General features: G+C 38.5%; 5 protein-coding genes across 6 annotated transcripts; 3 read left to right on the top strand and 2 right to left on the bottom strand.

The window, feature by feature from the left end:
• Positions 1–27,234: 27,234 nt before the first annotated feature.
• LOC104112683 (uncharacterized protein At1g08160-like) lies at positions 27,235–28,699 on the top strand. Its single transcript, XM_009622678.4, has one exon. The coding sequence runs from the start codon at positions 27,429–27,431 to the stop codon at positions 28,233–28,235; it is 807 nt and encodes a 268-aa protein (XP_009620973.1). The 5' UTR covers positions 27,235–27,428; the 3' UTR covers positions 28,236–28,699.
• Positions 28,700–30,580: 1,881 nt separating this feature from the next.
• LOC138895613 (uncharacterized) lies at positions 30,581–31,200 on the top strand. The gene is made up of 3 exons (XM_070180321.1): positions 30,581–30,766; positions 30,814–30,984; positions 31,066–31,200. The coding sequence occupies exons 1-3, from the start codon at positions 30,581–30,583 to the stop codon at positions 31,198–31,200; spliced, it is 492 nt and encodes a 163-aa protein (XP_070036422.1).
• Positions 31,201–45,536: 14,336 nt separating this feature from the next.
• On the top strand, positions 45,537–45,896 carry LOC117280652 (secreted RxLR effector protein 161-like). Its single transcript, XM_033660395.1, has one exon. The coding sequence runs from the start codon at positions 45,537–45,539 to the stop codon at positions 45,894–45,896; it is 360 nt and encodes a 119-aa protein (XP_033516286.1).
• A 4,776-nt stretch (positions 45,897–50,672) lies between these two features.
• On the bottom strand, positions 50,673–53,588 carry LOC104112681 (fructose-bisphosphate aldolase, cytoplasmic isozyme 1). The gene is made up of 4 exons (XM_009622674.4): positions 53,436–53,588; positions 52,262–52,642; positions 51,782–52,083; positions 50,673–51,205 (listed from the first exon to the last, which is right to left on the bottom strand). Exons 1-4 carry the CDS (start codon positions 53,461–53,463, stop codon positions 50,843–50,845), a joined length of 1,074 nt encoding a protein of 357 aa, XP_009620969.1. The 5' UTR covers positions 53,464–53,588; the 3' UTR covers positions 50,673–50,842.
• Positions 53,589–54,399: 811 nt separating this feature from the next.
• LOC104112682 (uridine kinase-like protein 3) lies at positions 54,400–63,906 on the bottom strand. 2 transcript variants are annotated; one of them, XM_009622677.4, is made up of 15 exons: positions 63,794–63,906; positions 61,513–61,676; positions 60,461–60,552; positions 59,867–59,936; positions 59,315–59,433; positions 58,870–58,966; positions 58,144–58,223; positions 57,524–57,718; positions 57,303–57,386; positions 57,126–57,186; positions 56,173–56,233; positions 55,309–55,402; positions 55,136–55,208; positions 54,909–54,991; positions 54,400–54,762 (listed from the first exon to the last, which is right to left on the bottom strand). In XM_009622677.4, exons 2-15 carry the CDS (start codon positions 61,658–61,660, stop codon positions 54,613–54,615), a joined length of 1,407 nt encoding a protein of 468 aa, XP_009620972.1. In that variant the 5' UTR covers positions 61,661–61,676; positions 63,794–63,906; the 3' UTR covers positions 54,400–54,612. The 2 variants fall into 2 exon arrangements, with proteins under 2 accessions (XP_009620972.1, XP_009620970.1); XM_009622675.4 differs by having other exon boundaries at positions 63,718–63,856.
• Positions 63,907–71,728: the final 7,822 nt, after the last annotated feature.

Below are 71,728 nucleotides of genomic sequence, written 5' to 3'. Positions count from 1 at the left end.
TTGTCCCATTTTCATCAGACGCTATTATTACGGGGGGAAATCGTTTACATAGGTGATAATTGTTCTATTTGAACTTTTAAAATATAAATTAAATTAGCTTATAAGTATTTTAATCATAATATGGGCATAGATTCTGGAAAATCGTCACTCAAACTTTGGAAAAGAAAATCTCATATCCCACAAATTTTGAAATCTTTTAAGACCATTACTCTCATTTTTTTAACATCTAAATTAAGATTATTATCTAAATTAAAAGAGAAACATTTTCATTAAAATAATTGTAGATTTAGATAAAACCAAACATATGAATTTACTTGATTATGAAAATTATTTATACCCCCAACTTTGCTTTAAAAATCAAACTCGCACTCATACATTCTCCTCCCATATGTATATTGACGGTTTAAAATGCCTATTTTATCCGTATATTATCAACCTTTGCCTTTTCTTTTTTACTTCTTTAAATCATTTCTTTTTTTAATCTAGAAATAACTTACCTATAGAAAAAGAAATATTATAAAGTGAGAAATAGTAATTAAGAATATAAGTTAAGGACGTTCTATAACGAAATAAATGAACAGAATAAAATATTAATTTTATTAATGTGAGAGAATAAAAATTCTAATATATATCTATTTACACAAGTGAAAATAAAAAAGGGTAACAACCTTATAAATATATCTCATCCCAGTTAATACAAAAATAATTAATAAAAATAGAGGTAGATTTCATAACAAATTTCTTAAAGTTTATCTATTTATATTGTAAATAATATTTAAGTTAAAAGTTAGAAAATATTCCATTAATGATGATCAAAACTCGTTTATCTATATAGACAATAGAGAATAGGATAGAAATGATATGCACACAGCACATACATATATACATGCTTAAAGCACATAATATTAAAATAACAATCTAAGTAATACTTGTTCTATTTGAACATTTAAAATTTAAAATAAATTAAGGTATAAGTATCTTAACCATATTATGGGATAACATCTCTCTGATTTTGGTTAAAAAAATCGTATCACACAAATATGGGAGTGGTCTTTCGGTTCCGAAGAACATGGATTTGGCATTCTGATTTTCACACTGATCTCAATCATGCTTGAAAAATCCTTTTCAAGTCTTCTCCGGTAACGATCCGACCGACTGATTGTTTTGAGCTCTAGTGCGTCGTTCAACTGTTTGAGGCCATGAGCAGCTTCACTTCAGGTATTATGACTTGTACGTGTGGTCAGAATTGAGTTTCGGGAAAGTCCGGAGTTGATTTAGAAAGAAAATTCTCATTTCAGAAGCTATAAGTTGGAAGAATTTACTAAGGTGTGATTTTGAGTAAACGACCTCGGAATCGGGATCTGAAGGTTCCAACAGGTTCGTATGATGATTTTGGACTTGGGTATATGTCCGGATCGGGTTTTGATGATTCGGGAGTGTTTCGGCGCCTATTGTGGAAAGTTGGCATTTTGGAAGAATTTCACAAATTTGGATTGAAGTGCATTTCAATGTTATCGATGTCCGTTTGAAATTCCAAGCTTGGAATAACTCCGTATGGTGATTCTGGTATTGGGAGCGTGTCCGGATATGGATTTGGAGGCCCGTAGGCCATTTTGAGGTCATTTGGCGAAAGTTGAAATTTGAAGGTTTTTGAGAAGTTTGACCGGGAGTGAACTTTTTGGTATCGGGGCCGGATTCCGATTTCGAAAGTTGGAGTAGGTCTGTAATGTCAAATGTGACTTGTGTGCAAAATTTGAGGTCAATTAAATATGATTTGATAGGTTTCGGCATCAAAGATATAAGTTTGAAGTTTTATAGTTCATTAAGCTTGAATTGGGGTGCGATTCATGGTTTTAGAGTTGTTTGATGTGATCTGAAGGCCGATTAAGTTCGTAATGTGTTTTGGGACGTGTTGATATATTTGGTTGTGGTCCTGATGGTCTCAGGTGGATTCCGGATGGTTAACGGATCGAGTATGGACTTGGAAGAAATGCTGAGGCAGCTGATATCTGGGGCAATCGCACTTGCGTGAAAAGGGCCGTAAGTGCGAGCCCGTATGTGCGGCGATGTGGTCGCAGAAGCGACATTTGGATGGAGATGGGATGGCCGCATATGCGAGGATGTTTCCGCATCTGCGAGCCCGCAGATGCGAGGAAAGCTCCGCAGGAGCGGAATGCGAGCTGGCATCTCGAGTCGCAGAAGCGGAAAGTCTCTGCATGTGCGAGACAGCAGGTGCGGAGCTGTGTTGGGCAGAGGTTATGCGCATGTGCGAGGTTTTGGCCGCATCTGCGAGGCCGCAGATGCGGCTGATGTACCGCATGTGAGGAAGGTCGGCTGGGCAGATTGATTTAAGAACGAGACTTGGCTCATTTTTCCCCCATTTTTCACTTGGTTAGGGCGATTTTGGAGAGCTTCAAGGAGGGATTTTCATCATCTATTTTAAGGTAAGTGATTCCCACCTATTGCAAGTTAAATACTTGGTTTATATATGGATTTAAACATGAAAATTTGTAGAAATTTGGAATTTTGTAGAAAAACCTAGAAATTTGATATTTTTGGATTTTGACCACGAGATTGGACATGAAATTGGGAATAAATTATATATTTGAGTTCGTAGTGCTATGGGCCCGAGGGTGATTTTTATCGACTTTTCGAGCGGAGTTGGAAATTAATGTAAATTGATTTATAATGAGTATTAGATTATATATTTATGGATTTGCACATTTATTGACTAGTTTTGGAGCGATGGGCATCGGTTTGAGTTGTTAGAAGGGCTTGGGAGCCGGTTATGGAATTTCAGAGCGAGGTAAGTCTCCTTTCTAACCTTGTAAGAGGGAATTAACCCCATAGGTAAAATAATTCAATATGTGCTTCTATTTGTGGGGGCTACGTACGCACGAGAGGACGAGAGTCAGTGCGTAGCTACTAATATGCTTATGTCCGGGTAGTCTAGAACCCAGATCATGTTATAATTGTGATGCTTGCATCCTACTTGTTAATTTAAATTGCTTAAATCATATCGAAACTTGGTAAAGGAACTTTAAAAGGTTAAACTCAATTCTTCTTGACCGTAAATGAGAATTTGTATTTTTTGAATAGTTGCCTTAATAAATCTTGAATTTGGTTGTTTTAAATTGTATTTTTTCTTTTGTGGAGGGGGTCGAACGCCTCGACAGGTTAAATAGATGCATCTATGATTTGTGTCGTTCGACCCTCGGTATTGCACAGTTTAAATATTTATGTTGGATCGGGTCGTACGACCTCGACATGATTTGCGCATGATATATATATGGAATTGATAATAATTGATATTGCTTTCATTGGCCCGAGATACAAAATGTTAAATGACGAAAATAAATTTAGAAATTTCTTATTAATAAAAGAATTGTTCACTTATTTCATGAATATTGAGCTTATAGACGTTCTATATAATTCATGCTTAATTATATCATTGATATTTTATTTATAGCCCATAGTAAGTATCGAAGTCGACCCCTCATCACTACTTCTTCGAGGTTAGGCGGGATACTTACTAGATACGCGTTGATTTACGTACTCATACTACACTTGCTGTACATTTTTGTGCATGTGCATATATGTCTAGTGGCCTTGTGGGTACAGAGGCGCGGTTATTGCGGCGATTTAGGTGAGCTGTATTCCACGTTACGAGTCCGCAGCCAGCAGAGTCTCCTTCAGAATATTTATATTTCTCCTGTCTGAATTTGTATTCCAAACAGATGTTGTATTTTGTTTTGCATTCCTAGTTGAGGCTCATCCACTTGTGACACCGACTTAGGCTCATGTATTGCCCTGTATTGAAAATTATTAAAAATATTATTATTTACTCTGTAAATTTTATCTTTTACTATTTAATTAAAGAAAATATGATTTCAAAAATATTAAAATGAAAACCAAGTTAAGTATTTATTTTTTTTTGGCTTGCCTGACAGCGGTGTCCGACACCATCACGACATTTGATGGATTTTGGATCGTGACATCTCCAGGAAGATTGACTCGACAAATAAAGCACTGAATTGGTGAACTATTTCAGAATATTATAGTGTACTATTTGAGTTAGTTCACTCTGATGTACGGGGGCCTGCCCCTACTCTTTCTTTAACGGGTTATAATAATTTTGTGACTTTTTTGGATTCTTTCTCTCGTCTTACTACTGTTTATCAACAAATATCTAAGGATGAGGTTGAGTCTATTAAATATGGGTGAAAATCATTTACATCCCCCAAGTTTGTCTTAAAAATCAAACTTATCCTCCAACTTTTAACAAATATCATCCTGCTCCTCATATCAAAGGTGACTTCTTAAAATATCTATTTTACCATCTACAATTTTAATCTCCTATTTTTATTCTATATTTTAATTTTAATTTATGTTATCGACTTACCTATAGACATTTTATAAAAGCTTTTTCGATCAAATTAACTTGTCAGCCATTGTTTTGATATTTTTGTTTGACCAAAAAGGTAATTTTCGACTAAACTATTAAATTTATGTAATAATAAGTTAAAACTAGTTAAAGATAATAACTCTAGATGAGAATCTTAAAAATGTGCATCAGATGGGACATATCCAGTGAAATGTTGACAATGATAGGCACAAAACGTTCATAAAGAATGAGAAATAATGGAGGCGTAACTAGCAATAAATAACAATAAATGACATTTAAGTAAATAAGAGGAATGATTTACCAAATAAAGGATGAATTATACAAATGTTCCTCCTGACAATTATGAATGACAGATAAATCCAAGGATTGTTCGAACTATCCTCGGATCTGGTTGAAAAGTGACGAATAATATGGGCAAGAATCTTGATAAAAAGGTAATCTTTGTATCTTTACAAGAGAGAGAGAGAATCTTCTCCTGAAAAGTGTTCTTATTAAGTGAATATTACATGCCCCCTCTTTCTCTCTCTTTTCTTATTTATTTAAGACATATATCTAACAAACCCTAATGGTACAAGTGCAGAGAATATTCACTCTTTACATAGAATATTTTAATATCCTATTTCAAAAATTAACTGTTACTGCTCTGTCAGCGGTGCTCGATCTCGGTCATTATTGACATCTCGACCACGAATCATGCTGCTCCTTGGCCGACCTCGGCTGACTCTTCCCTTAATGCTATATTACCCTAAATATTCTAGGATAGATTTTGTCCCATATAGTTAGTCCCTCCGCTTATTGAGGTCGGCCTCAGGCGGGCTCAATGAGCGGATATTGTATAGTGTGATTGAAGCATTTGGACGACCTGAACAGACCGTGATGATTGCGGCGAGTTGGTAACGTGTCCTTTTGTGAGCTGTAATTTCTGGGGTTGTTAGTCCCACGAATCAGGGTGACGTCATGGCGACTGACGTTATTATGATGTGAGTTTCCGAGACGTTGCTTCGTTTCACGTGCGTCTCCTGATTGAGTTTGCCGCTTCGGTTACAGTGCCAGGTAATGATAATTAATTCCTTAGTTTCGATGCTTGATCTTTTATAAATATGGGTGTGTGGGTAATGTTCCAATTTTTATGAAACCCTTGCATCAAAGAGCTCTATCTTCTTCTTCTTCTTCTTCCTCCATTGTCGTGTATTTTCTTACCGGTTTTAGCAATTCTCGCTGCTTTTAACACTTTGTTTCTTGAATACCCTCCCATAACAACATGGTTAATGTACTCTCTATTTTCGGTATGGCAACTGACCCTGTTCCGTTGGCGGTGCTTATACCTCCTCATGTTGATAGGGTCTTTGTCGCTACTCAAAAAGATAATTTTACTACGGTAGAAGAAATAACACCTCGCAGTAAGAAAGTTAGGTCCGAGTTTTTGAAGGCATCTGAACGTGATCCTGAAGTCTCGGAATCAGTGATGGAAGAGGCCGATCTGGCCGAGCTTAGGGAAAAATTCAACATTCCTGCCCATATCGACCTGATCCCAGCAAGACGCGATGTGGTGCAAATCCACCTCCCTGGATATTGCGTGTTCTATGCGTATCCTTTTTAGGTCGGCTATACTCTTCCCCTTCTCCCATTGGTGGAGGAATCTTGTCGCTATTACGGTGTCTTCTCGACCCAACTTTCTCTGTACATCTACAAGCTTATTAGGATGCTCTCAAAATTCGCCGAGTTGGTCGGGGTCGAGGTCACGCTCCGCCATCTAATGCATCTCTTCGCCCCTAACTTTTATAGGGGGACGATGTTGCATCTCCGCCACCGAGGAAGCAAATGCATGGTGGTGAAGATGGACGATAAAGCAAACCATCAGTTTTGGCTCACCTACTTCTTTGTTAGAACAGAAGACGTGGTGGCCAACACATACGGCTTTCCTGAGACTTGGAATCGTGCTCGTAAGTATCCGTTTTTTGTGAAAGGAATTTTGATTTGTCTGTTTCTAGTCGTAGGCTCTAACACTTTTTCTTATTCGTACAACCAAGGTTGCGCCTCCTCCTTTGATCGGGAATATTTTTGACTGGGTTGGCCGGATTTTGCCTCACACTGTGGGGATTCGTGAATGGTCGGGCTTTCTGAAGAAATTCGAGCCTGCCTCTTCATTGGCCGGTGAGTCCAACAATATTGTTTTTGTTGTTTTTACTGCTTTGACCTCATGGTTGCATGCTCGCTATGGTTTACCGTTGGTAGTGACAGCCTTCGATCGTTCCTTTTCAGTTCGAGGGTCTTCGAGGAGGCCGAAGGCTCCTCCTCCTACGTTTCGTAAGAGGAAGGCTACTTCTTCTTCGGAGTCCGTCCCTGTTGTGGCTGCGGCTAGACCTGCTCAGTCGTCTGCTTCTGTTCGTTCTTCCACTGTGACCATGTCTACTCGTTCGCCGGCCATACTAACTGTTGCTTCCGTACTGACTTCTTCTGCGCCTGTGGGTACATCGTCAATGGAGATTCTGGCTTCTCCTTTGCTTCATCTAGTGGATGAGGAAGAGGAATCATCGCCGAGTGATGGGAATTTGGTTCCCCGCAATAGGAGATCGGTGGATGTCGGTGACGGGACTGCTCGGGCGGTGGATTCAGTGATGGGCGATTTTGTCATCCGAGAAACGACGACCATAGATCTTGAAGATGACGCCGAGGTATCGCCCATGGTTCTATCATTGAGTGAAGCCGCAGAGGGTATATCTCTTCCTGGAACAATGGTGGAAGCTAAAGATCCATCGGCGAGAGTTTCTGATAACTTGCGACGGGATGAGTCATCGACATCACGACCGGCCGAGGGTCCTTCTTTGATGGCCGAGATAAAAGGAAAGTGCGTAGCCGAGGATGGTTACGTGATGGGCTCTGATGTGGATACCTACGAGGTGAGGATGATGGGAAGGGGTTTACCCGACTTGAAATAAGGTTGGAAGGGTCCACGCGGACTATTGTGATCCCCATGGATCGAGATTCTTTGGTCAACACGGAGGACGTGGTCCCTTCCCTTGGTCCTATCTGTTATGATGTGGAGGGTAAAACTCTCGAAAAGCTGAAAGATGCTACGTTGTCTAAGAGCATAGTCTGCCTCGCTCTTAGGGTAAGTTTTTCGATCTCTCTCATTTTTGTTTGTCAAGTTCAAAGTTTGTTTTGTTCTTACTCTTCGTTTTTCTTTTTCTCTTTCTTTCAGACAGTGATTTTTGAAATTGAAAGCGCCCGAAGAGAGGAGAGGTGTAAGGCTACTTTTTTGAAGATGGAGAGAAAATACCGCGAATACCGCAGTAAGTATCACGAGATTTGCAGGCGGTTTGGCGAAGGCGGAAATTTTCGAGCTCTCCGAGACGAGCTGAAAGAAATGGATGACGAGCTGGTGAAGGTCATCGAAAAATGTAGCATTCTTGAGGGGGCACTAAAGGAGAAGGAGGAGGAGTTGGAGGTTAGTATAGGGGTTGAAGCCCAGTGCGGAGATCTCCAAGCCCAGGTGGTCTCGCTGCGCACCGAGCTCGAGGAGTGTGAATTCAAAGAGGAAGCTTTAAGTGGTGAGGTCGTCGAGAAGGCTGCGGGTTTCGTGAAGGCGGAGTCAGCTTGGTCGAGGGCTACGAGGAAGGCGGAGGCCTTGGAGATTATCATTCGTGTTCTTCATTCCGAGCGAGAGAATGCCTTAGAGACGGCCAGACTCAAATAAGAGCGGCTTGATGAACGGATTGGAGAACTAGAGAAACAGGCTTCTGGACTTTGTAATCGAGTCGCCGCTCTGGAGGCCGAGACGGCAAATTATTGGCTTGACCATCCTCTTCCCATGTTTCTGATTTCCCTGATGTTCCTCGAGACTTATACGAGTAGTGGATTCACGCCGAGGCTCAGCTGGATATATTCAGAGATCTGATGAGGGAGGAAACCGTTTCAGAGGCCGCCTTCGAGGATGCTCGTGTTAAGATGTGTAGGGCTCGGTTCACTTGCGACTATGATCCTGCTACACCGGAGGCTGGTGATGACGAGGAGGATGTAGGCATGGATCGGATCGAAGTGGACGCCTGGTATGAAGACGAGTATCCTGATGGCGATAGTAATGGTGAAGGGGAAGTTGAGGATGGCCCAAGCGATCAGGCCAGTTAGTAGCTTTTCTTTTCTTCATTTTGTTTTGTTGCATACTTTTGCGTGTTTTTTTTGTTTTTTTTTGTGGGCATCTTTCCGAGCCATTGTAAGGAAAATATTCTAAGTATGAAATAATAGTTTGGTTATTTGTACCTGATTCGTTTTTCTTCTATTCGAGTTGGTATGCTTTTTGATTTTGTTGCCTTGGTTTCCTTAGTCATAGTAATTTAGCTCGAGTAGGGTCGAACGAGGTCTAAGTAAAACCTAAGTTTGATCATGGACGAGGACCAGTAAATGTTAATTCTAGCGAGATCAAACATATCGTGTCTATTAATGGCCAGAGGCTGATTAGATGTTGATTTGAACGAGGTCGAGTATAACCTATGTCTGATTATGGCCAAGGGCCGATTAGGTGTTGATTCAAACGAGGTTGAGTATCACCTATGCTTGATTATGACCGAGGTCCGATTAGGTATTGATTCGAACGAGGTCGAATATCACCTATGCTTAATTATGGCTGAGGGCCGATTAGGTGTTGATTAACGAGGTCGAATATCACCTATGCTTAATTATGGCCGAGGGCCGATTACGTATGGATTCGAACGAGGTCAAATATCACCTATGCTTAATTATGGCCGAGGGCCGATTAGGTGTTGATTCGAATGAGGTCGAATATCACCTATGCTTAATTATGGCCAAGGGCCGATTAGGTGTTACACTTGTCGGCGGTATGATTTTAAGGCGACGTTGCTTTGGTTGTACACTTAGAGGAAATATAAATAAACTTCATGCATTTGTGCTTTGTTCATACACTTGGAGAAATTTACATATTTTCCTGGTGTTGACTAGCATTTCAGTCCCAGTCCTAGTCTATCTAGTCCCTTTATTGGTCGAGCTGGAGAAGTATTGAGAGGTCGAGTAATGAACTAGCCGTCCTGCGCGCCCTTCAATCCTGAAGTGTTCCCTTCGTCGCCTCGTTAAAAACCTCCTCGAGAAAGCCCAATTGGGACAAAACTCAAGTGAGGAAAAAAAGAGTACGACTTTGGTGGCGCTTCATCTTTTAGAAGTTGAAGTACTTGAGGTGTGTAATATTTCAGTTGTTTTGTAGTTGCTTTCCTTTCATCGTTTCTAGTTGGAATGACCCTTTGTTTGCTGTTGCCGTGATTTTGTACTAGTCGTCCCAATTTGTTTCTAGTTTGCCTTCCCATTAGTCTTTGCTCACTTGTGTTTTAGCTTTAAGCACATAGTCCCCGACATTGAGTGGCCTGACCTTTGCCTTTTTGTTATAATAACGTTCTGCTTGTTGCTTTTGGAAAACCATTCTTACGTAGGCCATATCTCTTCGTTCCTCGACTTCGTCGAGCTCCTGTCTTCTGATGTCGTCGTTCCGGGGTTCGCTTTTGTGGGAGTATCTTAGGCTGGGCTCCTCGACCTTGATTGGTATTACTGCATCAGTCCCATAGACTAATGAGTATGGTGTCTTTCTTGTGCTCGTCTTTGGCATTATTCGGTAGGCCCAAAGTACTTCTGGTAATATTTATTGCCACAATCCTTTGGCGTCTTCGAGTTTCTTCTTCATGATGTTCAGTATCGACTTATTGGAGGATTCCGCTTGCCAGTTGCCTATGGGGTGGTATGGCATTGAGAGTATTCTTTTGATATGCCATTTTGCAAAACACTCAGTGAGTTTGTTTCCCGCAAACTGGGGTCCGTTGTCGCAACTGATCTCTTTGGGGAGACCAAAATAGCATATGATGTTTTTCCATATGAAGGTGATCACTTCCTATTCGCGTATTTGGGCGAATTCTCCTGCTTCTATCCATTTAGAGAAATAGTCAGTTAAAACTAAAAGAAATCGTACGTTACCTCGTCCTACTGGGAGGGGGCCAACAATGTCCATTCCTTATTTGATGAACGGCCAAGGGAAGTTACTGAGTGTAGGTGTTCACCTGCTTGGTGGATCATTGGGGCATACTTCTGGCATTGCTCACATTTTTACACGAAATCTGAGGCCTCCTTTTTAATGGTGGGCTAGTAATACCCTGCTCGTATGAGGCATCTGACAAAAGCTCGATTGCGGAGTGAGCTCCATAGTGCCCTTCGTTTATTTCTTCGAGGACACACAACGTCTAATTTGGGCCTAAGCATTTCGCTAGAGAGCTGCCATATGTCCTCTTGTACAGGTCGTTGTGAATGATGATGTATCTGGCTGCTTGCATTCCTAGTTTCTTGGCTTCTTTTTATCGTTGGGGAGTACACCATCCTGCAGATATGTAACAATACGGTTACACCAGTCCCAAGTCAGATTTATAGTTCTTACCTCGATTTGATCTATCGATGAGTTGAGGAGGTGGACAACATTTCTTTTTCCGATTGTAATGTTTTTGGGGTTGCGGCTAATTTGGCGAGGCCGTCCGCCTCAGTGTTCTGTGCTCAGGGGATCTGGTCGAGTTGACATTCGTCGAACTCGGGTAGCAACTTGCAGATTTCGGTCTAGTACTTTTTTAACCTTTGCTCCTTGATATGGAAAGTCCCTATGACTTGGTTGACCATGAGTTGAGAATTGCAGTGCAGGTTTAGACGCTTCACTCCGTATTTGAGTGCTAGTCTTAGTCTTGCAATTACAGCCTCATACTCGGCCTCGTTGTTAGTCATGTCCGAGCATCTTATGGACTGGCGAATCACTTTGCATGTTGGGACTTTGAGTACGAGTCCCAGCCCATATCCTGACGCGTTAGACGTGCCATCAGTGTACAGGACCTAGAGGTCTTGTGTTTGGGGAGAAGCGTGGATGGCTTCCTTTTCGACTTCGGGCATTATATTTGCACTGAAGTCGGCGATGAAGTCTGCGAGCACCTGTGACTTTATCGCTGTTCGCGGTCGATATGTAATATTGTGCTCGCTCAGTTCGATGGCCCATTTGGCCAACCTGCCCGATAGCTCGGTTTATGCAAAATGCTTCTTAATGGGAAAGTCGTGACGAGCGAGATGGGGTGGCATTGGAAATATGGTCTAAGCTTCCGTGAGGCTACGACTAAGGCTAGAGCCAGCTTTTCGAGATGTGGGTATCTTGTCTCGGCGTCGACTAGTGTTTTGCTAATGTAATAGATGGGTGATTGCATACCTTTGTTTTCTCGGACCAGGAAAGCGCTTACGGCTACTTCGGACACGGCGAGATAGATGAGGAGGGGTTGTCCCGGCTCTAGTTTTGAAAGCAATGGTGGCGATGACAAGTACACCTTTAACTCATTCAAGTCTTGGACGCATTCAGGGGGTCCATTGGAGGCCGTTATCCTTTTTTGGTACACCAAAGAACTTATGGCACCTATCGGAGGATCATGAAATAAACATCGAAAAGGCGGCGATACGACCAGTCAACCTCTGGACCTGTTTCTTGGTGTTCAAGTGCTCTGTATCCCTCTGATAGCCTTGATTTGATCGGGATTGACCTCGATATTTTGCTGCGACACTAGGAAACCCAAGAATTTTCCTGAGGCCATGCCGAATGTGCATTTTTGGGGTTCAGTTTCATGTTGTATTTCCTGAGTATACCGAAGGCTTCTCTCAAGTGGTCGATGTGATCTTCTTTCTTTTTGGATTTGACCAGCATGTCGTCTATGTAGACTTCCATCATTTTTCCGAGTTGGTCTTTAAACATCTTCATCACCAACCTTTGATAAGTTGCCCCCGTATTTTTCAGTCCGAAGGGCATGACCCTGTAGTAGTATGTCCCCTGGTGGGTGATGAAGGTGGTTTTTCCTGGTCTTCTTCCTCCATGAGGATCTGATTATAGCCCGAGTAGGCATTCAAGAAGCTTAGTAGCTTGTGTCCGGCTGTTGCATCGATGTGTTAGTCGATATAGGGTAATGGAAATAAATCCTTGGGGCAAGCTTTAGTCAGGTCGGTGAAATCTACACACAACTTCCATTTTCCATTCTTCTTTTTTACCATGACTACGTTGGCGACCCATTGGGGATACTTCGACTCCTTCACGGAGCCATTTTCTAATAATTTTTCCACTTTTTTGCGTACTGCGCCATTAATTACGGAGTTGAACTTATGCCTAACCTGCCTTACTGGGGGTAGAGTGGATCAACGTTCAATTTTTGTGTGGCAAACTCCTTTGGGATACCTGGCATATCTGTATAGCTAAAAGCAAACAAGTCCACGTTAGCAGTTAAAAATTCACGAAACTTACTCGGTTCCTGAATTTTGCAGCCGATGTAAGCTTTCTTGTTGTGTTCGTTGCTATCTAACTGAATGGGGTCGAGGTCCTTTATGGTCGAACATGCGGCCTTGACCGTATCAGGGTCTCTGATGACATCCTCTCGGTCACCGCTTGCCGACCTCGACCCTGTTGATTACTATGCCTCTTTTTCTTTATCCCTTGTTTGTTCGGTAGCCGTACAGTCTAAGGCGATGCGGTAGCATTCCTGGGACGTGCATTGCTCCCCTCGTATATTGAATATCCCCCATGGAGTTGGGAATTTGATGACTTGGTACAGGATGGAGGGGACGACTCTCATGGTGTGTATCTATGATTGCCCTATTATTGGTTGTATACTATTCGGGTCTGACCTCATCTTTTGTGGCCATTTCACCTTTGATGAAAGCTTCTCCAAGGCATAGACTATCTCTGTAGGTGACACATAAAAATTGTGAGCGGATAGTAAAGAGGAATACCTCTCTCGCTCCGGTGAGTCCCTGTTCTTGATCGAGGCGGGCCTTCTTCATGGCGGGAAGAGGATGCAGCGGTGGTTCTGACATATAGGAGATGTTGTTCCCGGTTTGGTCGTGAGGCCACGAGATCTCCTCTGACATCATTTCTTCGATCTTTTTTGGATTCTGCTTGCACCGAGGTCAGTCGATGGGTCGGCCCATTGAGGTCGTCCTCGTCTTCTCGGAATTCGGCACAATATGCGTTATGTATTTCGTCCCAAGTCGTTGGGGGATACTTCATAAGCCGACTTAATAACTTTCTTATCGCCCTTGAACCATTTCTGCTCGGCCCGTTATGAAAAGCTGCTACCGCCATTCCTTTCGATACATTTGGCAAGGTCATTCTTACTCGGTTAAAACGGGCGAGGAAGTCCCTTAGCCCTTCTCCCAGAGACTGTTTAATAGCAAAGATGTCGTTTACTCTTGTCTCGGCTGTTTTGGCCCTGGTATGGGCCGTTACGAACTTATCGCCCATTTCCTCGAAGGTTTCAATGGAACGTGTGGGCAGTTGTGAATACCAAATCAACGCGCCTCTCTTTAGCTAGGTTATTGCCTTTCACGACGGTGACGTAGTGAGTCACATGATCTTCGGGGTCAGTTATACCATCGTATATTTTCAGATAGGGCAGCATTTTAAAGGTCTTTGGTATAGCATGTGGGGCAGCACTGTCACTGTGTTACTGCTCGACGAACCGACCGGCATCCCTTTTCGGCAAGAACTTAGGAGCGCCCCGTATTTTATCGACCCTTTCTTGGTGTTCTCTCATTTGGTCCCAAGTACCTTGTTTTCATTTTTCATTTCCTTCATCCTTTTCAGAATGGTTGTGAGGGCGTCGTCACCTGCATTGCTAACAACATTGTGAGTAATACCTGTCATTGGGCAGGAGGAGGTTGATCATGTTTCTCGTCCACTGGTGGTATAACGCAAGTTCTTGCATTTTCTGTGGCCGTATCCCTAAGGCTTATGGAGGACGTTAGTCAGCGTATCAGTTAGCCAGGCCTCAATGAGCTTCTTTATTGCTGGTGGTGCCTCCTATACCGCAGATGTGGAGGCTGTATTACCAAGAGATTTTGTGATGCTGCAGTGGGGAGGGGGTGACCCACCTCGCCTGGGGAAGGTATTGGGTGTTGTGTCCTCGTCCACTGCTTCAGAGCTCTCATAGATGATGTTCATGAGGTTGGTTGGGAGGTCACTCATTATTCTCGTTCTTTCTTCTCTTTTACCTGCCATGTTAGATCTATGTATGCAGAAGGAAAAGAGTTCTTGTTCTTGTTTTTTTAATGTTAGTGACCAGTGTCAGTTGTAGATCTAGAAGAAACTAAAAGAGTTAATAATGTAATAATGGGTTAAACCTAGTTAAAGATAATACTCTAGATGCGAATCTTAAAAACGTGCGTCAGATGGGACAGATCCAATGAAATGTTGACAATGATAGGCACAAAACGTTCATAAAGAATGAGCAATAATGGAGGTGTAACTAGCAATAAATAACATTAAATGACATTTAAGTAAATAAGAGAAATGATTCACCAAATAAAGGATGGATTGGACGAATGTTCCTCCTGAGAATGATGAATGACAGATAAATCCAAGGTTTGTTCGAACTATCCTCGGATCTGGTGGAAAAGTGTCGAATAATATGGACAAAAATCTTGATAAAAGGGTAATCTTTGTATCTTTACAAGAGAGAGAATCTTCTCCTAAAAAGTGTTCTTATCAAGTGAATATTACATGCTCCTTCTTACTCTCTCTTTTCTTCTTTATTTAAGACATATCTCTAACAAACCCTAATGGCACAAGTGCAGAGAATATTCACTAGAATATGCTCTTTAATATCCTATTTTAAAAATTAACCGTTACTGTTGTGTCAGCGGTGCTCGACCTCGATCATTATTGATATTTCGACCACGAATCTTGCTGCTCCTTGGCCGACCTCGGCTGACTCTTTCCTTAATGCTATATTACCCTAAATATTCTAGGGTAGATTTTGTCTCATACAATTTTTTATCTTTATTATTGTAAAAAAATGGAGTAGTATATAATTCAAATCAATATATCAAATTTCGTTTTATGTCAAACACTATCACATCTTGTGGGGCGGAGGGAATTGATGTTTTGGGCGTTAGTAAGTTGGCCCTACGGTGTGAAGTGGGATTTGGACATTTGGTTGCTACTTTAACTATTAACTTTACACTGAAATAAAATAGGAGTAATTGATTTAGGCAGAGATTTGCGGGATTCTTGAAGAAACCAGCATATTGAAAAATGATAGATTATCGGAACCAATAAAAAGGTGCTGAACAAATGAAAGGAAAACGGCAACAATCTTTAAGTATCAAATACTACAACAAAGTTTGAATCATGGCAAGTGACCGTGTAAAGAGATTAGAAGGTCCAAATGCACGAATCATTCTGCAAGTAATATTTTATAAGGTAAATCAAACAAATGGTAAAAGGACTTGTCGAATACGTTGCTTAATCCCTTAATTTTAAGGGAATGGAAGAAGTGACTGACGTAAATTAAATCCAGGTATATTGGAAATGAAGCAGGATATATAAAAGGTATTTTAGCAGAGTAAAAGAGAAATAGCAATTGTATGAAAAAGAATGTCTCTTTTCCCACACTTGATGACTTGAAAATCAGTGGAGGGCGGCCAACACTTAGAGATTTACGGCGCAGAGTCTGAGTCTTTGGGGATTGCCGGCGATAAAAGCTTATTCGCATTTGAGGTTTATACTAAATTAATTTCAAAATATTGTACGTCTTTTAAACACATGCTTATCACTTATTAATAATCGTTAATTTATTTGTATTCTTACATTAGTTTCAAGCTGTTAAATAAACCTACTGCGGCATGACTACTGCTAGGTGCTAGCCATTGGTTACCGTAGAAAATTATCTTAGATTCAGATAAAGGAGAAGTGTTGTACTTGTAGTGCTAGTAAGTTTACCATTATTAGAAACGTAGTAAAATAATGTACTCTTAATTATCCTCTAAAACATTGAGTTCATCAAATCAGAAATGGAACAAAATGGATATAGTTATAGGGGCATGAAATTAACTCACTTTTATCACTATTTGTATTCATTGAGAAAATAATAAATAGTTAGTATTTGATCGCCCCACAATTTCACTGGTCACTATTTAATTTCCAATGAGATTTTATAGTTTTCCTCTTTTTCCCAGTTAATCTTAATTTTAATGAACTTTAAGTAGCTTTCGTGTTCAAGGAGTTTGCTTATTCTCAACCACCTTTCCTTTATGGTTTGAGACCAGACGCATTTTGGAGAAAGCTCTAGTCTATTTTAGACTGCTCGTCTTTGTAATTTTCTTCAATTTTCGTATGATGTGGGTGGAACATTTCAGGGTTTTAAAGTAGACATACTAACAAGAAAGTTGTATTGTCTAAACAACTTGTTACATCTAAGTTTTAAGTTTTAATGATAACAATTGTGCAAATCTAATCTATCCTACATAATTGCAGAAAATCAGAATGACAATGCTATCAAAAGAAAAAAAGATCAAGTGAAATCAGGATGACAATGCTATCAAAAGGAAATAAGATCAAGTGCAGCCGATATGGGGAAACCAGTTCGTAAATTAAGGAGAGTTATGGAAAAAGGAATCAGAAGATTCTGGTGATTGATCAATCAAGTCAAGTCGCAAATCACTCACTTAATCAGGAACGCGAAAAGGAAAGAAGATCATTGAATCCAGCCCGCCTTGTAAGTGGGATTCAGAGACAACCCTTAGGTCAAATCTCTTAGAACATTTTTGCCTCAATCAATGGTCAATCTGCAACGGCTAGTTCAAAAAGAAGATTACAAGATCTCAAGACTCTCATATAAGAAGGCTGGAAGACTAAAGAAAAAGTTATGCAACTTAATATAAGTTTCTATATCTTTCTAGTTCTTAGTACACATATTATATTCTTGAGTTTACAAGTGTCACAAAAGATAGGAAGAGTTAGAAAACAAAATAAGAGTTGTGTCAAGTTTAGACAAACATTGTTGCTGAATATCGTTAGTGGTGAACGAACTAAAACCACAACTGTTGTAACGACTCAATATTGAAGATCTAAGAGAACTCTTGTGACCCAAAGGAACTGGATGTAAATACCACACTGATACTGAACCAGTATAAAACTTCTATATCTTTAGTGCTTTTACTTTTGCACAATTTAATTCTGCTGCGATTGAACCTGCTGGAAAAGTTTAGTTGACTAATTCCCTTTCTAGTCAACTATGTTTTTAAATCGGTTACAATTCACCATCCCCTCTCTAGTACTTTCAATTGGTATCAGAGCAAGGACTCACAAGTATTGCCTAACAGCAAGTGGAGAAAAGATCATGACGTCAAACACAGTCGTTTGAGCACCATTCCAAGAAGGAACCTCTCAGGTAAGACCACCATACTTCAACGACCAACACTTCTCACACTGGAAAGTGCATATGGAAACCTACACAATGTCATATGACATTAAAGTATGGCGTGTGATCAAAAAGGAAAATCTTCCAATTCCACCAAGGAAGGATAAAGACGGTGAGATCATAATATCATCTGACCCTCTTGACTTAGATGATTACACTGAAGAACAAGCAGCCGTTATTCAAGTGAATGCTAAGGCTGAGAATCTCATGTATAATGCCATAAGAGGAGAAGAGTATGAAAAGATATCAAGTTGTGACACTGTAAAAGAAATGTGAGAGAAGTTAGAAGTCACATATGAAGGAATAAACAAACTGAAAGAAACAAGGATAAATCTCCTAGTTCGTGACTATGAATTATTTTAAATGAAAGATGGAGAATCAGTGAAAAATATTCTCTCGATTCAGCAAAATTCTTGGAGATTTGAAATCTTTTGGTAGACTAATTAGAAATGGAGAACAAGTCAGGAAAATACTAAAAAACCTACCCACTATTTGGCAACCCAAAGTCATTGCACTAGAATGTCAGGATCTTGACAAGATGTCATGTGATGAACTCAGAGGTGATCTAATTGTCTTTGAAAAAACTCATTTAGACAGGCAAGTACAACAAGAAAAAAAAGAAGACATTTATGTTTAAAGCAACCATGGCTGAATCAGAAAACGAAGGAGAAGAAAAGGAAGAGGAGAACAAGATGAAAATATAGCTATGCTCTCTAAATTTATAACAAGCATGATGAGGAAAAACATAAACAACAGAAGAGGTAAACCAAATTCAGAAAGGGAAAGATGGGAAATGAGAATGACAAAATGATGGAAGATATTATGAATGTGAAAAACACGGACACATTCAAGTAGAATGCCCTGAACTGAAAAAGAAACTCGGCAGAAACTTCCAAAAGAAGAATTCACTCGGAGCATGGAGTGATGAAGAAGAATCAGATCATGAGAAAATTGCCAACATGTGTTTTATGGCCATCAAAGAAGACAATGATGAAGATTCAGGTGAGCTTGGCCTCATGGCAGACGAAGGAACAAGTGAGGTACGTTTACCTATGTGTTCTAAATGTAATGAACTTCAAGAATTTATTGATATTGCTCTTGCAGATATTGAGAAAGTTCAACATGTACTTCGAAAGATTCAAAAAGAAAAGAAAGAGTGGGCACTGAAAGAAAAGAAAGAGCGGGCACTGAAACTAGAAGTATATGAAATTGAAAGAGACATGCTTCAAGAAGAAATTCATGAACTTCAACTTCAACTGAATGGATTGCGAAAATCTACCAGTCACAGTTCTATCAAATCAAACTAGTCAACCTCTCGTAATAATTTATCTAGGACAAGAAATCACTTTGCATGCATTCATTATGGAAAAGATGGTCACAACTCTAACTATTGTAGTTTTAGAAGTGGCAGAGAAAAAGCCTCTGAAAGTTTTAATAATCCATCTTGCTTTTATTGTGGAAACCCTAGCCATACTTCTAACCATTGCAGGTTTAAGAACAACAGAAGGTGGGTTTCGCGACCCAAGGCCTCAAATCAGGCTAACAATCAGAATATTAACCATCAAGGACCCAAGTAGGCTTGGGTACCTAAAAATAAGTAATTTGTTTTTGCAGGAATACCGCAAGAAGAATCGAAAAGGAAAATGGTATCTTGATAGCGTGTGTTCTAAACATATGACATGTGACAAACAATTATTCGAAATTGTCACTAAGATAGATGGTGGATCAGTCACTTTTGGAGACAAATCAAAAGAAAAAGTAATTGAATTTGAAAGAGTCCCTCTCAGCTCATCATGCGATGTAGACAAAGTCATCCTGGTAGATGAACTTGGCTACAACCTACTCAACATCAGTCAACTATGTGACAATGCCTATGAGGTTCATTTTTAAAAAGCATGGTTAGTTTATTAAAGACGAATCAGGTAAAATCATTCTATATGGGAGTAGAGATAGGAATGTCTATACTCTCAGTAATATAGATAGTCTTGGAAATCAAATTTGTCTAGCTTCTATGATTGATGATCCCTGGGTATGGCATAAAAAACTTGGTCATGCTAGTATGCATACAATTCAAAAACTTTCCAAACGTGATCTTGTCATTGTCTTCCAATCAAAAGATTAAATTTGTGATGCATGTTAGTTAGGAAAACAAACTCGGTCTTCTTTTAAAGTCAAAAACATAGTCTCTACTTCAAAACAGCTTCAGCTTTTGCATATGAACCTTTTTGGCCCAACCAGAACTGCTAGCATTGGTGGTAGAAAATATTCCTTTGTGATTTTTTTCGATTTACCTGGGTTATTTTTCTGAGTCATAAATGTGAAGCTTTAAAGAATTTTGATGTCTTTTGCAAGAAGGTACAACGGAAAAAAGGATATTACATATCTGCTATAAGGAGTGATCATGGAGGAGAATTTGAAAGCAGAGCATTTAAAAATGTCTGCAATCAAGGAATTTCTCACAAGTTCTCTTCGCCAAGATCACCTCAATAAAATGGAGTGGTAAAACGCAAAATAAAACCTTGCAAGATATGGCAAAAACTATGATTGTGGAAAACTCTCTTCCATACCAATTCTGGGCAGAAACCGTAAGTATTGCATATCACATTATTAATGGATGTCTGATTCGACCTATTCTCAAAAGACTCCATATGATCTATGGAATCGTAAAAGACCCAACATCAGTTACTTTCATCCATTTGCCTGCAAATGCTTTATCCATAATAATGAAAAAGGCAGCCTTGATAAGTTTGATGCAAAAGGCAACAAAAGTATTTTTTTTGGATACTCTCCCTCAAGTAGAGCATATAGAGTTTTTAATAAAAGAACCTTATCTATTGAGGAATCCAGTCATGTTATTTTGTGGATACTAACCCTCACTCAAGGAATGAAAAACTCCCTGAAGAAGAGGAAATTTCCATAGTTCCAAAATATGTTCTTATAGGTAAGGATATTCACAATGAGGTGACTAATCAGTAGCATCAGTCGACTGACGGCCACATGGAAAACTAGGAATCACCTATAACTGAACAATCAACTCCCATTGAAAAGGAGTCAGCCTCAGCTGTGCCCAAATGAATGGAAAAGTGAACCTGGATATCCCCATAAGTTCATTATAGGAAATCCACAAGAAGGCATTACCACTAGAAGATCTCAGAAGCTCAACTCTCACATGACTTTAATTTCTCAACTTGAGCCAAAAAAGGTTGATTATGCTCTCAAAGATGACAACGGGGTCAAATCCATGAAAGAAGAACTTGAAGAATTTAAAAGAAATGAAGTATGGAACTTAGTTCCAAAACCTTCTGATACATTAATTGTAGGAACAAAATGAGTTTTCAGAAATAAGCTGAATGAGTCTAGTCAAGTAATTCACAACAAAGCAAGGCTAGTCGCTAAAGGTTACTCACAGCATGAGGGAATTAACTATGATGAAACCCTTGCTCCTATGGCAAGGTTGGAATCCATTTGAATATTGCTTGCCTTTGTTGCTCATAAAGGGTTCAGACTATGTCAGATGGATGTAAAAAGTATCTTCTTAAATAGATATATTTCTAAAGAAGTGTATGTGAAACAACCTCCTGGGTCTGTAAACAACAGTCTCCCAAATCATGTATTCAAGTTATCAAAGGCCTTATACGGACTCAAACAAGCTCCCCGAACCTGGTATGAAAGACTAAGCTCTTTACTGTTAAATCATGACTTCAAACGAGGTAATATTGATACAACTCTGTTTATTAAGCGTTCAAATTCATGTAATCTTATTACTAAAATTTATGTAGATGATATTATTTTTGGAAGTTCTAACTCTGTGTTATGTGAGGAATTTGCTCATACTGAAAGGAGAATTCGAAATGAGCATGATGGGAGAGCTATCTTTCTTCCTTCGATTACAAATTAAGCAATATGCCAAAGGCATCTTCATCAGCCAAACTAAATACACAAAGGAGCTTATTAAAAAGTTTGGTATGGAGAATGCAAAGCCTAGTGGAACTCCCATGAGTTCGTCAACAATTCTTGAAGAAGACAAAGACGGGAAAAGTATCGATAAAACTATGTACAGGGGAATGATTGGATCCCTTCTATATCTCACGGCTAGTCGACCAGATATAATGTTCAGTGTTTGTAAGTATGCAAGATTTCAGTCAGCTCCAAAGAAATCTCATTTGACTGTGGTAAAACGTATCATTAGATATCTTATTGGGACCACTGAATTAGGTTTATGGTATCCTCATTCTAACAATTTTGATCTAAAAGGTTTTTCAGATGCAGACTTTACAGGTGATAGGATTGACAGGAAAATCACTAGTGGCACTTGCCAACTACTGAAAATTGCAATAATTTTCTGGCATAGCAAGAAACAAAATTGTGTTGCACTGTCAACTACTGAAGTAGAGTATTTGGCTGTTGGAAGTTGTTGCACCAAATTCTCTAGATTATGCATCAACTTCTTGACTATGATCTCAACCTTGCTTCTACTCCTATTTTATGTGATAACATTAGTGTTATTTATTTTTCAAAAAATTATGTGCATCATTCCAGGACAAAGCATATAGAAATTAAGCATCATTTTATTCGTGATCATGTTGCTAAATGTGATATAGCATTAAAATTTATTAATACTGAATCTCAACTTGCTGATATTTTTACAAAATCTCTTTTGGAAGAACGTTTTTGCCTACTACGTAGTAAGATTGGAATCATGTCTATTGCGTGAAAAAATCTTTTAAATATTTACAAAATATTTTACTTTCTTTTATAAGTTTGCTTAAGTGATAGGCTTCATTAATTTGATGTGAGTGTAATTATTACTTTCCATTGGTGCCGCCGAAGCAACTCCTCAGAAATATCACTTTAATATGTTCCTAACCCTTCCTCTAACCAATACAACCCTTCAATCTCCCAAGGGCTAAATAGGTACCCTCTCTTATCTCATTCTTTCTCACTTCTCACCAAACTCTTCTACCATGACTAAGAAAAACCTCTCATCTTCCACTGTCACAAGACGGAGCAGGCGGTTCCAAAACACTTAAAACCCTAAAGAAACTAACGACGTTGAGTCATCCCTTGACTCAGACCCTCTCAAAATTGATAATGAGAGTAGTGACTAATCGGATGATCAAACGCTAAGCCAGAAAAAAGCTGGGAAGATACCCGTGGATCAAACCCCTAAAAGGCCTGCATGCAAAAGGGAGAAGTGAAAAACACTGATTTTGGGCCTGAGGACAAACCGAACTTCTACGGTCCAACTGAAAAATTGAGGTTTGAATCCTATAAGTCAAAATCTATGGCTTATGGGCACACTGTAAGTCTCTCTCTTATGAAGGATGTTCATTATGATGTTGTTTCAGTTTTTGACTTTCAAAGCCTTTATCCTCTGTTTGATACTGTTGGAAATAATGTGTATGAAGAACATGTGCAAATGTTTTATGCAAATCTATTTGTGAATGAAAAAGATGACTTGGAGTCAATGGTCCCGGGTACTCGTATTGTACTTGATGCATATCAATTTGAGAAAAATATTTCTGCTAAGTTTTATGGTTATGATGTGTTTGTTCAAAATTCCTGGCCAAAAGACTTTGAAGTATCCCTAGAAGAGGCAAAAGCCACCTTGTCTGAAATTGCTCCCCCTCCCCCCCCCCCCGATATTGGTCCTAAAAGTCTTCAATTTGAATATCGTGTATTAGCTCACATGATTGCAACTACTCTTTTTCCTAGGACCGGATCTTTCAGCACTCTAACCACTAGGGATATTTGTCTTGTGAACAACAAAAGACTTGACTGGCTTGTGTGGATTAGTCAGTATATGATTGATAGTATTAGAGATATACCATCCTCTACTTCTTGTTTATCTGATGATCTACTTATCTCCCACATTCTAGAAGTAATGAAGGTTGATCTAGCACTTTTTTCTCCCAAGTTTATCTCAATTGCATATGATAAGAAAGCCTTTTCTATGACGGGCTACACTCTAAGTGAAGATGGATGGGTTAGACGTGCCAAATTGGAAGCACTCCAGTACAAGTTGAGCCAACCATTGAACTACCATAGACTCAATCGATTGCTGCCAATAACCTACAACAAATTCAGCAAGGACTAGATGGAGTTTAAGACCATGCTCATTGCCATGAAAGAACATGTGGACAATATCAGGGATGTCATTAAAGAAATAGGTACAAATGTGGCCAAGCTCAGGATGGACATGGGAGACACAAAGAGACAGGGAATCAGGGCATTCAACTCCATGATAGAGAAAATGGACAAACTCACCAAAGAAATTGAAACCTCCTAAGACTCTTTCTACACCAAAGTGATCAATACCCTGAAATACTTTCTAGGGAGGAACTGAGGCCCACTATGTGTGTGTGTTTAAAAAACAATTTCTTTTGGCACTTTTTTTTTTTTTTTTTTTTGCTTTGGTCTGTAAGAACCATTATCATATGCCTCAGCTGAAGGCATAATATATACTACTTTATCTTCCATGCTTATTATATGCTATATTGCATGTTACTTTTTGCCTACACTTTCTTCTTTCTTTTTGATTGATGTTAAATGGGGAGAAATATTAGAGTAATGCAGAGCAGCAACTCAAGGGGAGCAACATTAGTATCAAAATTCAGGCGTGCACAAAATCAGGGGGAGCCTTCACTAAAAGGGAAGTGTCGTCTTCTCTACACCTAAGTTTTAATGGTGACAATAGTGCAAATCTAATATATCCTACTAGATTGTAGGAAATCAGGATGACAATGATATCAAAAGGAAATACGATCAAGTAAAATCAAGATGACAATATTATCAATAGAAATAAGATCAAGTGCAGCCGATATGGGAAAGCCAGTTCGTAAATTAAGGAGAGTTATGGAAAAAGGAATTAGAAGATTCTAGTGATTGATCAATCAAGCTAAATCGCAAATCACTCCCTTAATCAGGAACGCGAAAAGGAAAGATGATAATTGAATCCAGCCCGTCTTGTAAGCGGGTTTCAGAGGCAACCCTTGGGTCAAATCTCTTAGAATATTTTTGCCTCAATCAATGGTCAATCTGCAACGGCTAGTTCAAAAAGAAGAATACAAGATCTCAAGACTCTCATATAAGAAGGTTGGAAGACTGAAGAAAATGTTACACAACTTAATACAAGTTTCTATATCTTTCTAGTTCTTAGTACCAATACTGTATTCTTGAGTTACAAGTGTCACAAAAGATAGGAAGAGTTAGAAAATAAAATAAGAGTTGTGTCAAGTTTAGACAAACACTGTTGTTGAATATCGTTAGTGGTAAACGAACTAAAACCACAAGTGTTGTAACGACTCAATATTGAAGATCTAAGAGAACCCTTATAATTCAAGGGAATTATATGTAAGTACCACACTGGTACTGAACCAGTATAAAACTTCTATGTCTTTACTGCTTTTACTTCTACACAATTTAATTCTACTACGATCGAACCTATTGGAAAAGTTTAGTCAACTAATTCCCTCTTTAGTCAACTAGGTTTTTAAATCGGTTACAATTCACCCCCTCTTGTACTTTCACAACCGACTCAAATTCTTTCGCTTGCCAAAAGATACGAGGACAACTTTGATCATTTTCTATCACTAGTCTTAGGGTACGCGTGATGCGCGTGAATCCTGTCTTAATGAGTATAAATTTATTTAAAAAGTAGTTTCGAGTTATAAAATAAAAGTGTAAGTTCCTAAAGATGATCATGAATATTGGTTGTGTATAACTAACTCAATAATTAAAGAAACTATCTCAGAAGTCCTCAATCATCAATAATTCAACTTAAGATTTGTTCCAAGTTTGTAATTTCATAATTTCAGTTTCACAGGCAAGAACTTTGAAAATATAAATAATCTTGAAGGATACAACTTATAACATATAAGTAGACAACTAATAATCTACGATTTTTAAATAACACAAAACCAAAGTGCAATAATAAACAAAAAAGACATTAAAAAAGAGAAGAAATAAAGCAAGCTAGTAAGAAAATCTACAATTGAAAGCTAGCTGATAAACCGGCCCATATTTAGCAAAATATATCATGGATTAATAATTAAGAAATCTCATAAATTATGTTGTTAATTTGTGCATTTAAAACTTTTAAAAGTTAAAAATATAATATTGAATAAAATTATTAGTGATTCGTGTTAGTTATAAGTCTAGAGGAAACTAAAAATTTAACTAGAAAATCCTCACAGACGTCGCCAAATTGTTTGATCAAGAAGATTAACTTCTGGTTAAAACGATTATATTTATACAATAATGTGTTAAACCTGATTAATGATAATATCTCTAGACGTGGATAAATTATTTGACCAAGAAGATTAACTTCTGGTTAAAACGATTATATTTATACAATAACGAGTTAAACCTGGTTAATAATAATATCTATAGATGTGGATTCTAACAAAATGGTTAACGTTTAGACAGATCTAGTAGAGAATCGACAGTAGCATTCAATACTTGTTTCGAAATATATCTGTATTAATGGAGAAGTAACTAGCAATAAATAACAATAAATAACATTTAAGTAAATAGGAAAAGTGGTTCACCCAATAAATAATGAGCTAGGTGATTATTCCTCCTGACAATGATGAGTGACAGACAGATATTAGAACATTCGAAATATTCTCGGATCTGATGGGAAAGTGTGAAATGATATGAGCAAGAATCTTGATAAAAATGTAGTATTTCTATCTTTACAGAGAGAGAGAATCTTTTTGCAAAGTGTACCCTTATCACAATGAATATCACATGCTCCTTTTTACTATCTTGTTCTTATTTATATGAGACATACCCTCAATAAACCCTAGTAGTACAAGTACAAAGAATATCTAATGGAATATTCTTTTTAATATCCTGTCCTAATAAACTAGTGGTTGCAGCTCTTTTTGCAGCACGCGACATCGACCATCTTTTGCATCTCGACAACGGGCTTCGCCATCTCCTGGTCGACCTCGGCTGACTCTAATCTCGATGTTACTTAGTCCCAAGTAGTGAAACAGATTTCGACCCAAACACAATCAAATTAGGACGTTCAAAAAAGTGTATTATTTTGATTAACGTAGGGAAAGAAAGAAAGAAAGAAAAGAAAAGATAAATGAGTTCAGCTTACGGAACCCGTACGCTGCTTGGCCATCTTTATAGAAACATTATGTGAGTTAGGGGGCGATGCTTTTAGAAACTATAAAGCAGCCACTTAACGACCATTTTCTCATTATTTATACATGTAGAACAATGATTTTCTTAACCACATAGTTTTCTGACTTTCTTTCTTCATACTACTTTCTTAGTGTGCAAGTATTAACCTATCAAATCAAAAGGCAGCTAATGCTGCAGAGTTGCAAGAAAAACCGTTGATGAAGTCCACCAATTTAATCAACTATTGTCCATTTGACAGGTCAATGTTCTACAAATTAGTAGAATTTCAAGAAAAAGTGGAAAGTGCAGAGCAAATTAGACCCCAAAATAAAAGCTGTAGAGCCCCGTGCTGGGCCACTTTGCTTTTGTATTTTCCTGAATAAATACAGTGATTCAAATATGCAAAAAGCAAGCACACAGTTCAAATCCAAACATCAATGTCCTAACTTTAGTTCCTACTCTCATTACCTTTAGCAAATAGTATAATAAAACAACAAAGGGGTCCCTCACCTCCCTTAATCAAAAGCTTCTTTCCCTTTTTACTTTCCTTAATCCACTTCCAACTTCATCTTAATAAGTAGATCCAAGATTCATTTGTTCTTCTTTCCTCTCATAATTCATTTGCCATGACTTCCTCTGAGAGCTTGAGCTTCTTTTCTCCTGAATATACTTCTCCTAAGATGTTTCCCCTTACTCCATCGCCGTTACCACCACCAGTACCATCACATAAACGCGGCGTACCAGTACCATCTCCTATGAACCAAATTGTCGTGTCAAAACATGCCCTGAATCAACCTTTGACACCAGAAATCCCATTTGAAAGCAAGACAAAACCAGTACAATATATTGTGCCACGACAACGTAGACGGACAAATCCTGGAGTATGGTTTGTTGCAATCCTATGCATGGTATTCTGCTTACTTCTGATATGCTTTGGGATTGTCACGCTAGTCATATTCCTTTCCATTAAACCAAGAAATCCATTGTTTGATACTTCTAATGCTAGCCTCAGTCTCATCTACTTAGACTCCCCACAGTATATGAATGGTGATTTTACATTTATTGCAAATTTCACCAATCCAAACAGGAAACTTGATGTGAGATTTGAGCATTTGGATATTGAGCTATATTTTTCAGATAGTCTAATAGCAACTCAAGTTCTTCAACCTTTCACTCAGAGACGACACGAAACACGGCTAGTACCAGTTCACATGATATCTAGCTTGGTTTATTTGCCACCAATTTCAGCTTTCAAACTCCAAAAGCAGGTCCTAAGCAACAGAGTTGTGTATAACATCAGAGGAACTTTCAAAGTCAGAGTTAATATTGGCCTAATTCATTACTCTTACTGGTTACATGGGAGATGTCAGTTAGAGATGACAAGTCCACCTGCAGGTGCTCTTATAACCCATATTTGTAGAACAAAGAGGTGAAATGGTAAAAAAGATTATTACTTCTGTATATTGCATACTTTAGTACAACAATTTGATTTGATTTTCATTTTCTCCTTGTGGAATAATGCTTCAAGTAAGCGCACAGGAATTTCTCGCACCTGTAATGGATCCTAATAACAATACAAAGCTACTGTGCCTCAATCCAAGCAAGATGGGCCGACTATACAAATTCTCATTTTTCATGTTTCTTCATTTATGTCCGTCTCAATCCAATATTACATAAACTCTGTTTTTTTAGCACTAGTAAGTTCCCTACAGTATAGCTCAATAATTGGAAGGAAAAGGCTCTAATCAATTGGCAATTGTCTCTTTTTTTCTTTTCTTTGTTTTGTTCTTTTCTTATCATTTTGCCCCAAGAAAATCTCGAGCCAACCCCTGCTGTCCTAACCCACCAAACGGGGTTTGTCCATTTGGTAATTGCGATTAAATTCTATATTTCTCAAGACATGGTGTGCTGATATATATTATGCTAACTCATAATAGCGAATAATAGGCAAATGAGGCACAAAGAGCCTTTTTGTTTAAACCTCTTTAATAAATAATTAGTTCTAATACTACTAGAAAGGGGTGCCAGCTAACTTGTACTACTAGTATATTATTATTATATCAATTCCTGGTGTGGTTTAAAGTAACTGAGATAGCAAAGTAGAATATTCAGGAAGCACCTAAGAAGATTCACGAGTCACTTTTTGACAATTGGCGACAATCCAGCAACCTTTACCTTTTATTTCTTTCTAATTTTCAGTAATAAATAAATAAATAAAAATGAAGCATTTCAAACCCAGAGGGACTTACTAAAACATTGCATTTACGTTACTCAGCAATAAACCTTAAATCACCCTATACCTCTTAAGTAAGCTCTTACCTTCAAACTCCTGATCCGTGATCAGAACCAAGTTTCACATTAAAGTGTGTCTCCCCATCACAGCCTCCAATACTTGCAATCCCTGCCTACTGATAAGATAGGATTTTTAAGTTGTAGACACTTAGTATTTTAACCTATATTATATGGAGTATTGTAACAGATTAATTAGAACTTAATAATATATATCTTCAACTTCCATTTCAATAGGTCTCAGCACCTTCACCAACCTCTCCCAAAGCCAAACTCTCATCAGCTTTAGTCAGAACCAGCTTCAAAGATAACATTTTTATCCCAATCCACGATACCCTTTGACCCAAACCTGCCAAACACAACCGACAACCTTGTTTTCACTGGTTTTTGTACTGTGGCTACAATTGGAGCATTACTAGTTTATAGTGTGATACAACTTAGGGAGAACCACACCCCAAAAGCTAGCTATTAAATTGGGAGAGCCCAAGGCTATATAAACTCCACATCAACACATTGCAATACCGATGTGGGACTTGTTGAGATAGGTCCCAAGGCTATATAAATACAATGATTCAAAGAAATAGGTCATCAACGTAGCTGCTTAACTGTTCTAAGAACCAACTACTCAAGATAAAGGACCAGCTCCTCTGGTTGATGATTGTACCTCTGTACAAGACAGTAACTTTATCTCAAAGTTACCCAAGTCCGAGTTTGGTGGAAGAAGGCTGCTACATGTGATAAGGGTTGTTGCTCAAGAAGATATGGATAATCAGTTAGAGACAAGAGTCCCAAAGCTTGTGGAATCCTTGGAACAGTAGGAGTCTTATCAAAGGAGAAGCTAACTATGGATAGGACTCCTAGAAGATCTAGAGTCTATGCGTTTAAATGATATCTACTTTGGACTTCTGATTTTATCCTTTTACACATCAACTGAAAAATCATATGTTGTGCATTCTAGTCGAGTACTTGTATTGTATTCTTCTTGAATCAGTCTAGCAAATGTGTTTTAGAAAATCGAGTTGTAATAAAATGTCACAAACAATTACTGAGTTGGAGTGAGTGTTTGCTTTACAAGTTAGAGTAACTTGTAAATCAAATAGTCGTAGTAGGAGTGCTGGAGAGTATTGAATTATAGTCTTGTAATTGATATATTTTTGGCTCATTGTTCTAGTGGAGTTGAAGTTGAAAATCCTACTTAGTAGGTCGTGATTTTTGCACCTTTTGAGTTTGGTGATTTTCCACGTAAAAACGGATGTCTTTACTTTACTTCAAGTTTAAGGAATACGGTAAAGAATCAAGTTCTTTAGTAAATCATACGGGCATTCAAACTAACAATTAGTATCAGCGCGGGTTCTCTCTCTCACACACGGTTAATACCTATAGAGATCCTGGAAGCAAGATGAGTACTCCACATGGAATTAATGAAGGACAATCAACTACCAAACCACCCATGTTCAATAAAAAATATTACAGTTGGTGAAAAGCAAGAATGGAAGACTTTCTGACAGCTGAAGACTATGAACTATGGACCATAGTGAATCAAGGTCCATTAACTCCTACTAAACAAAATGCACAAAATGAAACAGTTCCTAAGGACCCCTATGAATTTGTGGCAGCAGATTTCAAAATGATGGAGAAGAATGCAAAGGCTAAAAAATTCTTATCTGTAGACTTGGTCCTGATGAGTACAATAGAATCTCTGCATGCTCGAATGCAAAGCAGATATGGGATGCACTCCAAACTGCTCATGAAGGAACAAACCAAGTGAAGAGATCAAAGATAGAATTACTTATGAGAAACTATGAACTCTCCTCCATGAAGGAGTCAGAGCGCATCCAGGATATGATGATTAGGTTTATCAAAATAACCAATGAACTAAAATCACTTGGAAAGGTGTTTACCTCATAAGGGTTGGTCAACAAAGTTCTAAGGATCCTTCCAGCTTCATGGGAATCAAAAGTCACATCAATCCAGGAAGCCAAGGAGCTGGACAAAATCTCACTTGATGAGTTGGTTGGAAACTTAAAGACTCATGAAATGAGAAAGATAGAACTGCGTAAGGAAGAACCAAAAAGGGATAAGGCCTTGGTTCTTAAAGCGTCTGAGTAAGATGAATCTGACAATGATGACCTTGACCTAGCAATGTTTTACAAATTCAAGAGGTTCATGAAGAATTCCAAAAGTGCATCCAAGAGAGAGACCAGCGGTAAGCCTAAATAGACTGACTAAGCTAATTATGATGGGTGATATAAGTGTAGCAAGCTAGATCACATGGTCAAGGACTGCCCAATATGAGAAATTGAGTGGATGAAAGAACGAGCTGAAAAAGAGAAACGGTATAAGATGAGAGAAAAGTGTTCCAACAAAGGAAAAATCCTAGGTAAAGGATTCACTGAAGCAATGAAGCAGGCTTTCTTGGCAGCATATGAGGATAGTGAAAGTGATAAAGAGGAAGAAAAGGATTATTAGACTATAAGTCTCTATACTTTAATTGATGAAAGTCGGGCTATGGAGACAGAGCCCCCAGTACAGCTTGGAATGTACATTGGAAGACCTCATTTGTTTGATGAACACCACTATGATGAGTGAAAGCTACGCATGAAAATATTTCTTCAGGCCACTGAATTTGACCTATGGGTAATTTTCAGTTATGCACCAATTCTCTTGACCAAAATGGATAGTGAAGGTAATAAGTGCAACAAGAGAGAAGAGGAATATGATGATGAAGATCATCAGCTAGTTCAGAAAAATGCTAAAGCAAAGGACCTACTCAATAGAAGCTTGTCCAGAAACACTCTCTTTAGAATGTCCTCTTATATCTCTGTTCATGATATATGGAGGACCTTGGAAGCTGACTTTGGAGATGAAAACATTTAAGTGGCATTGATGGCGATTGAAGAATCCCAAACAGAAGAAGAAGTGATAGGAATGATGGCCATGAGTGATTCGGAAACTCAAGATGAAACAGACCAGGCAAGTATCTCTAACTTGAAAGAAAACATTCATGCTATGTCTAAAAAATAATTGATGGCTATAATTGTGACCTTGATGAGTGAAATGGATAAAATGAGTACTGGAAATGATCAGTTAATAAGCAGTCTTTCATGTGTCAAACTTGATCTCAAAGAGCTTGAACCTGACAAAGCTAATCTAGAGGAACAGGTCAAAGACCTTAAGAACCAGGTTCTTGAGCTTACCTCTAAGAATGAGAAGTCTCATGATATACGTGGTAAGGGAAAAATGAGTGATCTGCAAGATAAGCTTGAAAAGGAATTAAAAAGTGCTAAAGATAATCTTTATGATGCTGAATGCGGGAATAAAATCCTGCAGGAAAATCTAAAAAAGGCTAATTATTACTCTAGGCTAAGCAAATGGCATAGATATTCTGATGCCTTGAATTGACTGAATGAAAACTGTAGCTCTAACAAATCCGGAATTGTCTACAGAAAATTTGTCCCTAAGTTTGACCCAAACTATGTAGGAATTTCTGATAATAATATGTGCACTCATTGTGGAAAGGTAGGACACTTTAGAGACACTTGTACTGCCTTAATTCATGCTCAGTTTAGAAGCACCTTTGGTATTGCTAAAAATATGAAGAAGGAAGAAGATCCAAAAGTCAAGCCTCTTGTCCATACTAAGTGGATTAAGGTTAATAAGAAAATAGCTTCTAATCCTCTCCCCTTCTGGGCAAGAAGAGATCTGATTCATCCTTTTCCCAGCAAAAAGGGACCCAAGCTTGTCTGGATTCCCAAAACTAACTTGTAATTTCTAGTGCAGGCTAAAGTGAGAGGGAACAATCAAGACTGGTATCTAGACAGTGGACGCTCAAGACATATGACTGGAGAAAAGAAAAAGTTCCTCTCACTGACATCCTTCCAAAGAGGGAGTGTATCATTTGGAAATTGGAAAAGGGTCAGATAATAGGTATTGGAAAGGTTGGTAAGTCACTCTCTCTTGCTATAGAATATGTGTATTATGTGGTAGGCCTTAAACACAATCTTCTTAGCATCTCTCAAATGTGCGACAAAGGAAATGAGGTAAAATTCAATTCCAAAATTGCACAGTCACTAAGCTTGATACTGATGAAGTTGTGTTAAAGGGTAAGAGACATAATAATGTCTACAAGATATCGATTATATCACTTCCCCAAAGTGAGCATACATGCTTGAGTGTAGTGGAAGATGATCCACTACTGTGGCATAGAAGACTAGGACATGCCAGTCTCTCTCAACTCAACTAGTTGGCAGCAAAGGACTTGGTCTTTGGTTAACTAAAAGTTGAGTTATCCTCTGACAAGGTGTGTGATGCTTGTTCTAGAGGGAAACACGTAAGGTTATCCTTTAAAAAAAAGTTGCCAGTACCTTTAAACGTCTGGAACTCCTTCACATGAACCTGTGTGGACCAATAAGAGTAAGGAGCAAAGGAGGTAAAAGGTATATTTTTGTGATTGTTGATGATTTCTCCAGGTATACATGGACTCTATTTTTGGGATCTAAAGATGAAACCTTTGATGTTTTCTGTGTATTTGTTAGAATGATTCAACAAAAACTGGGATGCAATGTATTAAGTATAAGAACTGACCATGGAACTGAGTTTGAAAATTCCAAATTCCTTAGTACTGTAGCTCACATGGTATTGACCATAATTTCTCTTCACCTATAACTCCACAACAAAATGGGATTATAGAAAAAAAAAATAGATCCTTAGAAGATATGGGGAGACCATGTTGATTGCTAGTGGACTGCCTAAGAGTTTATGGGCTGAGGCAGTCAATATTACTTGTTACCTGCTAAACAGATGCATGGAGAGACCCATTCTTGAGAAAATTCCCTATGAGTTACTTCGAGGAATAAAACCCAACATCACTCACCAGAGAGACTTTGGGTGCAAATGTTCTGTGCATAATAATGGAAAAGAAGCTCTAGGTAAGTTTGATGACAGAAGTGATGAGGGAATTTTCTTTTGTTACTCTCCACAAAATAAGGCCTACAAAGTTTTTAATAAAATAACTATGTGTGAAGAAGAAAATATTCATGTTATTTTTGATAAATCTAACAATTTGGCTGAGAAAGGTCTGCAGGATGAAGATTAAGACATAGGACTCACTGATGATGGAGTTACAAAGAAACTGAACCTCAATATGAAGATGGATCCGAAGACCACAAGAAAATTGACGGTGATCATGAGGAACAAGAAGAAGAAAGAACTACTCTGACTGCTAACAAACTGAAGAAGCCACACCTACTGAACTTGTTCCTTTGGGTCACTCCTTGGGTGAATCTTCTCTGGGTATACATATCAGACCATGGAAGCATCAAAGTTCACATCCTCTTGAGAATATCATCTCTGATCCAAATGAAGGAGTGCAAATTAGGTCTTCTCTAAGAAATCTATGTGCACTCACAGTATTTCTCTCACATGTTGAACCTAAGACCATCAAAGAAGCCCTAAAGGATCCAGACTAGATTATAGATGTCACACACCTTTTATGCCCCCCTCCCCCCCCTCCAAAATGATAATGTATGTTATGGATGGTGGATTAAAGAGTTTCTCCAATTAAAGTGACAAACTTGAATAGGGATTATTTTATTTACAGAGTCGCTACTTGGAATTGATTTTTTGGGTGTTCCAAGTCACCTTTTGTTTGAATCCCTAGTCAAAGGAAGATTTGACTCTTTTATTATTGGTCTGCAAATACAAAGTCCGGGTAAGAAATTCTGTTGACCGGGGAGAAGGTGTAAGGCATTCTCCGAGTCCCGTGATTCTAGCACGGTTGCTTTATTGACTACAACTTGGCTTGAATTAATTTTGGATAAACTGTGATTTATTGATTTTCATATTTTATCTATCCGCTTTTAATTATTAAAATATAGAATTATCTTTGAAACGAATCACGTGTGTGAAACCGTTTTGTTTATTGTGCCAAAATCATGTTACGCGTGCGGGTACACAATTAATAACATTTTATTATATTAAGATTATTTTGGTCAAAGTTGCGCAAACACATACTTCGATTTTAATTTTAAAAATCACAATTATGTCACGCGAACGTATACATAATCGCGATAAACTAATTAAAAATGAGCCTAAAGAAACTATAACGATATTCATTATTCTTCCTAAACTTTGAGATTATTGTGAGGCCATGACTTATGAATCAAATATTATTGTGGGAGAGATGGTATGTGATTATGATATTATTGGGTTGGACAAAGTCTATTTTGGACCATACTACTTTAAATCATAACTTAAGTGTAAAGTCCAACAATTCCCAATTTTAGAATCACTTCTCCATGGCCTACAAATCTTTATCTATGGCCCAATTCTAGTTCCAATCCATTTAGAAACTGAATCATGCTAAATTCCATACTCACAATCATAACTTACTCATGCTAGGAGAAAAAATTAAAGCAACCAACTTCTCATACTAAACCCAAGCAAGAAACGAGAATATGATGCTTACTAACACAAAAATATTTACTGTATTGAAATAAATTAGCTAGATTCAAAACGCTACAAAACTCATGTAGCGCAAATAACAACCTTCCAACGCATTAGATAGCCAAACGATACAGATAAAATAAAATAAGTGAGCAATTCAAGATCAGTGTGCCCAAGCAGAAATCAGTAACTTACAATTAAAGCAAGTATTATAACCATTTGAAATCATTAAAAAGAGACTAGATAAGACTAAAAATGAACCTCAAAGCCTTCCAATATATTGATAAGGGAACTTGTGCAGAAAATCGCCTATGAAGTGAATGGAATGTGAAACCAACATCGTCGACCTCGAACGGAACCTCACTGGCAACCTCAAAGCTCGGTCGAAACTTTTAGAGAAGTTGCTGGTTTTGAGCTAGAGTTTGCTGTATTTTTTACTGGTTTTTCAGGCTGCTTTGAGACTATTTCAAGATGGTTTTAAGGGATGGTGTATGGAGGGGTTTAGAGGGGGTTAAGCTGTTGCATTTTGGAAGTTTCATGTGGTTTTTGGGTTGGTTCGGGGTCAGTTTTCAGCTCATTTTTGGAGCTTGTTTTGAGGTCGTTTTGGAGTGAATTTTGAGCTCCGATTTGGCTAATCTTTGCTGAGTTTTGGGGTTTTTTAATGGCTGAAGTTTCAGCTGGTTTTCATGGTTATTGAGTGAGGAAGATGAAGTTGTTTTGTGGTTGTTTTTTAGCAAGAAAATGGATAGCAGCTGCTGTGTTCTTTTTCTTTTCCAAGCAGCTGTTGCATTTTTTTTCTTTTCCAAGCAGATGTTTTTTTCTTTCCTAATGTTGTTGCACTACTTCATCTCTTTTTGGGCTTTAGGGTTCCTCCTAGGGGATGTTCTGTCTGTCTCCTCCAAGAAGAAAGGAATTGGGGATTATTTTTAATGGGTAGGGAGAGTGGTATGGAATTTGTGAGTAGGGGACAAGGGAAAGTGGAGAGGGAAAAAAGTGTGGTATTGGTGAGATGAGTGGGCAAAAATTCAAGCACGATCAAAAATTAGATGCTCACATCATGCCCCTCTTTGCTTGAAAACATGAAGAGTTTTCAGACAAAGAAAGATGAGCGATATGACTAATGTTTGTCCATACCATTATTCAAAAGGGAAGAGATAAAAGAAAAGAATGTGACCGAGTCTTGGTTATGGACAACCTTCATGTCCTAGATTATAAGGGAATCAGGTCGCGTGTAATTCAAGAAAAAGGTTGGAATGATGAGTTGGAGAGTCGAGTGAGGTTCCGTCGAGACTCCGGTCTGTGGTTGTAACAAAATTTCGTAGGAAAATTTCATGATTTATTGTAAAAAAATTCTAAACTATTTTTTTATTGAAAGCAATGGAAAAAAAAGGGGGAATGGTTTACCCTAAAAAGGTCATGATGATTTTTTTTATTGTCCCAAAAAAATAATATCTCAACTAAGGATTGGTGTACCTTATATTGGGAAAATGTGGTCAGGGAATGAGGTACCCTATATTGGCAATGATATCAGGGAGTGGTGTATCCTGCATTTAAAATCAAAATCAACTAGGGAATGGTGTAACCTATGTTGGAGAACACATCTAGAGATTGGTGTACCATATACTAGTAAGGAGATCAGGGATTGGTGTACCCTATACTGTTAAGGAAATGTAATCAGGGGATGGCGCCTTGTATTACTGAAAAAGAAATGTAACCAGGGGTTGGCGCCCTGTATTACTGAAAAGGAAAATGTAACCAGGGGTTGGCGCTACTGAAAAGGAAATGTAACTAGGGGTTGGCGCCCTGTATTACTGAAAAGGCAATGTAACCAGGGGTTGTCGCCATGTATTACTGAAAAGGGAAATGTAACTAGGGTTTGGCGCCCTGTATTACTGAAAAGATGTTGAATCCCCCTAGGCGAAAAAGATTCTACCTGGGTTAAGCTACGAAAAATAACCTGTGCGAAAAGTACTTCTACCCGGAACTATGAGCTGGATCCCCCTAGGCGAAAAGGTTCTACCTGGGTTAAGCTATGAAAAATAACATGGGCGAAGAGTACTTCTACCCGGAACTATGAGTCGGATCCCCCTAGGCGAAAATGTTCTACCCAGGTTAAGCTACGTAAAACATCCTGAGCCAAAAGTACTTCTACCCGGAACTATGAGCTGGATCCCCCTAGGCGAAAAGGTTCTACCTGGGTTAAGCTACGAAAAATAAGCCTAGGCGAAGAGTACTTCTACCCGGAACTATGAGCTGAATCCCCCTAGGCGAAAAGGTTCTACCTGGGTTAAGCTACAAAAAACAAGCATGGGCGAAGAGTACTTCTACCCTGAACTATGAGCTAGATCCCCTTAGGCGAAAAGGTTCTACCTGGGTTAAGCTACGAAACAACCTGAGCGAAGAGTACTTCTACCCAGAACTCTGAGTTGGATCCCCCTAGGCAAAAAGGTTCTACCTGGTTTAAGCTATGAAAAACAACCTAAGCGAAGAGTACTTCTACCCGGGACTATAAGTTGGATCCCCTAGGCGAAAAATTCTACCTGGGTTAAGCTACAAAAATGATAGGTATGAGAAGTAGTGATGCATGCTAAAAATAAAGGAATGTGGAGATTTTGAGGAAACTTACCTTTGGTGACATTCGTCCTTTAGGAATCTCCATTTTACACTGCTTTGTTTCTGCTGCAAACAAAGAAAAATTATGAGTTTTAAAAAATGGTGGTCTGTGTGTGGCCTTGATGTCTTTGGCAACTTGGCTTTGTGCCCATCTTATTTTGATGATGATTTCAACCTGCCACTAGATGTTTACTAAATACCACTTGCATTTTTGGCTCCGAAGAGTCTTTGGCTTTTCAAACTTTGCCAAAACGGTTAGCTACTTGGGATTCTTCAACTTCATTTTGGCCTTGCAGGCACTTTCAATTTGATTTCCTCCTTTCAAGAGTTTTTGATTTCAAAGCATCATCCACCATGACCAGTCGGGGTTGACTTAATGCCTCTGCCGAGGCTGGGTGCATCTTGAATATTAGCTTGTATCAAACAAAAGCCTTGTAAATCAGTCTTGCCATCCCTTCTTCGCCTTAGTTTTGGAACAAAGTTAAACCGAAAGGGAATCAAACAACAACAAACAATGGAATGGATAATGAATTTAAATAAGATGTATCCCTTTCAGGGAAAGGAAAGAAGGACTTATCTGGAGTACGTGCAGACTTCAATGAACATGACATGCCTTGGACTGGACGCCTGATCCTTGTAAACCATTCGACCCTTAAATATTTATAACAACTTTTGCCTCGAAACCGAGAAACCTTGCTCAGGATTGTGTCGATGTTAGTGACTGTGAGCATCCTCTTTTCGATCAGTAATGCCCTTTGCGGGTTTTCACCAGCTGACCTCTCTCATTTCTCTTCTCACCATCGCCTTATAGTTCTCTTTGCGAGTTTTCACTAACAAGACTCTCATTTTAGCTTCTTTACTCCCCATCGCCTTACGGTGCATGTGAGGGTTTTCACCAATAAGACCCTCAAACTTTATTTCTCTCATTTTGGTTGCATCATATCCAAGTGATTGTGCCCTCCAACTTTGAACATTCTCGTTGATTGATCGGAAGGACTTGAAAAGGATTTGGGTAAAAAAAAATGGATTGAATTACAACTTTGGAACATTTCATGCAAAACCATCGCCGAACCATTATAACATTTTCCCCAGTTTCAATTTTTTGGGGGAATGTGTATTTTTATTTTGGTGTGACTGAACCCGAGAGAGAGGCTGCCTACGTATCCTTTCGGAATCAAGTCGAGCGTAGTTCAAGTTAACATGAACTTCTTTTTTTTTCTTTTGTCTTTCTGTCTGTTTTGTTTTCTTTCTATTTCCTTTTCCATTTTTTTTTTATAACTCCGTCAGGTTCCAAAGAGGGTAATCAAAGAAAGGTAACAGACTCAAAGGGTTGACAAAAGGGTTAATGGTGTTTGGGTAGCGAGAATGAAAGCCTTCGTCATCCTAATCAGAGAACATTAATGCTACATAGAGGGTTGAACATAATACCTTTCGACTGCATCCGTGTTGACAGTTATTTTAGGGATATTTTCTTCGATTCTTCCCAGGTACAACGCTCTCTTTTGGCAGCACTCTCATTATAATATATGGACCTTTTCCATTTAGAGCCAATTTTCCTTTAGCTTCTTCATAAGGTGGGAGGATACGTCTTAGGACGAGTTGCCCCACTTTGAACTTTCTGGGCAGCACTTTCTTGTTGTAGGCACGAGCCATTCTTTGTTGGTACAACTACCCGTGGCAAACTGCGGCGATCCTTTTTCATCAAACATAGTCAATTATTCCAAAACGGTTCTTGACCCAATCTTTATCCACAATCTCAATTTCAACAATGATCCAAAGAGAGGGAATTTCAATTTTTTCCGATTTCATTTGGACTTGGCTTAGGCCTAATGTTCCAATTCTTTGTTTATTTTCTCACAAGCCTTATCTTCAACACATTCTGCTTCTTGATTCATTATTTTGGGGTCTGACAACGTTTTAGGATCTGGGCATGAAGTCTAAAAGCATGTCATGTTATTAAAATCTGCATTAACAGAACTGAAAAAGGAATAAGAAAGGTGATAAGATTAAGAAAAAAGACATTCCTGGACAATGAAATATTAATTTCATTTAAATGATTTTTTAAAAAATTTAAAAATAGAAGGGTTTACATCGGAAAGTAAGACAATAAAGTAAAACATCCGGATTACACCCTGAAATAATCCTGACGTAGAAAGGATAGCAAGACTGGCTACCGAGACTCCCGTCTGATGGGGGACTTTTAGGCTTGGCGGCCGTTTTTGGCTTTTTTTCTCTCTTGGCAATGGCTGCAATGGCCTTCAGTGCCAGATCAAATTCCTCATCTTCACAGATCATTCCGACTATTGGCCCATTGGTGTGAGTAGAAAGAGGATTGTTCATCATATTAGGGTCCACTTCATCCCTAAGCAATATTGTCTTGATCCCGATGAGGTCTTCCACTGCTCTCTTAAAAGTCCAATAGTCTTCTGTATCATGTCTCACTACTCCAAAGTGGTATTCACATCAAAAATTAGCCCGGTGCGAGGGGAACTCGGGGCTTGGCCGGTTCGAGGCCACTGGCTACAGCAGACCTAGTCTGACTAGCTTTTGGAACAAGCTCGAGTATGATTCACCAATAGGGGTGAACTGATTCTTTCTTAAAGGCTCTCTTGGGTAAGGATTGTATTGGGGATCATTTGGTTGGGGGATTGGGGATCATCACAGGTCGGGATTGTATGGAGCTTGGTAAGAACGAGCATTACTGGGAAGTGGATCTCAATTTTGTGTATAATGCAGTGGCCGTGTGTAAGGTTACGCGTTCATCACCGCATAGGGAGGCGGTGCAACGACATGTGATGTGGCCTTAAATGCAGCATAACTCAAGATTCGACCAGTTTTTAAAATCATTTTCGATCATCTCCCCAATTTTGATAGCCTCGCCGAACAGATTACCCATAGCGGACATCGTGATCTGGAAGTAATCCGCCTCTTAGGCATGTTGGAAGACCGTAGCCATTTTTGCTTCGTCCATTTGAGTCTTTACCATGGCGGCTTGTTCGCGCCATTTGACAGCATATTTACGAAAAAATTTCGCCTTTTTCTTTGTCAAACTGGACATAGAGTTCTCTTTTTGGATTTTCACTCTTGTTTTTTTTTTTCGATTTTTGTTTTCTTTGTTATTTTTGTCACTCTTTTTTTTTCACTCAGTTTATTTGATGGCAATGATCGAATCCGATGGGGATTGCCTACGTATCATGACGCCACGTGAATCAGATCTTGCGTAGTTCGGGAGATCAAAAATAAAATAGATAAACTAACTCTTTTTTATCATATACAATTAATTCGATAAAATCTCATAGCAAAGAAAATATTTTAAATTTTTTATTTTATTTTATTTTTTATTTTGGGAGAAAGATTTTTTTTTTAATAATATTTTTGGATTTGACATCTCAAAGAACAACTTCTAAAGAAGGAATTAAAGGAAAATATCTTTTTTGAATTTTTAAAAATTGGGGGCCGGAACCGATGAGGTTTGCCTATGTATCTCACATCTGGTGAAACTCAGACCCGACAAACTAAATTTTTTTCATATACAATTAATCCGACAAAATCACCTAGCAAAGAAAATATTTTCAATTTTTGTTTTTTGTTTTTTTTTGGAATTGGTGAAAGAAAAACTTCTAAAGAAGAAAAAAATATTTTTGAATTTTGAATTTTTTTTTAAATTTCAAAAGAAAGAAAATATTTTTTTTGGATTTTGGGAGAAAGACTTTTTTTTTTAAAAGGAAGAAAATATTTTTGGATTTTTGGTCTAAAAAAAAAACTTCTAAAGAAGCAATTAAAGGAAAATATCTTTTTGAATTTTTGAAAATTGGGGGCCGGAACCGATGAGGTTTGCCTACGTATCTCACATCCGGTGAGAATCAGACCCGCATAGTTCGGTTAAAATCGATTATGTTCTTCTTCCTTTTTTATGAAAATTAATCTTTAAAAACCATATGCACTAGACCACATCATTTCTTCTCTGTTCGTTCAACTGATTTATGCTAAAGTCGGTCGACATGCAAGCCTCCCAAATAATGCAACAAGTAGCACATAACATGACATACTGGTCTCAACAAGGCCTGTCCCAAAACAGAACTTGCCCCTTGTGTCGAGCGTTTCTAAGTCAAATGCACATGATGCAAATAAAGCGTAGCTTACTAGGGATATTCATTGCTTGTAGCTTGTTCTTCTAAGTTTGTAAATCCTAAAGGAGATGGTATCTAGACCTAGCTTACCCGGGCGGACAACCCGAGCCGAGGAGCGTCAAGCATCACCAGTAGTAGAATAACACTGGCTAGCTAACGGCTCTCCCGCCTAAACATGTGTGACTAAATCTTTCACCAGAAGCTGGTAGGCTAACTGGCTTTATCTCAAGACAGAAATTTTGTGATGATGGTATGCAAACACAACATAACTAATTATCAGAAGACTCAGAGGGGTGCGAGAGAGGATACAATTTATATGTAAAGTTCAACGATATCAAAACGGTAAAAACTGGACAAGTAACACATTAGACCCAAATAAATCACAATATATACAAAAATTAATAAAGCGAAATAAAGTCAATGTACAAGCTCGAATTCTTGAAGGTTCCCCTGCAGAGTCGCCAGTGCTGTCACACCCCTTTTATACCCCCCCTCCAAAACGATAATGTGTGTTATGGATGGTGGGTTAAAGAGTTTCTCCAATTAAAGTGACAAACTTGAAAATGGATTATTTTATTTACAGAGTCGCCACTTGAAATTGATTTTTTGGGTGTTCCAAGTCACCTTTTGTTTGAATCCCTAGTCAAAGGAAGATTTGACTCTTTTATTATTGGTCTGCAAAAACAAAGTTCGGGTAAGGAATTATATTGACCGGGGAGAAGGTGTAAGGCATTCCCCGAGTCCCGTGGTTCTAGCACGGCCGCTTTATTGATTACAACTTCGCTTGAATTAATTTTGGATAAACTGTGATTTATTGGTTTCCATATTTTATCTATCCGCTTTTAATTATTAAAATATAGAATTATCTTTGAAACAAATCACGTGTGTGAAACCGTTTTGTTTATTGTACCAAAATCATGTTACGCATGCGGGTACACAATTAATAGCATTTTATTATATTAAGATTGTTTTGGTCAAAGTTGCGCGAACACATACTTTGATTTTTAATTTTGGAAATCACAATTATGTTACGCGAACGTAAACATAATCGCGATAAACTAATTAAAAACGCGCCTAAAGAAACTATAACGATGTTCATTATTCTTCCTAAACTTTGAGATTATTGTGAGGCCATGACTTATGAATCAAATATTATTGTGGGAGAGATGGTATGTGATTATGATATTATTGGGTTGGACAAAGTCTATTTTGGACCATACTACTTTAAATCATAACTTAAGTGTAAAGTCCAACAATTCCCAATTTTAGAATCACTTCTCCATGGCCTACAAATCTTTATTTATGGCCCAATTCTAGTTTCAATCCATTTAAAAACTTAATCATGCTAAATTCCATACTCACAATCATAACTTACTCATACTAGGAGACAAAATTAAAGCAACCAACTTCTCGTACTAAACCCAAGCAAGAAATGAGAATATGACGTTTACTAACACAAAAATATTTAATGTATTGAAACAAATTAGCTAGATTCAAAATGCTACAAAACTCATGTCGCGCAAACAACAACCTTCCAACGCATTAGGTAGCCAAACGACACAGATAAAATAAAACAAGTGAGCAATTCAAGATCAGTGTGCCCAAGCAGAAATCAGTAACTTGCAATTAAAGCAAGTATTATAAGCATTTGAAATCATTAAAAAGAGACTAGATAAGTCTAAAAATGAACCTCAAAGCCTTCCAATATATTGATAAGGGAACTTGTGCAGCAAATCGCCTATGAAGTGAATGGAATGTAAAACCAACGTCGTCGACCTCGAACGGAACCTTACTAACAACCTCAAAGCTCGGTCGAAACTTTTAGAGAAGTGGCTGGTTTTGAGCTAGAGTTTGGTGTATTTTTTACTAGTTCTTGGGGCTGCTTTGAGAATATTTCAAGATTGTTTTAAGGGATGGTGTATGGAGGGGTTAAGCTGCTGCGTTTTGAAAGTTTCATGTGGCTTTTTGGGCTGGTTCGGGGTCAGTTTTCAGCTCATTTTTGGAGCTTGTTTTGAGGTCGTTTTGGGATGAATTTTGAGCTCTGATTTGGCTAATCCTTGCTGAGTTTTGGGGTGTTTTAATGGCTGAAGTTTCAGATGGTTTTCATGGTTATTGAGTGAGGAAGATGAAGTTTTTTTGAGGTTGTTTTTGAGCAAGAACATGGACAGCAGCTGCTGCATTTGTTTTCTTTTCCAAGCAGCTGCTTTTTTCTTTCCTAATGTTGTTGCGCCACTTCCTCTCTTTTTGGGCTCTAGGGTTCCTCCTAGGGGATGTTCTATCCGTCTCCTCCAAGAAGAAAGGAATTGGGGGTTGTTTTTAATGGGTAGGGAGAGTGGTATGGAGTTTGTGAGTAGGGGACAAGGGAAAGTGGAGAGGGGACAAAGTGTGGTATTGGTGAGATGAGTGGGCGAAAATTCAAGCATGGTCAAAAATTAGGTGCTCACAATAGCCATACAAGAAGAGCTAAATCAGTTTGAAAGAAGCAAGGTATGGCACTTAGTACAAAGACCCAAGAATAGAACTGCCATAGGTACCAGATGGATGTTCAGAAACAAGCTGGATGAACAAGGAAGTATCACAAGGAATAAGGCCAGACTGGTGGTTCAAGGATACAATCAAGAGGAGGGCATTGACTATGATGAGGCATTTGTACTTGTAGCTAGAATGGAAGCGATAAGAATGCTGATAGCCTTTGTTGCTCACATAGAGTTCACCTTGTATCACATGGATGTAAATAGTTATCTGAAGGAGGAAGTGTTTGTCAAACAACCTCTTGAATTTGAAAGTGAAGAATTTCCTAACTATGTGTTCAAGTTGAATAAAGCTCTTTATGGACTGAAACAGGCTCCAAGATCTTGGTATGAAAGACTCTCAAAGTTTCTCTTAGCCAACAACTTTGTAAGAGGAAAGGTGGACAACACTCTATTTCTAAGGAGCAAAGGGAAGAATATTCTGATTGTGCAAGTCTATGTGGATGACATTATCTTTGGGGATACTAATGAAGCAATATGCAAGGAATTTGTTGAGATAATGGGAAATCAGTTTGAAATGAGCATGATGGAATTGAACTTCTTTATGGGGCTGCAAATCAAGCAAACACCTACTGGAACCGTGACATATTAGCAGAAATACATCAAGGAACTACTAAAGAAGTTCAACATGAACTCTTCTAAGTCCATTGACACTCCCATTGCCACTACAACAAAATTGGACCTTAACTAAGAAGGGAAGAGTGTTGAACAGAAACTATATAGAGGAATGATTGGGTCATTGTTGTACCTCACAACAAGTAGGCCTGATATTGTATTCAGTGTGGGACTGTGTGCAAGATTTCAGACAAATCCCAAGGAATCTCACCTTAAGGCTGTCAAAAAGATACTAAGATATCTCAAGGGGACTCCTGACCTCTGCCTATGGTATCCCAGAGGATATAGTTTTGATCTAATTGGTTATGCCGATGCTAACTATGCAGGTTTTCATATTGACAGGAAAAGCACTTCAAGAACAGCTCATTTTCTAGGTTCTTATCTAGTGTCTTGGAGAACAAAAAAGCAAAACTTAGTGGCATTATCTACAGCTGAGGCTGAATATGTGGCAGCAGCATCATGCTATGCTTAGTTTATATGGATAAGACAACAACTAAGGGCCTATGGTATTTTTATTGATTATGTTCCATTTTCTTTGATAATACCAGTTCCATAAACATAGCAAAAACTCCATGTCAGCATAAGAAAATCAAGCACACTGACATTAGACATCACTTTCTCAGAGACAATGTTGAAAAGGAGGATATCTCATTTAACTTTTGTAAAACTGAAGATCAAATTGCTGATATTTTTACTAAAGCTCTGAGTAGGGATCACTTTGAAAGGAACAGACTAGAACTAGGTCTAATCAATTCCTCCAACTAAGTTGAACCCTAGTGATTGGCTAGAAAGGGTATAATTAGATGTAGATGATTAAGTACAATGTGTTTGATTCATCTTCGTGCTTGTATTAAGCACACACACTTGCTTGGAAAATCCGATCGGTCACTATGTTGCATGATACTAATATGAAGTGCTGAAGCTTTATTGCAGAAATAAGTAAGGAGCTACTAAGGAGTTGGTTTTTCGACTCAGGTATGTGCCATATTGTCTTAATTCACTGGGACTTTAATATCCTAAAATTATTGCTATGCTCAGACTCCTAATTCCATTGGCATCGCTTCTATTTGTCTTCTAGTCAAAGAGTAAGGGGGAATCTTAGTGCAATTAGAGTTCAATTACTCTTGAAATCTAACAGTCAAAGTAACCATTATAAGAGTCCCATAGAACTCAAATTCGGTCACCTTCTCTTTTCAAGTCAAATCAGGAGTAACGTCTTTAAAAGTCCCTTATGATCAACTTCTCAGACCTTACTGATTTTCTCAAACCCAAAGCAAGAATCAAGAGCAAATATCAAGAACCAATTCTCTCCTTCCCTTCATCGAGTCTATTCTCTGATCACCATGTCTAAATCCAGCCAAACCCCCTCTAAAGCTAAATTATCATCCAAGGCTAAAGCAAAATTCAAAAACATGAAGCCCAAATCAAAGAAAAGTATTAAGACATCAAGTGAACCCACACCAACACCTGCTACATCATCTTCGATATCCTCCATTGTACCTACATCATCATCCCATGTTCTTGTTGCTCTCACTATCCCCACCTCCACTGCACCCCTACTTCCAAAACCAATCACCCATGCATTTAATTCTACTGTGAAAAATACCTCTAAGTCAACCAAGGTCAAGGCTACTCCAAGAACATTAGTCAAAAAAGTGCTTGATGCTACTACTCAGGTAGACATAATGGTCAAGGAAGCTGTGGTTCAGGGGGAATCAGTGACAGTCATTGCTAATCAAGTACAAAATCTTCCTTCAAAATTAGATGTTTTGGTATCCGCTATAGGTGTTGCACCCTTAGACACTCTCTCACCCCACGAGTGAGAAACCACAAGCAGATGAATTCACTGTAGAAAAGAGTGCAAATGATCTGGGGAAAGAGGTATATACTACTACTGTGGTGCATGTGGTTGAGAGGGAAGGAAGTAAAGAACCAGTACAAAAGAAGGCATCTCATGGTCTTTCATTTAGCTGGACGGATGATGAAGATGATGATGGGGTAAAAAAGAAGAAGAAGTTGTGGACAGTCACGAGGAGCATTATGCTCAAAACATAGCTAATGAAAAAGAAAAGAGTGAGAATGAGGGAGAATCTAGATATGAGAAGGAGAGTGATACGGATAATAAGATAGGTGAACAAGTAAATGATTTTGCATAAAAAAACATCATAGTGAAGAAAAGGATAATTCTGAGAGTGAGGGTGAGGATCAAGAAAAAATAAGTGAGAGTGAAAGAGTGAATGAAGAAAGTAAGGAAGAGAATGAGAATATGAGTAAGGAATCTGAAAGTTGTATGATCATTGGGAACACTGTTATAGCTTATTCAAAAGAAACTGGTGAAGAGAAAAGGACGCAAGAACCTGGGCTTTTTTAACTCCTTTCACTAGAGATGAAGAGTTTAGCAGTAATGAAGATGACTTGCCATTGTATAAGGTAGGGAAGAAACCTGGGAAAGACATATGTGAAAGCAACAAAGTCAGTAGTCCCAACAAGGAAAGTAGTGGCCCCTCTTGTCAGGACTCCTCTTACAAGGAGTAAGAGAAAGGTTGTTGATGAACAAGTTATTAAGGAGTCAAGCCAAGGAAGAAAGTTTCAATTGTGGAACCTATGGTTGAGCTGGATGGAGAAGTTGAGTATGAGTCTGCTTTACCAGCTAAGTCCTCTACATAAAAGAGAAAGGTTTCCAAAGTTACAAAAAACGGCTACCCTTCTGCAAGGGCCAGTAGAGGAAAGACAAGAAAGAATGTGCATGTTGCAGTTGATAGACTCACAGAGTTCAGGAACAGAAAAGTGCTTAATGGGAAGATTCTTGCAAACACTGATGAGAAGGGGATGGCTTAACTGGTGGAAAAACTTGAGCTACAGGGATGGAAGCATATGTTTGTCAAAGTTTTCCCTCTTGTATGTGTTCTTGTTGTGGTGGAGTTCTATGCAAACTTCAAATTTGATGAGAAGGTAGTCAAAAGTAATGTGGGGGGGTTTGAAATGGAGTTTGATATTGAGGAGTTGGAGATGCTTCTAAATATTTCTTATTTGGAAGTTGACAATTACTTGAACAAAAAGTGGCCATCCATAGACAATGATGTTGATACTGGCATTGTGGTCACAAGAAAGTTTTCTCAAAAGTTTGAGCTGGATGCTCCCCAGAAGGTGTACAAGACTGATATGATTCCCTTCCACAAGTTGTTGTTCTATTTTGTCAATTCCTGCATTCTTCAGAGGTCTGAGAGAAGGCATAAAGCGTAATGGAACTGCTTGACACTGGTAGACCTATCAATGTCCCTAGTCTGATGATTCAGCATATGGCAAGAGCTGCAGACACTTCCAAGCCTAAGCATGTTATGCCTTATGGTTTCATGTTGACTGAGCTGTTTGATAAGCTCAACATTGCCTTGGCTGAGCTTAAGTATGGAAATCACAATGATGTTTTGGATGTTGTTACCCTCTAGAAGTGTGGCTATTAGGAGATCAAGGCTAGAGGACGCACATGATCTGTTATTCTACCTGGGAGCAGCAGGGCTGCAGAGCTCAGAAAGAGGTTGGCGTTGGTTGTTGAAGAGAATGCCAAGCTTCATGAAGACAATGATGAGCTGAGAAAGGAAACCAGACAGCTTAGGGAAGAGCTTAGAAGAGATAGGGAAGCTCATGCCCAACAGATTGCCACTCTTGTGAAAGCATTGACCCCCTCTACCTCTCACCCATGAACTTGTTAATTCCTAGTGTCCTTAGTTTCCTTGGCTATTCCAGTGATGCTTTATTCTTTTTTTTTTCCTTTTGTCTTAGTCTGAGTGGCTTGGAGTATGCTTTGTTTATTTTGTTCCAATAATCTAAGACAAAGCCCTGGCTTATTTTGGCACTACTAAATATCTTCTCTTATACTGCTTTGTACAATATTGGATCTTCAACCTAGTCTGTTCGCCTTGATATTTCTTAAGCTTGTGTTATAGCCTGTTTGGCCTTGAATCTTACATTTTCTGTGCTTCATCAGTCTAACATCTTTTTGTTTGTTTTTTATGATGCCAAAAGGGGGAAGATAAGGTTGGGAGGTTATGGGTTGTGAATATGCATGTTTGTCAATAGTACTTGTTGTGATTATCTAGTTCTGTGTTGTGATGACCTAGTTATACTGTGTACGAAGTTTGTCATCATCAAAAGGGGGAATTTGTTAAGTATTGAGGTTTTGATGATTAACAAAGTGTGTTTAAATGCAATTAATCAAAAAATCAGGTCCTCAACATAGTTGCTTAACTGTTCTAAGAACCAGCTCCTCAGGATAAAGGACCAGCTCCTCTGATTGATGATTGTACGTCTGTACAAGACAGTAACTTTATCTATATGTGATAAGAGTTGTTGTTCAAGAAGATACGGATAATTCAGTCAGAGACAAGAGTCCCAAAGCTTGTGGAATCTTTGGAACAGTAGGTGTCTTATCAAAGGAGAAGCTCACTATGGATAGGACTTCTAGAAGATCTCAAGTTTATGCGTTTAAATGCTATCTACTTTGGACTTCTAATTTTATCCTTTTACAATCAACTGAAGAATCATATGTTGTTCATTCTAGTCGAGTACTTGTATTGTATTCTTCTTGAGTTAGTCTACCAAATGTGTTTTGGGAAATCGAGTTGTAATCAAGTATCACAAATAACTACTGAGTTGGAGTGAGTGTATTCTTTACAAGTTAGAGTAACTTATAAATCAAATAGTCGTAGTAGGAGTACGGGAGAGTATTGAATTATAGTCTTATAATTGATACATTTTTGGCTCATTGTTCTAGTGGAGTTGAAGTTGAAAATCTACATAGTAGGTCGTGGTTTTTGCACCTTTTGAGCCGGGTGATTTTTCATGTAAAAACTGTTATGTTTACTTTACTGTTTACTTTACTTTAATTTTAAGGAACATGGTGAAGAACCAAGTTCTTTAGTAAATCATACGGGCACTCAAACTAACAGGACTCAAGTCTCATACCTTACAATGGACCATAACATAGTGTCCAGAAATTAAATTGTTTTCTTTATAGGTTTAGCTTTGTTTTTTTTTTTCTTTATGAAAAAATTCTTAAATATGTTCTTCTTGCTGAAGTTTCTTGGGAACTTCAGAAAACTAACCTGATCAATTCTGTACTTTCATCGAGTCATAAGTACAATATCCTCCATATATATTAGTTACTCTTAAAATTGCTTTGTTACTTTTTCAATTCTCATACATTCATCACGAAGTACAAGCACAAAATATATAACCACAAAATGAGATATCAGTGAAATATATAGCTTTTTTACTTTATTTTTCTGTTAAGTGAATATAAACTTTGAACAGAAATTTACAGAGTGCCTTCCAAAGATGTCTGAATTAAAAGGACACAAAGAAGTTACTAATTTAACACATAAGAAAATAGTATAGCCTGTTATCAACTGCAATTTGCCCCTAATATTTGTAGCCAGAAACAAAGAGACTCTCAGAAGCAGCTCCAGTGGCACTTCCACCAGTGTACTTTCCAAGAGTGGCATCTGAATTGGCCTTGCACCTTGCCAAAAATGCCTCTTGCGCTTTGGCAACATTTTCCTGTTTTCCAGCCCAAGTCTTAAGTGTACTTTGCTGCAGAGCTCGACCAAAGGAAAATGACAGTGTCCAGGGCTTCAGCACTTCCAATTTGTTCATTGCATTTAGATTCACTGTTGCATCTTCCTCACTCTGTCCTCCTGACAAGAACACTATCCCTGGCACTGCTGGTGGCACGGTCCGGCACAGCGCTGTAACTGTGTATTCTGCTATTACCTCTGCTGCAACCTAAGACAAATAACAAGGGTATATTACACTGTCCAAATGTTCGGAGTGATTATGCATATGGTCGTACAACTTTAATAACTCAACTACGTCTATATATCACGGAAAATGAAAATGCTAAAAGATGTTAAATCTGTTTTAGAAAAGCGCAAGCAGCCTGTTACATCCATAATACATTGCAAGCGTAGTCATGTCATCAGCTCATTTCACATGATATCCACATGATACCAAAAAAAAATCATTTTCCGCTCCACTTAAAAAGATAAAAATAAAAACTCATGATGAGCCACAAGGTGAACGAGGTATAAGCTAGATGAGTCTGAAAGTAAGCTTTAGAATTTTTTAGTAGTATCACAAGGATATCATGTAAATTGTAAGGTAAGTGTTGAATGGGTGATATCATAGTTGTGTTTCCGAAACCTGATTTAGTATTTTTCTTTAAACATTTTTTTATATTTTGTGATATATAGACAAAATTGAGTTATTTTTCCTTACTAAAGTTATATAACCACCCATGATATTAAACACATATTTTTGACATGCAACATTAATGCAAACTAGCATAGTAGAAATGCTTACCTTTGGGCTATCAGAGCCAGGGGTGACCATGTTGGGCTTTAAGAGAGTTCCTTCAAGAAGAACATGGTGGTCATTGAGAGCCTTGTAAACAGCTGCAAGAACAGTTTCAGTAGCAGCAGCACATTTCTTGATGTCATGGTTTCCATCAGTGAGTATCTCTGGCTCAACAATTGGCACAAGTCCATTCTCTTGGCAAATGATAGCATAACGAGCTAGTCCCTGAGCATTCTGCTGGATGGACAACTCAGAAGGCTCGGTGGGTCCAATTTTCAGCACAGCTCTCCACTTGGCAAATCGAGCACCTTGTTGAGACATAATATAATTGAATGCTTAAAATTGATATCAGACAAGAGGTCTCAAAAAATAAAAAAGGAATCAGGGCTACTCTGAGTGATATTTTGAGACGTAGTATAATTAAAAGTGTGGTTTTGTAATAGCTTAAACTTTAAAATGAGATAGATTACACAATTGAACACATACCTGCTTTGTAGTACTGCGCGCAACGTGCGCCCAAAGAGTCAAAACCTTGAGTTGTAGTCTCACCATTGGTTCCTGCTAATTCCACTGTGCCCTTGTCAACCTTTATGCCAGGAACAACATTATTTTCTTGGAGAACTTCGACAAAAGGCTTCCCATCACAAGTTTTTTGGTAAAGGGTTTCCTCAAAGAGGATGACACCAGAGAGGTGAGTGAGAGCATTGGGAGAAGTGAAAAGGAGTTCACGAAGAGCTTGACGATTGGACTCAATGTTCTCAACTTTAATGCTAGCTAAACGCTTTCCAATAGTGCCGGTACTTTCATCAGCTGCCAAAATACCCTTCCCTGGTGTTGCTATGTACTTGGCGTTCTTGATAAGTTCCTCTGCATCATAATTAATGTATGAGATCAACTATTGTTGGAAAAAGTAGCACACGGAAATAATATTCACGATAATTGATAGGAACAATAACGAACACCAAAATACATCAGAATAAAAAGAAAAACAAGTACGCTTAAGATTTTGAGATGGAAATTCCTTCTCAATTAGGAAAAAACAACAGTATAATATTATTACTACAGTAGGAAATATTTACAATTAGTAGTCTAGAGTAAAGTAATCAAGAGATTGCTACAAACTTGAAAGGCAAACTCTCTTTGGAGATGCACACCTCACTATAACAACTGCTTACCTGATCAAATTATTTTTCTCACGCTGTCTGTGACTAGTATCTCACATTTGAGTGAAAGAGCTCCCCCAACTATACTAGTAGATTATCCAAAACACTTTTACGAATTACGCAACCAAAACAGTTGTTGCAGTAGCGTTCGATATCGTGGATTGGGTTATAAAGTGGACGCCGAAAGGAGACAGTACATGAAATTTTGAAACAAAAATATAGCTAGATTCTATATATTGGATACCAACCAAACTTGCATGAAAATCATTCATGCAATCCTATCTTCTTTAATGTATAATTGCATAGACAATGAAAAACTATACTCCTACATACTATTACGTACCTTAAAGAACTGTATGGTTTTGCATGCTAGCAAGCTAGCTAATATATGTACTACGCTAGCTAAATGCTCTCTTATATATAGCTATATATATATACTGCTTAAATTACATTTTTGGCATGGAATAAAAGTAAGAGAGAGTGAGAGAGGGGGTTACCAGCATATTTTCCAACAAAGGCAGACATGGTTGTGGATTAATAGTGCTAAAAGGATAATACTTGGATAAAGAAGCCAACTGAAAACGGACGAGAACCCAAAAGCTAGGAACCAATCTATATAGATGACTTGGAGTGGATATTTCTATATGATCCTTTCTCTACACGTGTCAACAGATTAGCCCAGCAAAGATTATCGTCATGGTTTAGAGAAATGAGTGAACATCAATATAATCTCACAGCCAAACGTCGCCTTTCTGGCCCTTCTATCCTTATTGTGAGGCAAATTTTTGTGGGGAAGCTGCTGCCTCATCTCCAGTATTTTGTTTCTTTCGACACTAAGATATGGAGCCCACAAGACCAACTTTATTCCCCGAGGGCTCTCGAAACACTGTCATATGTAAGAAAGAAGCTGTTTACTTTTTTTTTAATTCTTCAATTTTTTGTAACACGCGGAAATCGGAAGAGGTGAAGAAGATAGGAAATAGTGAAAGTCGAATGCATATAAAAGAAGCTTCCAAGTTCCACCATAGGCTATTAAGTCTTCATAAGAAGCTTGTTCATTAATAATCCTCCATATATTGTAGACTACAATTTGTAGTTAGCCTCTCAAATCCCTTCACTCTCATCAAGGAATGGGGTCGATACACACATGTATTAATATAAAATTGCACGAATTCCTCACGAATAACAAGTTCTCGGTATCAAATCCATCTGCAATGCATCTCTTGATTCCGAGCTAGATAGCAAAAAGGGTTGCCATAGGATAGAGATACGTACATAAGGCCACCCTTTTTTGTAAACTGTGTTCATTGACTAATAAAAAGCTTGCCTGGTGAATAAAATTACACTTGTTTAGACCATACCCCTGAAAAATGTTACCTTAAGTCGACTTTGTGACAGATCAGGCCACACTAGGTTTAATAGCCTAATTTGTGTAGTAAGCTAGGTGTCTATGTGCCAAAATTACTGCAAATCACATTTATAATGCCTGTATAGTCAAAAATGTTCCAAAATGTCCATTACCCGGTACATAGTGGTTCATCGTGCTCACCTGACTTTCTTCTTTTTAATGATTGTCAAAAAAGAAAAAGAAAAAAGAAAATGGGAAAATTGAATTAGGACTGAAAGTACATCTCTCATGTGATTGCGGGGTATGGAGGGGCCACAACTCTTGGTTCAGTCGTCGTCTGTGCCAAAATATCGATCACCGAACTCACCCATCCCAGGAATAACACGAAAGTCATCATTTAAACCAATTTCAATCTCAGATGTCACAATCTTTATTCTTGGGAATCGCTTACAGACCACATGTACTCCTTGGGGTGCCTAGTTAAAAAAAATAACAGCAGTTATTATTCCACAGTGCCGTTGCAGTTGGGTAGTCCACAAATTGATCACTACAAGAAGCAATTGATGACGAAAGGTGCCTTAGAAAAGATGCAAATCCTAACTGGATAATTCAGTGAACTTACAGAAATGAGATTGAGGAATAAAATGTTGGACTCTGGGACACCTTTCTTTAGCAGTAAAGAAATAGCTTGAACAGCTGAATTCCCTGTTGATATAGACACATAATATGTCTTGCTTAAACAATCTTTTGTTAAGAAATCATCATAAAATTCTTGATGATGTAGATCAACCATGTTTAATGTGCTCGTGGTCAGTTATCTGATATCCAGGCATTCTTAAAAAGACTAACCTGTTCCGAGGATCGGATCCAACAACAGGACATGTCTTTCTGCAATATCTAGTGGTAGTTTCTCATAGATCAGCTGCATCATTATTAAGGAAATGTCATTATAAATAAAAATAAACATAAAAGAGAGCAAAAGCCAACATAATGACTCAGGAGGAACACTGCCGATTGCTAACCTGCTGACCATTGTCACCTTCTCTATGGATAAGGATCTTGCCAATCTTGATACCCTTACAACATGCTCGCAAGGCATTCTCCATGCTCTCCCCGCTGTGCATAATTAGAAAATTTTATTGTTAACAAGCATAATACAGCAAGCCGATCACTTTGGTGAAGGCAGAGAAGACAAAGAAACAAACACTTATTAAACCAGACCACGGGATGATGATTAGGGAATTGTCTTGGACACATTTGACAATATTATGAACCAATTAATTCGTGATGAATAGCAAGCACCTCCAGTGAATGACAACAATTTGACATAAGTTTAAGACAAATTTAAACACCATTTAAACTGCAAACCTTCTCTGGGGTATATTTTTGCCACACTTGAAGAAAATGAAACCCTAATTAATATAGACCTTTACGAAGAAGATAACTCTTAGCATCAGAAATCTTGATCCTGTCAGCGTAACAAGTATTTATCCTAAAAATTCAAAATGAAGCTTCACCATCTTGAATATCTCAAGTTTCCGAGATGAGAGTCTGTAATTTGTTATCTTCAGTCTTAATCACTAATATGATGCAATGATGCTCCATGTGACAGCTTTAAACATATGTATCGAAGTCTCGCACATGCATGGACCCATGCATTTCCTTTTACTAAACAGCTCAATTTGGAACAAAAGTACACCAATAGAATAAGTGAACATAGCATGATCAACCACACAATCGATTAAACAATGATGATGAAATACATTTGAGAAGGGTTCCCGAAATACATGCACCAACATATGGTAAAAAGCATATTGTACAAAACAAATTATTACTACCATCTAAGAAATAAAAGAAAATGCTAATTACAAATTACAAATTATTACCTTCTAATTACTGAAACACCACACAACCGCTTACAAAAATCAACACCGCTGTATACAGATCCTGCACTCACGAGAAATATATTTAATTAAGAATTTATTTCCGCTCATTGAAGCAGTTCCTCACTCAATTGGGTATATAGAAAAACATAAAGTCCAAAGAAACAATGTTACACAGAAGCCACTCCTAGAGACAATATGATTTTAGTATAGTGCTAAAAATCTTGATTCAAGTAATGAAATTTACCACAATGAAGTACCGCAACTAACAAACTACCAAGTGCTGACACAACCAAATGGAGGAAAATGCGTAGATTTTTTTTTTAACCGCGATCATTAATGTTTAATGATGCCTCACATGCACAACCCAACAACACTACTAACTCAAAAAAATACGCCATGCTATCAGGTAATATCCCAATAATACAGCAACAGTGACATATCTTGACCGATACAATAAATCAGCCGTAATGCACTGACAATATAGCTGATGCTCTTCCGAATACAGATAAAAGATGTATTGCGTCATAATGCCTAGTCTCTTTCAGTTACAATTCAGCCAATATTTTTTATAACAAATACTACAAACATAACATACCCAGTATTATCCCACACCGTGGGGTCTGGGGAGGGCGGTGAGTACGCACACCTTACCCCTACCCCGAGGGAGTAGAGAGGCTGTTTCCGAAAGACCCTCGGCTCAAGATATAACAAATATTACAAACGATTGGCTGAATTGTAACTGAAAGAGACCAGCCATTATGAGTCAAATTTCATAATTGTATCCAGAATCCCATCTGTTCTAAAAAGGATAACCATTAAGCCTGATCTTTTGACCTAATGTCAGTAACCCAACTATTTAAACTGGAGTACTCAAAGAAGCTACTTCAGAGCCCTATGAATAAGAGCTTTAAATGCAAGGCCATGAATATTTCCCAATAGCAGTAGCAGCTTACCAGTTGGAGTGATCACCTGCTTTTCTGTAAATGGAAGATGGCCCAAACCATGTTCAACGACCTGGTTCAGGTGAAGAAGAATCTAGTTGATAAGTTAAAGAAAGATTGACTTTCCCTGATGGGCCGAGAAAGATAGGCTAACCAGTCAAGCAATGAACTGTACAGCAATTTACTCACCAATCGAATCAATCTATCAGCATAAAACACAAAATCATGTTTAGTCGTCTGAGCATCCCGTATAAGCGTATGCATGCCACGTATCTGAATGAAAAAATACCGATCTTTAGGAGCATATAGGAGATGGATCTTGAACAACGAAAAGGCAATTTCAAGATAAATAGAGAAACGGATAAAAAGGGTCAAGATAATATCTTAAATCCTGAAGATAATAGTGGTACCTGGAAAGTTGATTGAATGACATATAAGTTAGGATATATTTTACAGAGATCATGTTGACCAAGTTTTGTCCGAAGATGTTGCACAATCAAATCGATAGCAACATGATTGTCTCCACCTCGGGGAATGATAATGTCAGCATACTTCTTTGTAGGAAGAATAAAGTCATCAAATGCCGGTTTCACAAACTTAGAGTACTGCATCAAGATTAAATCAAATTATTGTGAAAACCAAACACATCACCATAAAAATTGTGCTAAATTTCAGATAACGTTCAACTTCAAAAATGCAATTTAGAAACTTAATGGAAGTTTGAACAGCCAGTTTTGGGAAGGCAATTTAAGTTGAGATGGAAGTTGAATCGTCACTTTAAGAAAAAATGGTTTTTATTGAGCTTATTAGCAAAAAGGCAATTTTAGAAAGTTATAATGGAAGTTTCAGACATGACTTGAGAAAGGAAGCAGTGAGAAAGAAACTTAGTCATCAACTCACTGATATGCGTCATAAAGAAAATGTTGGAAATTGGAAGAGTAAAAACCTCAAGAAATGCTTTGTCAAAATATCTGTCAAATTGGGTGAAAGATTCCCAATTATTTCGAATAAGCCTGAAAGTTTTCCTAACCTGATCAAGCACCGTAGCAATATCTCTTCCCTTTTCAGCTGTGTCACGTCTTATTCTCCTTGCAAGACGTACATCAGCATCTGCACTGAAAACTTAAGATGATGAAACCACACTAGTAGAAGACCCAACATGAAGCAATGTCCAAGTAGACATGGAAGGATACAACATATAGAGGTTATATGCTCATGTATCAAGAACAAAGTAGGGCATCAATTTTAAGGAGAGCTGAAAATAGTTCCAAGGAAAAGATTTTAAAAAATAAACACAACAAACCATAATACTTCAGAAGTTTGAGGAGAAGCACTCCTTAAGAAGGGCTTGAGTGAAATTGTGGTTCAGTCTTTCATAATATCTGTTTCAGTGAAGCCCTTGACTCTTACATAGGATGGATATTCATGCATTACAGCATGTTCTAATCACTGGCAGTCTTTTTCAAGAAATCATATTAGGTTTTTAGGCCAACAAAAGAACTAGCTCTGTATTTTTATATTTATTCTTTATTATTTGGTTTTATTTTATTAGAGGAAACACCATTGAAATTTTCTGTCGATAGAGGAGAAACCTTAGAAGGGAAAATATCCATGTAGAAAGAATAATAATATGAGATAACTGCTAGGACACTGTACTGATCTTTCTCTTGTACATCATGGTCACGAGTCAATAAGACAGCACAACTCATGCCATAAGGACAATTATAAAACGTCAAAAGAAAGGAAATGAAAGAACCTGTATCAACAAATATCTTCATATTCATCAGATCTCGGACACGTGGATCGTGAAAGATGAGTATGCCTTCCAAAATTATAACATCTGAAGGATTGACCTACCAAGTAATTAAAATAAAGGTGGTGAATTGACACTATAGAGAATTCTGAACAAAGAAAGCTACAACTCGGAATGCAGGAAATTTCTTGTTTCTCCACTTGTGGATCCCCAGCAGTCTATCAAGAAAACTAAGTGTTTCTTGCGTCATTGGAATGCAATCTCCTTCTTCCATTTTAATCTTTCAGATAGGTAACCAATTGGAGGAAAGAAATAGTCAATAAAGACAAGGGAGGTTAAAAGTTGAGTATGATATGTGTGGCGCATAAGTTGATGTATTCTTTGAAAAATTGGATGATGAAGCTGCAATGAAATGAAACAAAGATAAAATCATGCTATAAAGAATTACCCTTCGAAGGGGGAATACGTCATTTTTGTAACTCTTAAAATCATATTTTGGAATATCTACTGCTTGTCCGTGCTTCAATTTCTCCACCACACGCAACAGTTGTTCGGTGTCAAATGCATCTGAACAATAAGAGAAAGAAGCATGAAACTTACACAGACATTATCCTGTAACGTGCATCTGATATTTAAATAATTCCAAGACTAACATATCAATCAATATTAAGAGATTTCAAAGAGTTTATACAGGTGTGAACACTGTAAATCAAAATTCAAACACCAGAAATTATCATTTGTTGGTTAAAGAAGGATTTCCAATAAGATTGAGGACCATCCAAGTGATAGGTCTTGAACACATAAACCGACTTCTTTGAAGTCACAACAAGTCTAGTACAAGAGAGTCCAATTTAAATTTGTGTATACTGTATGGGCAACTGCAAGAATGATTTTGAGATTCAAAAAAAAAAAAGACACATTTACTGATGCTTTTTCCTATAAATAATATCATTTTCCCATATGAGAAATTAAACCAACTCAAAAAATGGACTAGACTAACCAGGATGATCAAAGTTGTACTCATGAACTTTTGTCAGTTCTTCAAGAGTCAAAGTATGATAAAAAGAATCCTGCAAATTCAAACCCGAGTCAGACAAATCAGATAATGATTTTTGGTAGGCCCCACATAAGTTTTGTGCAAACTAAAAGACAGAAATGTAGAGTAGTTTCTGAATCCTCTTAAATTGTCTGATTGACTACAACTTCTGTACGGAACATCTCAGATGAAGCACAATGAAATTAAAATTAGTGATTCATCAAAAAATCCCTCTTATTGATCGTTAAGGGTAGAAGCTAAATGAAATATGATTTAAGCTTATAGTTCACATCTAACGTAAATTGAAGGGATACCACCGGAAGAAAGTCGGGGTATAGGAGACCCTAGCTAACCGATCATCTCATCAAGAGAAAAACAAAGCAGGTGCTATAAACACATTAAATAGGAAGAGATAAGGGGATAGAGGCCAGCGCTAAAAAGACTGCATGGAGAAGACTACGATACTATCTATTCAGACGAAGGATGACGTGGCAGTAAATTTACACCTGTTCATCAAAATTACGAAAAGCTTTTTATCCCACTCAGAAAAAAAACCACCTGGTTAACTAGTACGACACGCTGATCACGAAGCTGCTCCATAATCAAATCACAAACTGTTGTCTTGCCTGATGCAGCACCTCCAGCAACGCCTGCAAGGGAAACATATTTTATGAGCATGGATTAAGCAAATACATAGCAAGAGCAGGGAAGATTCATAAAGGATAAAAGTTTCAAATTGGAGTCATAAAGGGAAGTAAACAACAAACCTAGTGTAATCCCACAATTAGGGTCTGGAGAGGGTAGTGTTCCTTGATATTTATTCATGCAATCGACAGATAGGACAGATAGATATCAACCTATCTATCAATTGCAGGAATAAATATCAAGGAACAAATTTAGAGAAGCAAGGTTCAAATTTCGACCTGTATGTGCTACAACAATTAAACTAACTCCACTGTGACATAATTCACATTCTGATCAGCAGGCAAAAAGCAGGATTAATCTCAAAATCCCTATTGAGGATTTTTTTTAACACATACCCAGCATAATCAGAAAAGAATTGGTTTAACGTCATAGGAAAAAGCAGCCAAAATCCAAAGCCAAAGAGAGACTCCAAAAGAGTTCTAGACCAAGCCAGATAGCCATAAATCATCTCTAAGCAGGCATAATAGCTGCCTAGCTTTCATGGCCTCTCAAGATTTTAGCCCTTTTCATCTCTTCCTTTTGTGCATCCATGAATAGCTTTACCATGTCCCATGTGTTGAAACATACATATTGAAGCCAACATCCGTCCAAAAGAGTGATGAATTATAAGTGGAACTAATCATTCGTCATGTACACATGACTAAAGCTTGAGTAACTATGGGTTAGTTTATTGAGCTAACACTATCCTTTGATGTACACATGACGAAAGCTTGAGTAACTATAGTCAATTTCTTGAGGTAACACTATAAGTTGCTCCGGGAATCATCAAAAATATTCCAAAAATAGGGGTAGAGAACAATAACTAAGTGGGCATTGAGATAAACAGTCACTTTTTTAAAAAAAATTGCAATTGTAAATGTTAAGTTTAGGTGACAAAAAAGAGAGATATCACTGCCTATACATACCAATGATGAAGGGTTGCTTATGAAAACTATCATCTATAGAGGTAGTTGGTTGCTCAATTTCTGGAGTACGTGGCTGCTCCATATGGAATCCAGAATAATGAACTCCTGATGACGCTTCTATCAAATCTTCAACTGCATTAGAACCCATTTGTTGATTTTAAACTCTGCATAAGTACCAACAATCAGTGGTGGACTACTAGCTTCTTTAAAAGCTAAATACCAAAATTATCATTCATATGGTTAACAATATATGACAATATAAGAAAATTTTCCTTTTCTTTCAAACTTAAAGCATGATCGAGATGGTTAGCAAGCCTGATTAGTGGCCCCAGGCTGTTGCCTAGGCATTTGTTTAAGAATGAGATAAAAAGTTCAAGTGGCAGTAGAATAAATATCACATTTTATAAAGCTATCTCAGCACAACTGTGTTTACTCTCTGTAAAGTTCATTTAACTGTATATTATTATGTTCTCTTAAATACCCACAGTATAAGCTGTAACTAAGATTTGCTAATATATATAATAGCACTAGTAGTTAATGCTTATGTTATACATATATGTCTGAGTCATGCATCTATGTGAACAAGAGGGGAAGCTAAGAATCAACAAGGGATAAAAGTTTGGCAGATGCATTGGCTTTATAATGAGTTGGCTCATCTTGGAAACTAGGCAAACACCTTCATAAGTTATGGCCCTATCATAAAAATGGAATGGAAGAGGTGGGGAAAGGTGATTAGGCAAGACATGGCGCAACTTCAACTGACCGAGGACATGACCCTTGATAGGAAGGTATGGAGGTCGAGGATTAGGATAGTAGAGTAGGTAGTCTAGAGTGTTCATAACAGTAGTAGTATTGGCACGCAGTCTCGCTTTCTGTTGGTAGTAGGTTTTCATGACTAACCGTTGTTTTCTTTCATTATTGATCACCTTACTATCTTGTTGTTTTTATTTTACTTTTATATGGATTTTTGGTACTGTTCCTTCTTGTCTATATTTTCATTAATGTGGTGCTTATGCTTTCCTGAGCCGAGGGTCTATTGGAAACAGCCTCTCTATCCTCACAAGGTAGGGGTAAGGTCTGCATACACACTACCCTCCCCAGACCCCACGGTGTGGGATAATACTGGGTATGTTGTTGTTGTTGTTGGTATATTTCTACGAGTGAGCTAATTCTACAGAAGAACCCACTCATATCAGCCTACTTTGGTATCTTGTGAGTCATATGAATATCAAGAACTGAAGTTCATAATTCATGATCCCTTGATATTTGAGCATGCGTTATACAATACGTATAAGAGAATTGCCAAGTATTGTACTCCATTGCTGGAGACAAAACTCAAATTGTATATATCCAAATACAGAAGTATACAATGTTGCGAGTTTAGCTCTTCTGCTAACATCAGGTTAACCAACCTAACTCTATTCCAGAAACCGTCAACCCTGCACCATCAGTTTTCTTTTCTTCAACTCAAACCTCTAGTTCAGCAGTCAGCTGATTCGACTTGGCCGCTCCACAATCCAGTGAAACAATCAAGCAATTCAAGGACTACAAAAGTTCCTAAAAAACTTATACATGACAATCTGAATCCTAAATGGATATGCATAAAGACGCAGCAATCCCCTAAGACCCTAGTATATATGATATAGAATGTGATCTGCCACTCTAGTTGAGGAATTACCCCATAATAGTAGCATCTAATTCATTGATCTTAAGATTCCAGATGATAGGAAGTTAGTACTAGCAGCATTTGCTAGTATATCTCCTAGTAGATTGAAACTTATCTCTCGCCTAAACAGGTACAGGTGGCGTTGCTCTATCCTACTTCAAACTTATAGAAGATCACAGTGAAACTCAGTGCAGCGTCAGCCTCAACTCACACATCGACGATCACAACAAAGAATTGGTAGCTTCATGTGACCAAAAAAGTATTAATTTCATTTCAATCACATTCATAATAAAATTCAATAGCAAATAAAAATATTCTAGAAAAAAAAGCCACAGGCAACAGATAAACAATCTACATTAATCAACAAATACGGATTCTACAGGACCAACATAAAATCAGTAGACGTTTTAGAGATCAGAAAGGAAACTTCTAGATTCAAAATACAACTGAACAATTAACAAACACTCGTAAGAAGTGAGAGGCCAGTGAAAGCAAGTGTTTAACGTGAATGCAGATTTGATTGATGAACTTTTAGATACCTTTTATAGATTGATGTTCCAATTTTCGAAGCTTATTTGAGATTGGAAATCAGTTACAGAGAGGAGAGGTAGATACCATGAACAGTGGTGTCATCTATCAGTAGAGTCTGTTGTAGGCTTCGTTACGGACATGATGAATTTATAGAGAGCGGAATGTGTGATTGCTCTCTAGTTAGACTATGGGCTTGATATTTTGTTGAAATTACATATAAGCCACTTGGTTCTTTTTTTTTTCCCCCTTTTTTCTTTGTTTATATTGGGGTTATATAAATGTGCAGTGAAAGGTAAGTTAAAAGATCGAGGTTACACCTAGGCACCGAATCGGATGTGGGCCCCACCTGACCCCACTCGCCCATAGCAATGTCGACTCTGGACCAAAAGTCTCACCTTATTGTAGTTCGGTGAATCTACCAAAAAGGCCTTAGAAAAACTTATATCGAGGGTGATTTTTTTATAGAAATAGCGTTTTGTAATTTTAGTAATGCAAAATTTGTAATTTACCATGAATTAATATTGCATAAAGTATTTGTATATGGTCGAAACCGAGCTCGTCTGATATATGACCAGTCGAGACAGAAACGTGACAGGTCGAAGCTCGACCTCGGGTTATACCAATCCAAGGCACGAAGTTAAATCATTGAGCTCGTGACTCCGGGACCGAACAAAATCGAGAAAATTTTGTCGAGCCGAATAACGGAAGGCCAAAATATCCGCAATTGGTTAGATATCACGGCGAAAATCTCAGCACGTATCAAGGAGAGGCCGATTAATTAGTAATTTATGTGATTTTATACCTTTAATAGAATTGTATCAAGAGTGGGACTCCCCAACTATATAAAGGATGGGGGTCTGATTATTTGTAAACACATTGTAACACGCATCCCAAAGCAATAAATTATCATTTCTAATTATTATCTCATTTCTCAGTTCCGACACCGATTGTGCCATTTCTTGACTAGAGAGTAACCAACCTTCAAGGCTAAGGTTGTCCAATTTGGTGGTTTGTATTTATTTTTTTCTCATTAATTTCAATATTAATATGTTCTCTTAGTTTGTGTCAAGTTATATCATGTATCCTTAAAATCGCGTATAAATTCAATTGTTATCCGATTTTAGGGTAAAAAGTTTGGCGCCCACCGTGGGGCTGAGGATAATAGTGATTATTTGATACAAATTTCTATAACACACGCTGATTTACACTTGCTCTTTGAAGTGTCTTTAATTCCAGGCTAAAATACAAAAATATCAAATTCTCGATCAGCACCTCTACAGGTTGACAACGAGCCTAGTCACCAAGATGAAAATAACAACATAGCACCCGGTAACGAGATACCACCTGTTGATCCCACTGGAATTCCGATCGTAGATCCGTTTGATGCTAATTCACATGTGGCTATCGATGCAAACTTGCCTACTAATCCCGAAAATAGCATTCGTGGTGGAGTCCGATCAGCAACTCGAAACACACAAAATGTTGAAGGGGGCGGGATCAGTCTACGAGTAATCTTCGAAATGTTGCAGGCACAACAGGTGGCAATAACCCAATTACAAAACCAAAACTGTGCACCAAGCAGGGTTGAGCCCAATCCTCCCCAGGAAGTCACCCGTAGGGATCAACCGGCCATAGAAAGGTCGAACGAAAACGAATCGGAGGCTAACCCCGAGATTATAAAGAAGCTCGAGGAATTGACGAAACGGATAGAATCAGGGGAGAAGAAGATCGAGGCCAATGATAAAAAGGTGGAAACCTACAATTCCAGGTAGATCAAATACGAGGAGCACCGCCGATATTGAAAGGCTTGGATTCGAAGAAGTTCGTGCAAAAACCCTTTCCCCCGAGCGCGGCTCCAAAACCGATCCCAAAGAAGTTCCGCATGCCCGAGATTACTAAGTACAATGGAACGACTGATTTGAACGAACATGTCACCTCTTATACATGTGCCATCAAAGGGAACGATCTAGAGGATGATGAAATCGAATCTGTTTTGTTAAAGAAATTCGGAGAGACCCTTTCAATGGGAGCCATGATATGGTATCACAATTTGCCACCTAATTCTATTGACTCTTTTGCTATGCTTGCAGATTCTTTTGTAAAGGCACACGCCGGAGCCATCAAGGTCGAAACCAGAAAGTCGGACCTTTTCAAAGTAAGGCATAAGGACAATGAAATGCTCAGAGAATTCGTATCCCAATTCCAAATGGAACAGATGGACCTACTACCGGTCGCTGATGATTGGGCCGTTCAAGCCTTTACCCAAGGGCTCAACGTTCGAAGCTCGGTGGCTTCACAGTAGTTGAAACAGAATTTGATAGAGTACCCGGCTGTTACTTGGGCCGGTATGCATAATCGGTACCAATCAAAAATCAGGGTCGAAGACAATCAACTCAGGGCTCCTTCCGGGTCCGTCTATCCTATCAGACCCGTCGACAGAATCAAGAGAGATTGACCGGGAACCGAGGACGAACAGAGATCGGTATCGGCCATATAATGGGGATCGGATAGGCAATGGATCCGAGCATAACTCCATGAGAAACGAAAGGAGAAATGACCGAGGTCAGAACAGTAGGGGACTTGTGACAAAAAATGGCTTTGACGGACCCATCGGGCCTAAAGACGCACCAAGGCTATCGGAATACAACTTTAATGTTGATGCTGCCGCCATCGTATCAGATATCGGGCGCATCAAAGATACCAAATGGCCTCGACCTCTACAGACCGATCCAAACCAAAGGGATCCTAACCAGATGTGCAAATATCATGGCACTCACGGTCATAGAACCGAAGATTGTCGACAGCTGAGAGAGAAAGTAGCTCGTCTATTCAATAATGGGCACCTTCGAGAATTCTTGAGCGACTGAGCCAAGAATCACTTCAGGAACAAGAATTCTAACAAACGGGCAAAACAAGAAGAACCTCAGCACGTCATCAACATGATCATCGGGGGGTTGATATCCCACAGGGGCCGATGTTGAACGCACCAAAGTATCTGTCACTAGGGAAAAATGAACTCGAGACTACGTACCGGAAGGAACTTTATCTTTCAACGATGAGGACGCCGAAGGGATCGTACAGCCCCACAATGATGCACAGGTAATTTCTGTACTCGTGAATAAAATTCGTGTTAAATGTGTGTTAATTGATCTAAGTAGCTCGGCCAACATCATTCGATCAAGGGTCATGGAACAGCTCGGTCTACAAGACCAAATCGTACCCGCAGTCCGAGTCCTGAATGGATTCAACATGGCATGTGAAACCACTAAAGGGGAAATAACATTACCAGTCAATGCCGCCGGTACCATCCAAGAAGCCAAGTTTTATGTGATCGAGGGTGACATGAGATACAACACCCTGTTCGGGAGGCCATGGATCCACAACATTAGGGAAGTGCCTTCGACCCTTCACAAAGTGTTAAAATCCCCAATGCATGAGGGATTAAGATGATTTAAGGAGAACAACCGGCCGCAAAGGAGATGTTTGCAGTCGATGAAGTAATTCCGATATCAACACTTGCAACATCAAAAGAGCCAAGGTCGGAAGCAAAACAAGAGGCCAAATAGCAATCATTGATGCCAGCCTCGACACAACCAGATAAGCAGGGGACTGGCGAAGACGACGATTACGGGGTCCCCCGATCCTTTATAATCCACGATGATTCTGATGCTACAAAATCAATGGTAGAAGAGCTAGAGCAGGTCGTACTGATTGAATATCTTCCTAAAGGTATACCTGGGCACGGGGCTAAACCCCGAGCTTAGGAAAAAACTCATTCAATTTCTTATAGCTAACATGGATTGTTTCGCGTGGTCCCATCTTGACATGACAAGGATCCTTCCGGAGGTAATCACACACAAGCTAAGCCTGGACCCGAAATTCCATCCGGTCAAACAGAAAAAGAGGTTCCAGTCCGAGGTCAAACACGCTTTCATCAAGGACGAGGTATCTAAACTCCTTAAAATAGGATCCATTCGGGAGGTTAAATACCCGGATTGGTTAGCAAACGTACTATTAGTCCCTTAAAAGGGGACACACTAAGAATGTGTATAGATTATAAAGATTTAAATAAGGCATGTCCCAAAGACTCTTTTCCTTTGCCTAACATCGTTCGCATGATCGATGCCACGGTCGGTCACGAGATTCTCAGTTTTCTCGATGCCTACTCCGGGTATAGCCAAATATGAATGAGCCCGGATGATCAGGAAAAGACCTTTTTCATCACTAAGTATGGCACATACTGCTATAACGTAATGCCATTTGGATTAAAAAAAACGTCGGTGCCACTTACCAATGCTTAGTAAACCGGATGTTCAAAGAACAAATAGGGAAATCCATGGAAGTTTACATTGACGATATGTTAGTAAAGTCCCTGCGAGCAGAGGACTATTTAAAGCATTTGCAGAAAACTTTTAGTATATTGAAGAAGTACAACATGAAGCTGAATCTAGAAAAAATATGTGTTCGGAGTCGATTCAAGTAAATTTCTCGGGTTCATGGTATCCAACCGAGGAATCGAGATCAACCCAGACAAGATCAAACCTATCGAGGATATCACGATAGTAGACAATGTGAAGGCCGTGCAATGGCTAACCGGGCGCATTGCCGCCCTGGGGCGATTCATCTCGAGGTCCTCTGATAAGAGTCACCGATTTTTCTTATTACTAAAGAAAAAAAACAACTTCACATGGACCCCGGAATGTCAACGGGCCTTAGAAGAACTTAAGCAATATTTATCGAGCCTGCCGCTGCTTCACACACCGAAGGCAGACGAACAACTATACTTGTATTTGGCAGTATCAAAAATAGCGGTAAGTGGAGTCCTAGTTTGGGAAGAACAAGGTATGCAATTTCCAATTTATTATGTTAGCAGAACCCTAGGAGAGGCTGAGACTAGGTACCCTCACCTAGAAAAACTGGCGCTCGCTTTACTAAGCGCCTCTAAGAAACTTAAACCTTATTTTTAGTGTCATCCCATATGTGTTGTAACAACTTACGCATTACGAAATATTATGCACAAACCCGAACTCTCGGGACGGTTGGCTAAATGGGCCATTAAAATCAGTGGGTATGATATTGAGTATCGACCCTGAACAACCATCAAATCTCAAAATTTGGCAGATTTCGTGGCCGACTTTACGCCGGGCCTAATACACGAGGTGGAACGAGAGTTGGTGGTAAACTCGGGGACGTCCTCGGGAATCTGGACCCTCTTTACAGACGGTACCTCGAAGGCAAAAGGGTCTGGACTCAGCATCGTTTTAAAGCCACCAATAGGCAATGTAGTTAGACAATCTATTAGGAGTGTGAAATTGACTAACAATGAGGCAGAATATGAGGCTATGATTGCAGATCTCGAACTAGCCAAAAGCTTGGGGGCTTAGGTGATCGAAGCCAAGTACGACTCCCTCCAAGTGGTAAACCAAGGTAATGGAATATTTGAGGTTAGAGAAGAACGAATACAAAGATGCCTGGATAAGTTACAGGTAGCATTACATCAGTTCAATGAGTGGACCTTACAACACGTCCCCCGAGATCAAAATAGTGAGGTTGATGCCCTTGCTATCTTAGGATCACCGGTCGAAGACAACGAGCTTAATTCGGGAGCAGTGGTGCAACTCATGAGATCGGTGGTAGAAGAGGGGCATGCCGAGATAAACTCTACAAGCCTGACTTGGGATTGGAGAAACAAATACCTAGAACACCTGAAGATCGGCAAATTGCCCTCGGATTCAAAAGAATCAAGGGCCCTCCGTACAAAGGCAGCCCGATTTTGTTTGTCTGGGGACTGAACTTTATTCAGAAGAATGTTCGATGGCATGCTGACAATATGTCTGGGTCTAAGAGATACCGATTATGTTCTGAGGGAAATTCATGAGAGCACCTATGGAAATTATTCGTGCGCTGAATCATTGGTTCGGAAGGTGATCAGGGAAGGTTACTACTGGATCGACATGGAAAAGGACGCGAAGGAGTTCGTACGAAAATGTGATGGATGCCAAGGACATGCTCCAATGATACACCAACCTGGGCAGCTACTATATTCGATTTTATCGCCATGGTCGTTCATGAAGTGGGGAATGGACATCGTCCCCTTCCATGGGCACCCGGTAAGGCTCAATTTATTTTGTTTATGACTGACTATTTTTTTAAGTGGGTGGAGGCCCAGGCATACGAAAAGGTCAGGGAGAAGGAGGTCATCGATTTCATTTGGGACCATATCATATGTCGGTTAGAATGCCGACCGAGATCGTGTGCGATAATGGGAAACAATTCGTCGGTAGTAAGGTGACCAGATTTCTCGAAGACCACAGGATCAAAAGTATCCTATCAACGCCCTATCACCCTAGTAGGAACGGACAAGTTGAATCAACCAACAAAACCATACTCCAAAACCTTAAAAAAAGGTTGACCGACGCCAAAGGAAAATGGAAGGAACTTTTGCCCGAAGTTTTTTGGGCATATCGTACGACTTTGAAGGAGCCACTCCTTTCTCATTGGTTTATGGAGCCGAAGCTTTGATACCGGTCGAGGTTGGAGAGCCAAGCATCAAATTTTGATATGCAACAAAGGAATCAAATGACGAGGCCATGAATACAAGCCTAGATCTATTGGATGAAAATTGTGAGGCCACCCTTGTTCGGCTGGCTGCCCAAAAGCAGCGGATCTAAAGATATTACAACAGGAGGGCCAACCTTTGGTACTTTAACGTCAGGGACTTAGTGCTAAGGAAGGTTACGTTGAACACCCGAAACCCGAATGAGGGAAAGTTGGGGCTGAACTGGGAAAGGCCGTATCATATCATCGAAATCACTGGAAAAGGATCATATAAACTCGGGACGATGAACGGTGAACAGCTACCGAGCAATTGGAATATAACTCACCTAAAACGATATTACTGTTAAGGTACGACCCCATTCATTTTATTTTATTTAGGACTAACTCTTGCAAGTGATCGACAAGAAAAGGTACGAGATTTTAGGTCTGAAAGCACGCGTTGTACTCTTTTTCCCTTTAACCGGTTTTGTCCCAAATGGGTTTTTCGGCAAGGTTTTTGTGATGACCCAAAATGTCATCTTTAATTTAAACATTCATTTCTGTATTATAAGACCTCGAAAAGCACTATTCATTACTCTTCGATTTACATACACAGTTCGTATAATTTTCCGGAAGGTTTTTATATGAAAAATAGATTAAAATATTAAATAGAGTCTTAAAACTCAATTGAGTTGACTTTGGTCAATATTTTGAGCAAACTGACTCGGATCAGTATTTTGACAGCTCTGGTAGGTCTGTATCGTGATTTAGGACTTGGGCATATGCCCGAAATCGAATTCGGAGGTCCCTAGCTCAAATTATCGCTATTTAACAGAAACTAAAAATTTAAAGGCTAAAGAATTTTAAAGTTTGACTATGGATTTGACTTTTTTATATCGGGGTCGGAATCCGATTCTAAAAATTTGAATAGGTCTGTTATGTCATTTATGACTTATGTGCAAAATTTGAGGTCAATCGTACTTGATTTGATAGGTTTAGACATTGAATGTAGAAGTTGAAAATTCTTAAGTTCCTTAAGCTTGAATTGGGGTATGATTCGTGGTTTTAGCATTGTTTCATGTGATTTGAGGTCTCGACTAAGTTCGTATGATATTTTAGGACTTGTTGGTATATTTGGTTGAGATCCCGGGGGCCTCGGGTGGATTCCGGATGGTTAACGGATCAAAATTTGGACTTAAGGAAAATCTGAGTTTTTGGCCTTCTGGTGTAATCGCACCTGCAGATTTTAGACCGCAGATGCGAGCTCGCAGAAGCGACCCAATCACTGTAAAATCGGAACCGCATATGCGGTTAAGTGTCCGTAGATGCGAAAAAGCCTGGACAGAACCCATAAAATCGGAAATTAACCATTTTTACTCATTTTTGAGTTTTGAGTCTCGGATTTAGGCGATTCCAAAGGGATTTTTCACGACTTTGAATTGGGTAAGTGTTCTATAACCAAAAGTGATTAATTTTCATAAA

This window comes from Nicotiana tomentosiformis, chromosome 7, assembly GCF_000390325.3.
Source record: "Nicotiana tomentosiformis chromosome 7, ASM39032v3, whole genome shotgun sequence".
Classification (NCBI taxonomy): Eukaryota; Viridiplantae; Streptophyta; class Magnoliopsida; order Solanales; family Solanaceae; genus Nicotiana; species Nicotiana tomentosiformis.
The sequence above is the reverse complement of the archived record's forward strand: the minus strand, read 5'-3'. Positions and strand labels throughout refer to the sequence as shown.

What these genes read in the sequence shown, in the direction of transcription:
- LOC104112683 (XM_009622678.4), top strand. Translation starts at nt 27,429, where the DNA reads ATGACTTCCTCTGAGAGCTTGAGCTTCTTTTCTCCTGAATATACTTCT.
- LOC138895613 (XM_070180321.1), top strand. Translation starts at nt 30,581, where the DNA reads ATGGAAGACTTTCTGACAGCTGAAGACTATGAACTATGGACCATAGTG. An exon ending in AATTCTTATCTGTAGACTTG is followed by an intron (nt 30,767 to 30,813) that starts GTCCTGATGAGT and finishes AATGCAAAGCAG; the next exon opens with ATATGGGATGCACTCCAAAC. An exon ending in AACTAAAATCACTTGGAAAG is followed by an intron (nt 30,985 to 31,065) that starts GTGTTTACCTCA and finishes ACATCAATCCAG; the next exon opens with GAAGCCAAGGAGCTGGACAA.
- LOC117280652 (XM_033660395.1), top strand. Translation starts at nt 45,537, where the DNA reads ATGATTGGGTCATTGTTGTACCTCACAACAAGTAGGCCTGATATTGTA.
- LOC104112681 (XM_009622674.4), bottom strand. Translation starts at nt 53,463, where the DNA reads ATGTCTGCCTTTGTTGGAAAATATGCTG. An exon ending in CTTTGTTGGAAAATATGCTG is followed by an intron (nt 52,643 to 53,435) that starts GTAACCCCCTCT and finishes ATTATGATGCAG; the next exon opens with AGGAACTTATCAAGAACGCC. An exon ending in CTGGCTCTGATAGCCCAAAG is followed by an intron (nt 51,206 to 51,781) that starts GTAAGCATTTCT and finishes TATTTGTCTTAG; the next exon opens with GTTGCAGCAGAGGTAATAGC.
- LOC104112682 (XM_009622677.4), bottom strand. Translation starts at nt 61,660, where the DNA reads ATGGGTTCTAATGCAGTTGAAGATTTGATAGAAGCGTCATCAGGAGTT. An exon ending in TTGCTACGGTGCTTGATCAG is followed by an intron (nt 57,719 to 58,143) that starts GTTAGGAAAACT and finishes ATCTTGATGCAG; the next exon opens with TACTCTAAGTTTGTGAAACC. An exon ending in GGTGTTTCAGTAATTAGAAG is followed by an intron (nt 55,403 to 56,172) that starts GTAATAATTTGT and finishes AATTATGCACAG; the next exon opens with CGGGGAGAGCATGGAGAATG.